Source organism: Mixophyes fleayi, chromosome 5 (assembly GCF_038048845.1).
Source record: "Mixophyes fleayi isolate aMixFle1 chromosome 5, aMixFle1.hap1, whole genome shotgun sequence".
Lineage (NCBI taxonomy): Eukaryota > Metazoa > Chordata > Amphibia > Anura > Limnodynastidae > Mixophyes > Mixophyes fleayi.
The window spans coordinates 277990383-278062471 of record NC_134406.1 but is presented as its reverse complement, the minus strand read 5'-3'; the positions used below and the strand labels follow the sequence as shown (position 1 = coordinate 278062471).

Genomic DNA, 72089 nt, shown 5'->3' with positions numbered 1-72089 from the left:
AGGCTCTTGCTTGGGTCTCTCAGGACGAGTGTGGGAGAAAAAGTATCCCCTTTTATTGGACTATGCTGAGTTTCTGAAGGCTTTCAAGAAAATTTTTGATGAGCCAAGATGGATTTCTAGTGCAGCCACGGAAATCCTTCGCTTATGGCAAGCATCCCAGTCTGTTGGACAGTACGCTGTTCAATTCAGAACAATGTCACCCGAGCTGCGTTGGTACAACGAGGCACTCATGGCTACCTTTTGGCAAACTTTATCGGAGAAGATAAAGAATGAAATGGCCTTCCGGAAGCTTTGCCTCACGATCTTATTTAAATGTGTGTGTAAAGGTGGATTTACGTTTCCAGGAGAGATCACAAGAGAAAGAACGGGTACATTGGCCTAACATTTGTTTTTCTCCACAGTTCCAGACTCCCCCTGCACCTACTGAGGAGCCCAAATAGGGCGGGCTCGGCTCACTCCCGAGGAAATGGAAAGAAGATTTAAAAACAAATTATGCCTCTATTGTGGAGGGAATGGCCATCTTATTGGTACATGTCCTATTCACTCGGGAAACGACAAAGCCTAGCGAGTCAGGGAGAGGTCTTGTTAGGTTCACGTGGTCTCTCCTAAACTCTTTGAAAAAGAGAATCTCCTTTTCCCGGTTCTTTTTTTTTCTGAGAAACACTCTATTTCTTTATCTGTCCTTTTAGACTCTGGAGCAGCAGGGAACTTCTGTCATTTCGGATAATGGCATTCCCACTATTCCCCCTGGCACGTTCGGTACATCTCACGGCCAGTTGTCAGCAAGATATCTGGGGGTTTGATTCAGTTCTAGACAGACCCTCTAACACTTCAGATTGGAGCCTTGCATAAGGAGATTTCCTTACTAGTGATTCCTAGGGCAATAAATTCTTTGGTCCTAGGCCTTCCATGGCTTTGCCTCCACTCTCCTGCCCTGGATTGGCAATACTCTCAAAGCTTATTCTGGGGACCACAGTGCCACTCCCATTCTTTAAACAAAGTAATACCTCTCCGTTTCTCATCTGCTTCGGCTCTACCTCCCCAGTACCAGGAGTTTTCAGACGTGTTTTGTGAACAGAAGGCTACCAAACTTCCACCTCATCGCGTCTGGGATTGTGGTATTGAACTATTCCCTGGGAAACCTATTCCTTGAGGTCGCATCCATTCCCTTTCTATTCCGGAGACACAGGCCATGTCGGAATATATTCCAGAACATCTAAATAAAGGCTTCATCAGGAAGTCCAACTCCCCTGCTGGCACCGGATTTCTTTTGTAACGAAAAAAAGATGGTGGTCTGCATCCGTGCATAGATTTCCATAAGTTCAATACAATAACTATCAAGAACAGTTAATTTCAGAACACTTCAATGGAATTAAAGGAGCTACCGTCTTTTCCAAAAAAGACTTAAGAGGGGTGTACAACCTGATCCGCATTAAAGAAGGGGACGAATGGAAGACGGCCTTTAATACTCATGATGGCCATTTTGAGTATTTGGTGGTGCCTTTTGGATTGTTAAATGCCTCAGCGGTGTTCCAGAATTTCATGAATTAAATATTCCAGGATCTTCTTTTTCAGTTTGTCGTCATATATCCTCATCTTCTCTAGGGATCTTCCTTCCCATAGGAGACATGTACATATTATCCTTACTTGCCTCAGGAAACATCATCTGTTTTGTAAATTAGAAAAATGCCAATTTTGTACAAGAACAATTACTCTCTTTGGGATATATTCTCTTGAGGAGTAGCCTGCAGAACCTGCTAAATTGAAAGCCATTTTGGAATAGCCGCTTCCCACAGTGTTAGAAGCCATTCAGCGGTATCTTGGCTTCTCTAACTATTAAAGGCAATTTATCAAGGGATGCTCCACTGTCATTGCTCCAATTACTGCCCTTACCAAGAAGTCTACGAACCCTAAACTCTGGTCTCCTGAGACTCTTAACGCCTTCAACCAACTAAAGATGGGATTTTCCTCTGCACCCATACTGCGACAGCCAGATGCCCAGCGCCCTTTTTTTCTGTAAGTAGATGCTTTCTCCTATGGTACAGGTGCGGTGTTATCTCAACTGGCCCCTACTGGGAAATTGCACCTTTGCGATTTTTTCTCTCGCAGATTTCTTCCAGCAGAGAAAAATTATGGAATCAAGGATCAAGAATTATTAGCCATCAAACTTGCCCTGTCTGAATGGCGACATCTTTTGGAAGGAGCTTTATTTCCCATGACCATTTATACAGACCAAAAGAACCTTCTTTATCTCTGCTCTGCTAATTGCCTAAATCCTTGTCAAGTAAGATGGGCATTATTCTTTTCGAGATTCAATGTTAAGCTGACCTTTCGGCCTGGATCAAAAATAAGAAGACTGACGCACTTTCCAGGTCATTTAATTCAGACGATCAGAAGCCTAAATCTATTTTGGACCCCAACTGCATCTTAGCTTCTACTCCTCTTGAAAGCCTCAGTTGTCCTCCTGGTAGAACATTAATTTTGCCTCTTCACCCTAAGTTATTACTCTGGGCTTATGTCTCCCATTTTGCAGGTCATGCTGCAGTCAAAAAGACTGAAGAACTTCTCACCCGTTATTATTGGTGGCCTTTGATGCTGAAGCAGGTGAAGAACTTTGTGGCAGCTTGTTCGGTATGTGCTCAACATAAGGTGCCTCGGGTCAGACCTTTCTGTCCGCTGGTTCCGTTACCCATTCCTGATGTTCCTTAGTCTCAGCTTTCCATGAATTTCATCACCGATTTGTCTTCCTCCAGTTCACATACAGTCATCTGGTGTTACGTCTCCTGGAGACAACTACCAACCGGTATTGGCACTGGCCTTCCTAGGGCTCGGAGTCTAACGGACCCACCGGTCTTCTCCAAGAACCGCCGCAAGGCGGGATGGTTTTAGCTGCCGGAGGCCCGCAGGTCGCGGCCCCTAGGTTAGCCCACCGGCGTGGTAGAGAGATAGTAGTAAGGTGAATGGTTCTGGGAACACAGTAAAAGGCCTAGTCTAGCTGGATATTAAACAGCTTAATTGTAAGAAGTAGGAAGCCAGACGTACCTTGCTGTCTAGTAGAGAGGCATGAGGAGACAAACACGAGAGGAGTCAGGAACTGTAGCCGGTTTGGTACACAGAAGGTCAGCCAGTGCGTGTTGCCAGTGTTTCAGCAGATGCAGGGTTAATTAGACAAGCCGGGTCGGTACACAGAAAGTCATTCAGTGCGTGTTGCCATGGATTCAGCAGATGCAGGGTTAATCAGACAAGCCGGGTTGGTACACAGAAGGTCAGCCAGTGCGTGTTGCCAGGGATTCAGCAGATGCAGGGTTAATCAGACAAGCCGGGTCGGTACACAGAAAGTCAGCCAGTGCGTGTTGCCAGGGATTCAGCAGATGCAGGGTTAATCAGACAAGCCGGGTTGGTACACAGAAAGTCAGCCAGTATTCACAGGGAGAAGTGCACAGGGAAAGCACAGGGATCAGGAGCAGCCAGATGCTAAGTACACTTGTTGCTCTGACACAGGAGAGTGTCAGAGTGAAGACTAAATAGTTGGGAAGTTTGAATTTCCCCGCCTCTCAGGTCACGTGATCAGACAGACTTAACAGTATCCCCTCCCTCAGGGGTGGCCTTTGGACGCCCTATAGGGTTTAGAAGGAAATTTAGCATGAAAATCCTTTAAAAGTCTAGGTGCATGAAGGACCCTAGCAGGAATCCAAGAACGCTCCTCAGGTCCGTAGCCTTTCCAGTCAACGAGGAATTGTAAAGAATCTCTAGAAATGCGGGAGTGAAGAATCTCTTTGATTCTGTGTGGAGAGGGCAGTGGGAGGTCTCCTAGTAGAAGAAAACTTGTTAATGACAAGGGGTTTCAGAAGGGAAACATTAAACACATCTGGAATCTTCAAGGTTGGAGGAAGACTCAATCTAAAAGCCACCGGGTTTATGACTTCTGAAATTTTAAAAGGTCCAATGAAGTGAGGAGCAAACTTCCTAGAAGGCACCAGTATTAAAAGGTCCAATGAAGTGAGGAGCAAACTTCCTAGAAGGCACCAGTAAACGGAGGTTCCGGATGGTCAACCAAACCTTGTTGCCGGGGGAGAGAATGTGTAGGTCTTCTCCTTTTGTCAAAAGATTTTTTACTAGTGGCGGAAGTTCGGGACAATCTACGTTTGACTGAGTCCCACCTAGTGGAATAATCTTGAAGAAGGGAGTCAACTGCAGCAACTCCGGAGGAAGATCATGAAAAGGGGGGATTTTGGGATGGAATCCTTGGAGGGCAAAGAAAGGGGACATACTCGTGGACTCATGAGCGTGATTATTATGCAGATGCAGGGGTTAAATAGACAAGCCGGGTCGGTACACAGAAAGTCAGCCAGTGCGTGTTGCCAGGGATTCAGCAGATGCAGGGTTAATCAGATAAGCCGGGTCAGTACACAGAAAGTTTGCCAGTATTCACAGGGAGAAGTGCACCAGGGATCAGGAGCAGCCAGATGCTAACGTACACTTGTTTGCTCTGACACGGGAGTGTTAGAGCGAAGGCTAAAATAGTAGGAAAGTTTGAATTCCCTGCCTCTCAGGTCACGTGATAAGGACAGATCTAACAAATAGTGGAGAAGTTTGAATTCCCCACCTCTCCTGTCACATGATCAGACAGAACTAACATCTGGGTTATCACAAACCCATTTTCCAGAGCAGCTCACTTTGTACCTCTCAAGGGACTTCCATCTTCCTCACTTCCAGCAGATCTTTCTATTAAAGAGGTGTTTCCGGTTACATGGGTGTCCACTACACAACGTGTCTGATTGCAGTTCACAATTTTATTTCTAAATTCTGGAGGACATTCTGCACCAAATGAAGCATTAAAATTGGACTTTTCTTCAGCTTATCACCCGCAGTCCAATAGACTCACCGAAAGGACCAATCAAGAACTCGAAAAGTTCCTTCGGATGTTTGTATCGGATCATCAGACAGATATGATCGAACTTCTTGCCTGGGCAGAATTTGCCCATAATAATTATTTGCATGAGGCAATTGCGAATTCTCGCGAAATGTACGGCTGTCACCCGAGACCTCCAACGTTCTCTCAAGCTCCCATTTCCTTGATTCCAATGGTTGACACCTTCACACGTAACGTCGCCATCATTAGGGCTCAGAGCAAAACCAGTTTGAAGAAATCCTCCATCCCGTTCCAAGGGGAGTCTACGATAAGAAGAGGCGTACAGTTCCTGTTTGGTTCCTGGGAAATGAGGTTTGGTTGTCAGCCCAGTATGAAGTTGGCACTTAGATATATTGAACCCTTCCCCCATTGCTGAATTTATCAATCCTGTAGCCTACAGGCTTAAACTTCCGTCCTCTCTTCGAAATCCCCCAATGTTTTTCATATTTCTCTTTTAAAGCTGATGGTTCAGAATCAGTTCTCTATTAACAAGAGGCCTCCAACTCCAGTTCTTTTGCAAAATCAAGCTGAATACGAGGTTACACAATTGGTGGATTCTCGTGGATCCAGAGGTTCGGTTCAGTTTCTAATTGATTCGAAGGGTTATGGTCCTGAGGATCGCTATTGGGTTAAAGCTTCTGACATTCATGCCCTTTGAATACTCAAACAGTTTCATAAGAAATTTCCCAACAAACCCTTTTTAGGTTGGTCGGAGTTCACCCTTATAGCCAGGGGTACTGTAACAAAATTAGTTCCCGGCTTGTCTGACTATTCTCTGCCTGATATCCGTGTACTAGTTCCTGGTTTGTCTGACTACTCCCTGCCTGATATCTGTGTACCAGTTCCTGGTTTGTCTGACTACTCTCTGCCTGATATCCGTGTAACAGTTCCTTGTTTGTCCGACTGCTCTCTGCCTGATATCCGTGTACCAGTTCCCGGCTTGTCTGACTACTCTCTGCCTGATATCCGTGTACCAGTTCTCGGGTTGTCTAATTATCCTCTAGTGTATCACATTGGTTTGCTGCTTCCTCTGCGGACAACTTGTTATACCCAGTCCAGCAGCAGGTTTTTCACTGCACTTGAGACCTCCTCCTGTGGTTCGGACTTTGTGTTACATCCTGAGGCAGTCCTGAGGGCCGCGACCTTTGGGTTCCCGGCAGTGAAGTCCATCCCGCCTTGTTGTGTGTCTTTGGTGAACACCTGGGAATTTGCGCCTCTAGTCTGCCAACGCTGATCGGGATTGATACAGGTACTCTGAGATTGTAACAGTGTGTAGCATCAGCAATAGTCATAGTCACTACCTGTAAATGGTTTCTCCCAGGAATGTAACATCAGCAATATTCTGTCACTACCTGTAAATGGTTTCTCCCAGGAGTGTAACATCACCATTAGTCACAGTCATTACCTATAAATGGTTTCTTCCAGGTGTGTAACATCAGCAATAGTCACAGTCCCTATCTGTAAATGGTTTCTCCCAGGTGTGTAACATCACCAATGGTCACAGTCACTACCTGTAAATGGTTTCTCCCAGGAATGTAACATCAGCAATAGTCACAGTCACTACCTGTAAATGGTTTCTCCCAGGAATGTAACATCAGCAATAGTCACAGTCACTACCTGTAAATGGTTTCTCCCAGGTATGTAACATCACCATTAGTCACAGTCACTACCTGTAAATGGTTTCTCCCAGGTGTGTAACATCACGGATAGTCACAGTCATTACCTATAAATGGTTTCTTCCAGGAATGTAACATCACCAATAGTCACAGTCACTACCTATAAATGGTTTCTTCCAGGTATGTAACATCAGCAATAGTCACAGTCCCTATCTGTAAATGGTTTCTCCCAGGTGTGTAACATCACCAATAGTCATAGTCACTACCTGTAAATGGTTTCTCCCAGGTACGTAACATCCCGGATAGTCACAGTCACTACCTGTAAATGGTTTCTCCCAGGTGTGTAACATCAGCAATAGTAACTGTCACTACCAGTAAATGGTTTCTCCCAGGTGTGTAACATCAGCAATAGTCACAGTCACTACATATAAATGGATTCTCCCAGGTGTGTAACATCACGGATAGTCAGTCACTACCTGTAAATGGTTTCTCCCAGGTATGTAACATCACCATTAGTCACAGTCACTACCTGTAAATGGTTTCTACCAGGTGTGCAACATCAGCAATAGTCACAGTCACTACCTGTAAATGGTTTCTCCCAGGTGTGTAACATCACAGAAAGTCACAATCACTACCTGTAAATGGTTTCTCCCAGGTGTGTAACATCACCAATACTCACAGTCACTACCTGTAAATGGTTTCTCCCAGGTGTGTAACATCACAGAAAGTCACAGTCACTACCTGTAAATGGTTTCTACCAGGTGTGCAACATCACCAATAGTCACAGTCACTACCTGTAAATGGTTTCTCCCAGGTGTGTAACATCAGCAATAGTCACAGTCACTACCTGTAAATGGTTTCTCCCAGGTGTGTAACATCACAGAGAGTCACAGTCACTACCTGTAAATGGTTTCTCCCAGGTGTGTAACATCACCAATACTCACAGTCACTACCTGTAAATGGTTTCTCCCAGGTGTGTAACATCACAGAAAGTCACAATCATTACCTGTAAATGGTTTCTCCCAGGTGTGTAACATCAGCAATAGTCACAGTCACTACCTGTAAATGGTTTCTCCCAGGAGTGTAACATCACCATTAGTCACAGTCACTACCTATAAATGGTTTCTCCTAGGAGTGTAACATCACCAATAGTCACAGTCACTACCTCTAATAGTTTCTCCCAGGTGTGTAACATCAGCAATAGTCACAGTCACAACCTATAAATGGTTTCTCCTAGGAGTGTAACATCACCAATAGTCACAGTCACTACCTGTAAATGGTTTCTCCCAGGTGTGTAACATCACCATTAGTCACAGTCACTACCTCTAATAGTTTCTCCCAGGTGTGTAACATCAGCAATAGTCACAGTCACTACCTGTAAATGGTTTCTCCTAGGAGTGTAACATCACCATTAGTCACAACCTATAAATGGTTTCTCCTAGGAGTGTAACATCACCATTAGTCACAGTCACTACCTGTAAATGGTTTCTCCCAGGTGTGTAACATCACCATTAGTCACAGTCACAACCTGTAAATGGTTTCTTCCAGGTGTGTAACATCAGCAATAGTCACAGCCACTACCTGTAAATGGTTTCTCCCAGGTGTGTAACATCAGCAATAGTCACAGTCACTACCTGTAAATGGTTTCTCCCAGGTGTGTAACATCAGCAATAGTCACAGTCACTACCTGTAAATGGTTTCTCCCAGGTGTGTAACATCACAGAGAGTCACAGTCACTACCTGTAAATGGTTTCTCCCAGGTGTGTAACATCACCAATAGTCATAGTCACTACCTGTAAATGGTTTCTCCCAGGTGTGTAACATCACCATTAGTCACAGTCACTACCTCTAATAGTTTCTCCCAGGTGTGTAACATCACCATTAGTCACAGTCACTACCTGTAAATGGTTTCTCCCAGGTGTGTAACATCACCAATAGTCATAGTCACAACCTGTAAATGGTTTCTTCCAGGTGTGTAACATCAGCAATAGTCACAGCCACTACCTGTAAATGGTTTCTCCCAGGTGTGTAACATCAGCAATAGTCACAGTCACTACCTGTAAATGGTTTCTCCCAGGTGTGTAACATCAGCAATAGTCACAGTCACTACCTGTAAATGGTTTCTCCCAGGTGTGTAACATCACAGAGAGTCACAGTCACTACCTGTAAATGGTTTCTCCCAGGAGTGTAACATCACCATTAGTCACAGTCACTACCTGTAAATGGTTTCTTCCAGGTGTGTAACATCACCAATAGTCATAGTCACTACCTGTAAATGGTTTCTCCCAGGTGTATAACATCAGCAATAGTCACAGTCACTACCTGTAAATGGTTTCTCCCAGGTGTGTAACATCACCAATAGTCATAGTCACTACCTGTAAATGGTTTCTCCCAGGTGTATAACATCACCATTAGTCACAGTCACTACCTGTAAATGGTTTCTCCCAGGTGTGTAACATCACCATTAGTCACAGTCACTACCTGTAAATGGTTTCTCCCAGGTGTGTAACATCAGCAATAGTCACAGCCACTACCTGTAAATGGTTTCTCCCAGGTGTGTAACATCAGCAATAGTCACAGTCACTACCTGTAAATGGTTTCTCCCAGGTGTGTAACATCAGCAATAGTCACAGTCACTACCTGTAAATGGTTTCTCCCAGGTGTGTAACATCACAGAGAGTCACAGTCACTACCTGTATATGGTTTCTCCCAGGTGTGTAACATCACCATTAGTCACAGTCACTACCTCTAATAGTTTCTCCCAGGTGTGTAACATCACCAATAGTCACAGTCACTACCTCTAATAGTTTCTCCCAGGTGTGTAACATCAGCAATAGTCACAGTCACTACCTGTAAATGGTTTCTCCCAGGAGTGTAACATCAGGAATAGTCACAGCCACTACCTGTAAATGGTTTCTCCCAGGTGTGTAACATCACCATTAGTCACAGTCACTACCTGTAAATGGTTTCTTCCAGGTGTGATATAATTTTAGGTCCCTTCATACCTCCCAGTGACTTGAGGGGATGGTCCTGACTGCTGGGACTGTTGGGATATATAGAATTAGGTTTGTGATGACTGTAATTATTTGATTCCATCCAGCTATGTGTGTCACAGGTATAGAAAATGTGATGGCAGATAACCACACAGCCCATCCATTCTGCCCACTTTTATCCCTACAAATCTCAGACAATATTTGATCCTTTGCTCTTTTTTGCAGATTTACGACTGCCTTACGTCTACCCCAAGTGTTACCTCTGTTATAGTATAGATGCAGCAGGTGTAGCGTACATGCAGCAGGTGTAGTGTAGATGCAGTAGGTGTAGTGTAGATGCAGCAGGTGTAGTGTAGTTGGAGCAGGTGTAGTGTAGATGCAGTAGGTGTAGTGTAGATGGAGCAGGTGTAGTGTACATGCAGCAGGTGTAGCGTACATGCAGCAGGTGTAGTGTAGATGCAGCAGGTGTAGTGTAGATGGAGCAGGTGTAGTGTAGATGCAGTAGGTGTAGTGTAGATGCAGCAGGTGTAGTGTAGATGGAGCAGGTGTAGTGTAGATGCAGTAGGTGTAGTGTAGATGGAGCAGGTGCAGTGTAGATGGAGCAGGTGTAGTGTAGATGCAGTAGGTGTAGTATAGATGCAGCAGGTGTAGCGTAGATGCAGCAGGTGTAGTGTAGATGGAGCAGGTGTAGTGTACATGCAGTAGGTGTAGTATAGATGGAGCAGGTGTAGCGTAGATGCAGCAGGTGTAGCGTAGATGCATCAGGTGTAGTGTAGATGGAGCAGGTGTAGTGTAGATGCATCAGGTGTAGTGTAGATGCAGCAGGTGTAGTGTAGAGAGAGCAGGTGTAGTGTAGATGGAGCAGGTGTAGTGTAGAGAGAGCAGGTGTAGTGTAGATGCAGCAGGTGTAGTGTAGAGAGAGCAGGTGTAGTGTAGATGCAGCAGGTGTAGTGTAGAGAGAGCAGGTGTAGCGTAGATGCATCAGGTGTAGCGTAGATGCAGCAGGTGTAGCGTAGAGAGAGTAGGTGTAGCGTAGATGGAGCAGGTGTAGTGTAGATGCAGCAGGTGTAGTGTAGAGAGAGCAGGTGTAGTGTAGATGGAGCAGGTGTAGTATAGATGCAGCAGGTGTAGCGTAGATGTAGCAGGTGTAGTGTAGATGCAGCAGCTGTAGTGTAGATGTAGCAGGTGTAGTGTAGATGGAGCAGGTGTAGTGTAGATGCATCAGGTGTAGTGTAGAGAGAGCAGGTGTAGCGTAGATGCAGCAGGTGTAGTGTAGATGCAGCAGGTGTAGTGTAGATGGAGCAGGTGTAGTGTAGATGCATCAGGTGTAGTGTAGAGAGAGCAGGTGTAGTGTAGATGCATCAGGTGTAGCATAGATGGAGCAGGTGTAGTGTAGATGCAGTAGGTGTAGTGTAGATGCAGCAGGTGTAGCGTAGATGCAGCAGGTGTAGTGTAGATGCAGCAAGTGTAGTGTAGAGAGAGCAGGTGTAGTGTAGATGGAGCAGGTGTAGTGTAGATGCATCAGGTGTAGTGTAGAGAGAGTAGGTGTAGCATAGATGGAGCAGGTGTAGCGTAGATGCAGAAGGTGTAGGGTAGATGGAGCAGGTGTACGCAGAGAGAGCAGGTGTAGCGTAGATGCAGTAGGTGTAGTGTAGATGGAGCAGGTGTAGCGTAGATGCATCAGGTGTAGCGTAGATGCAGCAGGTGTAGCGTAGATGGAGCAGGTGTAGCGTAGATGCATCAGGTGTAGCGTAGATGCAACAGGTGTAGCGTAGATGGAGCAGGTGTAGCGTAGATGGAGCAGGTGTAGCGTAGATGCAGTAGGTGTAGTGTAGAGAGAGCAGGTGTACTGTAGATGGAGCAGGTGTAGCGTAGATGCAGCAGGTGTAGCGTAGATGCAGCAGGTGTAGCGTAGATGGAGCAGGTGTACGCAGAGAGAGCAGGTGTAGCGTAGATGCAGTAGGTGTAGTGTAGATGGAGCAGGTGTAGCGTAGATGCATCAGGTGTAGCGTAGATGGAGCAGGTGTAGCGTAGATGGAGCAGGTGTAGCGTAGATGCAGTAGGTGTAGTGTAGAGAGAGCAGGTGTACTGTAGATGGAGCAGGTGTAGCGTAGATGCAGCAGGTGTAGCGTAGATGCAGCAGGTGTAGCGTAGATGGAGCAGGTGTAGCGTAGATGCAGTAGGTGTAGTGTAGAGAGAGCAGGTGTACTGTAGATGGAGCAGGTGTAGCGTAGATGCAGCAGGTGTAGCGTAGATGCAGCAGGTGTAGCGTAGATGGAGCAGGTGTACGCAGAGAGAGCAGGTGTAGCGTAGATGCAGTAGGTGTAGTGTAGATGCAGCAGGTGTAGTGTAGATGCAGTAGGTGTAGCATAGATGGAGCAGGTGTAGCGTAGATGCATCAGGTGTAGCGTAGATGGAGCAGGTGTACGCAGAGAGAGCAGGTGTAGCGTAGATGCAGTAGGTGTAGTGTAGATGCAGCAGGTGTAGTGTAGATGCAGCAGGTGTAGTGTAGATGGAGCAGGTGTAGCGTAGATGCAGTAGGTGTAGCGTAGATGCAGCAGGTGTAGCGTAGATGCATCAGGTGTAGCGTAGATGCAGCAGGTGTAGCGTAGAGAGAGTAGGTGTAGCGTAGATGGAGCAGGTGTAGCGTAGATGCATCAGGTGTACGCAGAGAGAGCAGGTGTAGCGTAGATGCAGCAGGTGTAGCGTAGATGCATCAGGTGTAGTGTAGAGAGAGCAGGTGTAGCGTAGATGCATCAGGTGTAGCGTAGATGCAGTAGGTGTAGTGTAGATGCAGCAGGTGTAGTGTAGATGCAGCAGGTGTAGTGTAGATGGAGCAGGTGTAGCGTAGATGCAGTAGGTGTAGCGTAGATGCAGCAGGTGTAGCGTAGATGCATCAGGTGTAGCGTAGATGCAGCAGGTGTAGCGTAGAGAGAGTAGGTGTAGCGTAGATGGAGCAGGTGTAGCGTAGATGCATCAGGTGTACGCAGAGAGAGCAGGTGTAGCGTAGATGCAGTAGGTGTAGCGTAGATGCAGCAGGTGTAGCGTAGATGCATCAGGTGTAGTGTAGAGAGAGCAGGTGTAGCGTAGATGCATCAGGTGTAGCGTAGATGCAGCAGGTGTAGCGTAGAGAGAGTAGGTGTAGCGTAGATGCAGTAGATGTAGTGTACATGCAGCAGGTGTAGCGTATATGCAGTAGGTGTAGTGTAGATGGAGCAGCTGTAGTGTAGTTGGAGCAGGTGCAGTGTAGATGCAGTAGGTGTAGCGTAGATGCAGCAGGTGTAGCATAGATGGAGCAGGTGTAGTGTAGATGCAGCAGGTGTAGTGTAGATGCAGTAGGTGTAGTGTAGATGGAGCAGGTGTAGTGTAGAGAGAGCAGGTGTAGCATAGATGGAGCAGCTGTAGTGTAGATGCAGCAGGTGTAGTGTAGATGCAGCAGGTGTAGTGTAGATGCAGTAGGTGTAGTGTAGATGGAGCAGGTGTAGCGTAGATGCAGCAGGTGTAGCATAGATGGAGCAGGTGTAGCGTAGATGCAGAAGGTGTAGGGTAGATGCAGCAGGTGTAGCATAGATGCAGCAGGTGTAGCGTAGATGCAGCAGGTGTAGTGTAGAGAGAGTAGGTGTAGCGTAGATGCAGAAGGTGTAGTGTAGATGGAGCAGGTGTAGTGTAGATGCAGCAGGTGTAGAGTAGAGAGTAGGTGTAGCGTAGATGCAGAAGGTGTAGCGTAGATGGAGCAGGTGTAGTGTAGATGCAGCAGGTGTAGAGTAGAGAGAGTAGGTGTAGCGTAGATGGAGCAGGTGTAGCGTAGATGCAGCAGGTGTAGAGAGAGTAGGTGTAGCGTAGATGCAGAAGGTGTAGCGTAGATGCAGCAGGTGTAGTGTAGAGAGAGTAGGTGTAGCGTAGATGCAGAAGGTGTAGGGTAGATGCAGCAGGTGTAGTGTAGATGCAGCAGGTGTAGTGTAGATGCAGTAGGTGTAGCGTAGATGCAGCAGGTGTAGCGTAGATGCATCAGGTGTAGCGTAGATGGAGCAGGTGTAGTGTAGATGCAGCAGGTGTAGTGTAGATGGAGCAGGTGTAGTGTAGATGCAGCAGGTGTAGTGTAGATGCAGTAGGTGTAGTGTAGATGGAGCAGGTGTAGTGTAGAGAGAGCAGGTGTAGTGTAGATGCAGCAGGTGTAGTGTAGTTGGAGCAGGTGCAGTGTAGATGCAGCAGGTGTAGCGTAGATGCAGCAGGTGTAGCATAGATGGAGCAGCTGTAGTGTAGATGCATCAGGTGTAGTGTAGAGAGAGCAGGTGTAGCGTAGATGCATCAGGTGTAGCGTAGATGCAGCAGGTGTAGCGTAGAGAGAGTAGGTGTAGCGTAGATGCAGTAGATGTAGTGTACATGCAGCAGGTGTAGCGTATATGCAGTAGGTGTAGTGTAGATGGAGCAGCTGTAGTGTAGTTGGAGCAGGTGCAGTGTAGATGCAGTAGGTGTAGCGTAGATGCAGCAGGTGTAGCATAGATGGAGCAGGTGTAGTGTAGATGCAGCAGGTGTAGTGTAGATGCAGTAGGTGTAGTGTAGATGGAGCAGGTGTAGTGTAGAGAGAGCAGGTGTAGCATAGATGGAGCAGCTGTAGTGTAGATGCAGCAGGTGTAGTGTAGATGCAGCAGGTGTAGTGTAGATGCAGTAGGTGTAGTGTAGATGGAGCAGGTGTAGCGTAGATGCAGCAGGTGTAGCATAGATGGAGCAGGTGTAGCGTAGATGCAGAAGGTGTAGGGTAGATGCAGCAGGTGTAGCATAGATGCAGCAGGTGTAGCGTAGATGCAGCAGGTGTAGTGTAGAGAGAGTAGGTGTAGCGTAGATGCAGAAGGTGTAGTGTAGATGGAGCAGGTGTAGTGTAGATGCAGCAGGTGTAGAGTAGAGAGTAGGTGTAGCGTAGATGCAGAAGGTGTAGCGTAGATGGAGCAGGTGTAGTGTAGATGCAGCAGGTGTAGAGTAGAGAGAGTAGGTGTAGCGTAGATGGAGCAGGTGTAGCGTAGATGCAGCAGGTGTAGAGAGAGTAGGTGTAGCGTAGATGCAGAAGGTGTAGCGTAGATGCAGCAGGTGTAGTGTAGAGAGAGTAGGTGTAGCGTAGATGCAGAAGGTGTAGGGTAGATGCAGCAGGTGTAGTGTAGATGCAGCAGGTGTAGTGTAGATGCAGTAGGTGTAGCGTAGATGCAGCAGGTGTAGCGTAGATGCATCAGGTGTAGCGTAGATGGAGCAGGTGTAGTGTAGATGCAGCAGGTGTAGTGTAGATGGAGCAGGTGTAGTGTAGATGCAGCAGGTGTAGTGTAGATGCAGTAGGTGTAGTGTAGATGGAGCAGGTGTAGTGTAGAGAGAGCAGGTGTAGTGTAGATGCAGCAGGTGTAGTGTAGTTGGAGCAGGTGCAGTGTAGATGCAGCAGGTGTAGCGTAGATGCAGCAGGTGTAGCATAGATGGAGCAGCTGTAGTGTAGATGCAGCAGGTGTAGTGTAGATGCAGTAGGTGTAGTGTAGATGCAGCAGGTGTAGTGTAGATGCAGCAGGTGTAGTGTAGATGGAGCAGGTGTAGTGTAGATGCAGTAGGTGTAGTGTAGATGGAGCAGGTGTAGCGTAGATGCAGCAGGTGTAGCATAGATGGAGCAGGTGTAGCGTAGATGCAGAAGGTGTAGGGTAGATGCAGCAGGTGTAGCATAGATGCAGCAGGTGTAGCGTAGATGCAGCAGGTGTAGCGTAGATGCAGCAGGTGTAGTGTAGAGAGAGTAGGTGTAGCGTAGATGCAGAAGGTGTAGCGTAGATGGAGCAGGTGTAGCGTAGATGCAGCAGGTGTAGAGTAGAGAGAGTAGGTGTAGCGTAGATGCAGCAGGTGTAGCGTAGATGCATCAGGTGTAGCGTAGATGCAGCAGGTGTAGCGTAGATGCATCAGGTGTAGTGTAGAGAGAGCAGGTGTAGCGTAGATGCATCAGGTGTAGCGTAGATGCAGCAGGTGTAGCGTAGAGAGAGTAGGTGTAGCGTAGATGGAGCAGGTGTAGTGTACATGCAGCAGGTGTGGCGTAGATGGAGCAGGTGTAGCGTTGATGCAGCAGGTGTACGCAGAGAGAGCAGGTGTAGCGTAGATGCAGCAGGTGTAGCGTAGATGCAGCAGGTGTAGCGTAGATGCAGAAGGTGTAGCGTAGATGTAGAAGGTGTACGTAGATGGAGCAGGTGTAGCGTAGATGCAGCAGGTGTAGCGTAGATGCAGAAGGTGTAGTGTAGAGAGAGCAGGTGTAGTGTAGATGCAGCAGGTGTAGAGTAGATGCAGTAGGTGTAGTGTATATGCAGCAGCTGTAGTGTAGATGCAGCAGGTGTAGTGTAGATGCAGTAGGTGTAGTGTAGATGCAGCAGGTGTAGCGTAGATGCAGAAGGTGTAGTGTAGAGAGAGCAGGTGTAGTGTAGATGCAGCAGGTGTAGAGTAGATGCAGTAGGTGTAGTGTATATGCAGCAGCTGTAGTGTAGATGCAGCAGGTGTAGTGTAGATGCAGTAGGTGTAGTGTAGATGCAGCAGGTGTAGTGTAGATGCAGCAGGTGTAGTGTAGATGCAGTAGGTGTAGTGTAGATGCAGCAGCTGTAGTGTAGACAGCAGGTGTAATGTAGATGTAGCAGGCGTAGTGTAGATGTAGCAGGGAACAGGAAATGGAGTTTGGAGGGTAACCTCCGGCTGAGCAAGCATTCACATTCACTGTACATGACTCACATCACCCAGCCTGCTGCCGCTCCCAGATGTGTGTATCTCTCCCAGCATCCTACCTGGCTCGGCCCTACTCTCAGGTGTGTATCCCAACAGCCCGATCCTGACCCCAGCTCTCAAGCTCCGCAGTTAATTGTCGCTTACTGATAAGTGTGTCTAGCTGTGTAGCAGTGTTGTAGTCACTACAAGGACATGTCTGATCACATGTAGAGATGGGAGAAAACCATGCTGTCCTGCACAGGGGACAAATTCACATTGCGCGGAGATGCGGTGTCCTCTGTGCCTGGATCACTTATAAATAACATGGTATAAATTTATTTAAAGGAAATAGCGCAGGGCACTTATTTATATAATCACACATGCACTTATTTTTGATATTGTGTATATTTTGGTAAGGGAAATCTTTAATTACTGAGACCAGGGGGAGAAAGTTATTTTTTTTTCTGTTTTAACCTTTCTAGAGGAAATGACTTATATCTGATGTATATATCTGATACAATAAGCCTTTATTTTGAAAGCTTTTTGTATGTCTTGGTGTAAGGAAATGTCTTGTGTGGGATTTACAACTTTTCCTGGGGACTTCTTTTCTTTGGAGGAAATGTGTATACTGCAACTGTTGGAAGAAAGGACTCATGCTAATCTAATGCTAATTAGACCTTTTGAAGTGTGAGGGTCATAGGAAGATGTAATTAGATTTGCTGTCCAACGTAAAATGCAGGATATCACAGCAAAGTTTTAAGATATCACAGATAAGCGTAAATATTGTTAGCTTTGCAATGAATGTAAATCCATGTTTGTGTAAACACATTGCATCCTGATTCTAAAAATAGCCTGTGTCCAAATCAGTATAAAAATCACTGACTTATACACTGAAATGTATCATTCTGATGTTCCATCTGACCTGACCACTGATACCTTTAATCAGTGGAACTGTCCTTGTCAGGGCACCTGAGCAAAATAAAACCTAACTCTTTGCTTCAAGACCCTGCTTGACAACTTCTTCAATATTGCTGTAATCCTGTGACCTGCAGATTAGACCCTAAATCTAATCCGTTCACCGGCTGATTCTGAGGTTGGACCCAGCTCTCCAGTTCCACCGCTCTGCCGCTACCCTGCAGCTGGCCAGTGTGATAGGCCAGGGGGGGATCCATCCAGAGCACCCTGATCCATAGTAAGCGGTCAGGGGTACCAGCCCAAGTGTACCAGCTCGGGAGTACACTAGCAGTGACAGTTACCCTGAAGGAATGTGGTTCTGGGCACCTTAAAGGAGTCCAGTGGTGCAGCAGGCTCCTCCTACTGCGGCAGGAGGGGCGTATTCGGAATAACGAAAGGGGACTGTGGCAAAATAAGCCCAGACGGTTCCCAGCAACAACAGACAGGGTGGCGTAGGCGGTCCATCCTGTTACATCCTCACAGTGTAAGAATATGCTGAATCTGCACAGTATCTGGGTGCTACAGGCATAAGCATCCAGGATATTCCCTGCATGCAAAATATTGCACTTGCTCCCCTTGTATCCCAACATGGTTCGTCCAGGGGCAAATTTGCACCCTAACCTTCAGCTGGCTCCTAACTCTGAATGTTTGCCTCAAAATGTACCTGAGTGTGTATAGTTGTGTAACACAAGTATGAATCTGTGTGCGTGTGTAACACCAGGCTTGCTCACTGTCACTGCAATGAAAGGGTTAATTCCAGCAGTTTGTGTTCAGTTGTGTAATACCAGCCGTGCTCACAATCTCTGCTATAAAGGTGCATTAGACCCTAATCGGTGTATTTATGGAAGTATCATTAATGTTGTCATGGTGTATTCTAAAATGGTTTCCAGCAAATCGCTGTGTTACCTATAAGCAAACAAGTGGTTATTGTATTTGATGAAGGACACAGACATAGTCAGAGGCTGATTGTTACCCTGATTACTCAGAGAAGCACATACTATAGAGGGGAAATTACCCACTTTTTATTACCCATTTAAAAGATTTTAATAAGTAAATGCACCACAGTAAGAGCTAAACTACAGAGCACAGGAGCCACAGACACTCTACATATCTGCATCATACACGACAGACACTACGGGGTCTATTTCACAAGACGCTACACTGGACTTCAGCTTCCCCGGCCACTGGCCGCAGAGGTGAGAGTATGAGCAGGGAGCTTGTGTGACTCACAGCTCCAGATTCCATAAAAAAAAAAGTTATTTTTAAAAAACAGTTAAAGAAATGTAAAAAAATCATTTTACTAATAAAGCATTTTTCTTGCCCGCCCCACGGCAGCGTCATCCTGAGATGGTGTTTGTAATGGGAGGACGCAGGAGATACTTGTTAAATAGCCTTTATCATACTGCATAGAGAAGTTTTGTCGGAGGCCCCCAGAGAAAGCTACCGCTGGCCAGGGGCTTTGCTGAATAGGCTAAAACCCTAGTGTTTGCTGAATTTTGGGCTTTTCAGCCTTAATAAATAGACCCCTTGTAGACTCACGGCAAAATAAGCTACTCATTAGAGCCATAGATTGAAGACCATCACAACAGAGCTATAAACTCACACTGAGATAAGATCTGAACATCACTTCTATACACAAGACTGCCCTTACTGTAAAGAACCCCTTCCTTTGCTGGTTGTGAAATTTTCTCTCCTCTAACCTTAGGGGATGACCACGTGTCCTGTGTATGGTCCTTGGTGTAAAAAGTTCCCATGAAAGTTCTCTGCATTGACCCCTAATGTATTTGTACATAATAATCATATCTCCCCTGAGACGCCTCTTTTCTAAAGTAAACATGCCTAAACTGGCTAACCTTTCCTCATAACTAATGACTCCATACCCTTTATCAATTTTGTGGCCCTTCTCTGAACCCTTTCTAGTTCCAAATTATCTTTTTTATAGAGTGGTGCCCAGAATTGTACTGCATATTCAAGATGAGGTCTTACCAACGATTTATACAGTGGCAAAATTACACTGTCTTCCCTTGCATCTATGCCATTAATCTATTATTATTATTATCATTTATTTGTTGGGCGCCACAGGGTTTTCGCAGCGCCTTACATAATACGAACAGTAGACCATACAGGGTAAACATCACAGAACAATAAACACTAAGTACCAATGCTTCGGAAACTCCGGGCAGACATATGGAGTGAGGGTGGAGCAGAAGAGTCGGTATGAAGACAGGAGGGGAGAGGGGCCCTGCTCATACGAGCTTACATCCTAAGGGAGGGTGGACAAAACAGGCACGAAGGGAGGCAGTGATGCAATGGAGAAAAAGGGACCAGGGGAGAGGAGGGAGAACAAGCAGAGTGGATGAGGGGTTAAGTGGATGGTTGGTAGGCTTTCAGGAACAGGTGAGTTTCGAGTGCCCGTTTGAAGGAGCAGATTGGGAGCGAGACGGATGGAGCGAGGGAGGTCATTCCAGTGCAGGGGGGCAGCTCGGGAAAAGTCTTGGACGCGGGAGTGGGAAGAGGTAATGAGAGTGGAGGAGAGGCGACGGTCGTTTGCCGAGCGCAGGGAGCGAGCGGGAGTATGAATGGTAAGGAGGTTAGAGATGTAGGGGGCAGTAGACTGGGAGAGACTATGTTAAACCTCATATTTTATTTGGCCGCCCAATCCTCCAGTTTATTTAAGTCCCTCTGTAGAGAAGCTACATCTTGCTCTGATTTTATTACCTTACAGAGTTTAGTGTCATTTGCAAAAATAGAAACTTTGCTCTCTAAACCATCACCAAGGTCATTAATGAATATATTAAAAAGGAGTGGCCCCAGCACGGAACCTTGAGGTACTCCACTTAAAACTTTTGACCAATTAGAAAATGTTCCATTTATCACAACTCTCTGTTCCCTATTCTCTAACCAGTTTTCGATCCAAGTACAAATGTTGATTCCTAGACCCAGTTCCCTTATTTTGTAACCCAACCTCTTGTGTGGCACTGTATCAAAGGCCTTTGCAAAATCAAAGTAGACCACATCTACTGTCCTGCCCTGGTCTAAGTTCCCACTAACTTCCTCATAGAAACTAATTAGATTAGTTTGACATGACCTATCCCTCACAAATCCATGCTGATTCCCACTAATAATCTTACTGCGTACCAAGTAATCCTGAATACTGTCCCTTAAAATACCTTCCAGTAGTTTCCCCACTATTGATGTCAGGCTTACGGGTCTATAATTCCCTGGGTGTAATCTCGTCCCCTTTTTAAATAACGGCACCACATCTGCTATTCGCCAATCCCTTGGCACTGAGCCTGATGAGATTGAATCTATGACAATTAAGAATAGCGGTCTAGCTACTTCTGAGTTCAGCTCTGTGAGGAAACGGGAGCTACTGGACTGAGAACTATGTAATCATCACCCGTTTCTCACGGTTTATTGTACTTTTTAATCCTTGGCCCAGTCTAAGTATATACACCAGAGCATTGGTGTATTATGTGTATTATTATTTCATGTTATTGGATACATTTTGCCCATACTATTACCTGTGATATTGTATGTAGTATAAATAGAAACAATATTGCCATACTGTGTGAAAATATCAGAACAACAGCAGTCATTTTGCTTGTGCTAGCTAATGTAATTACCATTTGTCTCAAATGTCTATTGTATGGGGTGCAGCTGAGATGAGGTTTGTTATCAGAACAATGTCTGAGTTAACTAGCTGGCAGCCCATGTTAATTAGCTAGGTCAACAGATAACCTGAGAGGTAATGAGGTTAGAACTTCTACTCATATGCAATGTGCCTCCACAGTAATATATTGGTTGAAATAGCATGGGGAAATGTATCAATATGTGTCAATATAAATGTAATTGTATCAAAAGGTATCACAGACTTATATTGTGTAACCCTGCTGATATAATGTGTCAAAAGTCTTATTGTTCCATGTAAGCGTGCAGTGTCATTCCTTGATGTACTATTGTAACCCCATGTGTAGTGTATCCAGCCAAAACAGCTAATTGAGTCAAGCCATTCTATTGTCTAATCAAGGTAACAGGGACAGTATGTCTAGCAGCTAAATTGTTGACTGGGAGGCCCCTTCTGTAAAGGGGAGGTTTGAGACATTTGACCCTACTTCCTGGGTACAGAGAAAATAATATAGGGCGAGGAGAATGCCAGGAGAGCGATGCTAGTTTGGAGGATCCTGGTGTAGAAGACATCAGTGAAAAGGACTCTGGGCCAGGCATTGTGGTGCCGCTGGAGGGAACCCTACCAGGACAGGGTTGGTGTGAGCTAGTAACCCAGGCTAGGAGACACCATAACTGTTTTGCTAAACGGTAGTGGTAATATTGCGGGAGGATAAGACCCTGAAAGGGACAGAGATTATGACTTTGGAGTGCTGTCTGCAGGAGGCTGCTGGAGGATACGTGCTACCATTTACCCTGTAACTTGTGAACGTCTTGTGGTGTTGTGCTGTCATAATAAAGTCTTATTTTGGATATATCCTGGTCTACCCGAGTGAGTTGAATCCCACAGAGGGTAACTTCCATCCCAGCTAAGGGTGGTATCCTCAAAAGCTCCATAAGAACCCTTGGGTGTATGCCATCTGGACCTGGAGATTTATTTATCTTAATATTCATCATTCGCCTTTGGACTTCTTCCTCTGTCAACCAAGTATTAATTAATGGCATGGTTTCATTTCCATTTTTATGTATTATTCATATCATTTCTTCCTCTCTAGTAAATACTGAAGAAAAGAAAGTGTTTAATACCGCTGAGAAGAAAGACCATGGGTGGTCCAGATCCCCACTGACATCACAAGACGGAGGACCTCCTGATCCAGTACAATTGTGGAGAATGGTTTCCACACTCATGGTTTGAATCCCAGCTTCAAAAACTGTCCGTAGCCTCAAAATCCATGAGCGGTAGGATGGAGTAAAGTACTGGCTTCAAAGATAGCAAGTCTGGTCAACACTGTGTATGCCATGAGATGTCACCTAGAAGGGTGATGAGGTCTGAGTACCAGGCTTGGCTGGGCTAGTACAAGGCTATCAGAATACTTTATAACACTAAGAAACAACCATGACATCCACCCCCCTCCCCACCTGGAAGCTGCAGTATTTGGCTGTATACCAGAGCTTTGTGGCTAAGTACTGCAAGGTTGTAACAAGATACCAAGAGATCCCATCTGAATGAGTCGATGAAATATGTCCATGTGAAATGCAATTTTCCCAGATCTACCTGTTTGTAACTTAAAAACTCAACAAGCCAGTTTTCCACCACTGGGACATGTACCACCATAATATTGGGGGCATAATGACTCTGCCTAAGTCAGAATCCTGATGACTTCTGCTACGAGTTTCCTGCTTTTCATGCTCCCTAGTGATTAATAACTCTGGTGGGCCTGCAGAGTACGAGTTGGACAGAGAATGATCACTGTTAGTTCTATGAAAAGTGGAATTGCTGGAGAATTTGTAAAGATTACAGACACAATATGAAGACTGGCCCCAAACCTGAGACATCTTCTGAGGACTTCTATGGAAAGAACCGGCAGATAATTACATCGTGTTCCTATGAAGCGGTAATTCTGTCTGGTCAGAACTATTGCAACTTTCAAACATATGATTCTTAGAGGACAACAATTATCAAACAGATAACAGAGAGCATTAAGCTGTATGAACCTAATAAATCAAATTATTTTCTGGCTATTTAGCACACTCTGATCCGGTGGTTTACGAAACTCAAAATCATTTACAAACCTAGTGAATCTAATGTGAGGATTTGTGGGTCTAATTCATTAAGGAAAGGAAAGTAAAATAAGGAATAACTTCGCACCTGGGCAAAACCATGTTGCATTGGAGGGGGAGGTAAATATAAAATGTGGGGACAGATTTAAAGTTGGGGTAGGGCAGTCCTAGATCAAATTTGTGTTTCAGTGTAAAAATAAAGCTATCAATTATGTGTGTGCTACATGAAAAAGCAGCCAATATTTTCCTTATGTGCAAAATAAAAATCTAATTACCTCCCCTTGTATTGTAACATGGTTTGTCCAAGAGAAAACGTACTGCTTTTTTTTTGCTTTCCTTTCCTTAATGAATCAGGCTGAGAGGATGGACCTCCTATACCACCTGTCCGTGCTTCCTGGGGACCAGTTGGGCTTGCCTTGCCACTGTCCCCTTTATCTCAAATTGTGCCCTTCTAGCCGCAGTAGGAGGAGCTTCACCAGCCCCTAGGGCCGCATCTTTCTGGGTAACTCTCGCTGCTAGTGTACCCCCTCACTGGGCACCTGGGCTGGTACCTCTGACCTCTACCTGTAGATCAGGGTTGCTGTGGATGGTTCCTACTGGCCTATCACACTGACCAGAGCTGCAGGTATCATCAGCATCATTTATTTATATAGCGCCACTGATTCCGCAGCGCTGTACAGAGAACTCACTCACATCAGTCCCTGCCCCATAGGAGCTTACAGTCTAAATTCCCTAACACACACAGACAGAAAGACACATACTAGGGTCAATTTGTTAGCAGCCAATTAACCTACCAGTATGTTTTTGGAGTGTGGGAGGAAACCAGAGCACCCAGAGGAAACCCACTCAAACACAGGGAGAACATACAAACTCCACACAGATAAGACCATGGACGGGAATTGAACTCATGACCCCAGTGCTGTAAGGCAGAAGTGCTAACCACTACACCACCGTGCTGCCCAGGTAGCGGGCAGAGTGTTGGTACTGGATGCAGGGTTCAAACCTCAGAACAGCCGGATAACGGATTCGATTGTTCTAATCTGTAGGTCACAGGAAATACAGCAGGTAAGTAGGTGTCAAAGCAGGTTCTTGAAGCAGTGATGTTTTATTAGCTCAAGTGTCCTAATAAGGACAGTTACACTAGTTTATGGTACTAGTGACCTCAGAAGTTACAGATGATACATTACATGGTCAAACAGTGCTCTTTTTATACACATCCTGACACACATTAGCAGTGGATAACACCACCCCCTGATCCTACATAGCTCCGAAACGTCTGAGATATTACAGATAATTTAACATCAGACTGTGATATTTCTCTACACTTGGAGTTAACGCCATTTTAAGCTTTAACAAAATTTACACCAATCTGGGATTTCCTAAAACTTGCTGGTTGCATTATTCCGACAGGTTCTAAGATACAGGATGAAAACTACACGTGAAAGGAAGGTAACCACCTCATGTGGTGCATTTAGACTAAAAAGACATGTTGGTCGCTCACATGAAAAGGTCTAATTAGCCTTAACGAGGATTTCCTCAAACAAATGCTTACTGCATCAATCAATACCTCAGAAACCAGTACATTTGCAATGATATAAATTGGCGCCTGCGCCACTAGTTAAAAAAGAACTTCTGCAATAAATTATTTCTACATCATCCAGCCACACAGGTCCTGTATGTTCTCCCTGTGTTCGTGTGGGTTTCCTCCGGGTGCTCCGGTTTCCTCCCACACTCCAAAAACAACATACAGGTAGGTTAATTGGCTGCTATTAAATTGACCTTAGTCTCATGCGATCTGTGTCTTAGGGAATTTAGACTGTAAGCTCCTATGGGGCAGGAACTGATGCGAGTTCTCTGTACAGCGCTGCAGAATTAGAGGCGCTATATAAATAGCTGCTGATGATGATTAATCTCATTCATTATTTATAACTCAGGCCGATTTACATCTTTATACAGTGGCCAACTGATCAGGACTCGATAGTGATTTAATGTTTGTTTTGTTCTGTGTGGATTCATTGATAAATTTGTGTGATAACTATTGTGCAATTTATTATAAACCTGTTTTAATAAATTTTAATATTGCAATTCATTTATGATATATACATTTTTTTCATTAACTTATTTTTGCATAGTTGTGTTAATTGATTCCTCTGCGCTGTTACAACTCCTGGATCACTCTCCAAGGAACACACATAATCCCTATTTCAGGATTCATAACGAAAAATCGTGTCAAATGTAGATCTTTCTCCCAACCCGAGAGGGCTTAATGCCAGATTCCTGGGTCCTAAAATTGCAGGAAACTTTAATCCCAAGAACACTGGGATTTTGCAAAAATTACGCTGAGGAGTCCTGCACTGGCCGCATCCTTATTTCTCACCATTACCCAACAGTTTAATAACCGTGAATAAAAACTGATCCTACTTTTGTCACTTTCCAGGTAATTTAAGAAAATTCTGTTGAAAACAAACCACAAAGTAAACTAAAATGTAGAAATATAAAGTAGCTTCTAAACAAGTTTCCCAACTCCGGTTCTCATGCAACCCTCATAGTCCAGGATCATCATCATCATCATCATCATTTATTTAAACAGCTCCAACATATTTCGTAGTTGTCACAAGGTAAGATTGCGGCACCTACGGGTATTGGCACTGCTACACGAGGAGGCGGAGTCTAACACGCCGACAGTCTTCACCAGGGACCCCCACAAGGAAGTTTGGATTTCGCGGCAAACGATGTGCAGGTCGCGGCCCTCCCAGGAATCTACCTGCGAGATGGCGGTGGTAATCGTGGTCGTACAAGCAGAGGTCTGGAACCGTGCGGGCAGATGAAGTACCAAATCGGGAAGCAGAGAGTAGTCAACAAGCCAAAGGTCAATCCGGAGAGTATAATGCAGAACCAAGGGAGTATCCAAATCAGTGTCAGGGAGAGCCAGGTCGATACACTGGTCAGCAATCAGGATATATATGGACATAAACGCTGGAGGCTAGAATGCAGGAAACTAGTTGCTCTGGCACCCTAGTGGTGTCAGAGCAGGATATATATATATGTGTGAGTCTGCTCTCATTGGTGGGCAGTGGGTCGGCGGTCAGAAGCGCTGACCACCGACAGGAAGCGGGGGAGCACGTCCCGTTGCTGGGGCAATGGGCACGCGTATGCGCCCTGGACTGCTGGAAGAAGCGTCCCCGTTGCTAGCGAGGAGGCGCGGGGACGGTGTCTGATAGTAGCACTTCACAATTGGGGGCAAACTGGGTAAAACAGACAAGGAGGTGAGACGGCACTGTTTGCAAGCTTACAATCTATGGGACAATAGGACTTGGATACATGAGGTTAAGTCTACATATTGCGATTTGGTACAGCCAGATTGCAAAGGTTAAAAAAAAAAAAATAAATAAAAAAAAAGTGACTAATACGCTCTATGATCCAGTTACACAACGTGTGTCAGAGGGTTGTTGTCTTAGGCGGATTGTGTAACGGGTGGTAATAGGGTAATCTAGTTTGAGTACAGATGACTCAATTAGCGCATTTTATTCCAACCACCTCTTCTCAAGTTGGACTATTAAGGGGGTTTGAGGATGGGAGCACTGTGGGTGAATCACTGTGACATAAAACACAGACACAAAAAAACATTTTAAAGCATATGTCTTAGGCTACTTTCAGTCCGAGCCCCTTAGGAGCCAGTATCTTTGCTCACCTCTAGTATATCTGATACCTTTAAATAGTGAGATAGTGAGAAAGGAGATAGTTCACCCTCATTGTATATTCACTGCTCAGGATAAATCAGGATAAAATGAAGATCCAGAGTCTCTGTAAATTAACAATCAATCTTGAGTGTTAATAGTTATGTTTCACACACCGCGGAGGCCCCCGAGACAGGACGAGCCGGAGATCAACCAGTCCAGTTGAAGCATATCTTAATCTATCATCTGAATATTTTCCATACTTAACAATTTCAATCCTAAATCAAATCTATCCTGTGTCCGCAATAAGAAATAGCGCTTTTTATATAGTTAGTTATATAAATAGGAAGCGTATACTCTTATGTTCCAAACTGAGAATCCCAGAATAACAATGTGACCGGATGGGTTTACTTTGCCACCCAGTCTGTTTGGGGTCGAGGATGAAGGGATGTTCTTCCTGCACAGTTTATCTAGTTACATTCATTGTTTAGCATCATGATGTGATATGTTCTCTAAACTTGGATTTAACGCAATTTAAACTAAACAAAATTTACAGCAGTCTGTGCTTTCCTAAATTACTGGCTGTAACATTATTCAGATATTTTCCTGAAAGTCTAACGCCCCCCTCCTGTGCATTAAAGCAAGTTAGACACTCATAGCTGAAAACATTAATTAGCATGAGACTTCCTTAAGGAAAGTTACAAAAACATATTTCCTTCCACATGAGGTACACTGTCTCAGAAAACAATAGGACAACCAGGACATTTGCAATAATATACAGCAACACACTGCCCCACTAATTTAAATAAATGTATACAATAAGTTATTTCTAAGTGATCCAGCCACATACAATATAGTTATTTCTGGTTCCATGAACAGCTGACGGGCTGCTCCGAATATTGGGGAGTCCATATGCAATGTTTGTGTTCCAAACAAAGTGTTCCAGTATTGCATTATGGGTAGCTCCCGGTCTTGTAAATGACCTCTAGATAGCAGCTGTGTTCCATAGAACAGATGTTAGTAACACTAAAAAAGAAGTTGATAAAAATTTAGATTTAAGGATATGTGGGCATATAAAATAGGATACATTTTTCTATTTGAATATTGATAGGAACATAGTCCTTATGGAAAATTGAATACAGTATGCCCAAAAATGCTTTATCTGTATGGATTTGCTGATTGTCCAGAATGATGAGGTAATCAGATGTGCAAGGTAGAAGCTGCACGTCCCCCTGATGAAGGCAGAAGATGAAAGGCGTTGGCCATTATGATGACCCTGGAATTCAGATAAGTCTAAGAGGATATTCTTTTGAAGTACATGGATTTTTAAATGTGATTATGACTACTGGTGATTTATCCTTTCATCCGGATATAGACAGAAAAATACAATACTGTGCAATAGTTTACATTTATCAATTAACAAAATGCAAGAAACAGAAATCTAAATCAAATCACTATTTGGTGTGACCCTTTGCCTTCAAAACAGCATCAATGAATCAATTCTTCTAGGTACACTTGCACACAGTCTCTGAAGGATCTCGGCAGGGAGGTTGTTCCAAACATCTTGGAGAACTAACCACAGATCTATGGATGAAGGCTTGCTCAAATCCCTCTGTCTCTTCAAGTAATCCCACACAGACTCCATGATGTTGAGATCAGGGCTCTGTGGGGGCCATATCATCACTTCCAGGACTCCTTGTTCTTCTTTACAATGAAGATAGTTCTTAATGACATTGGCTGTATGTTTGGGGTCCTTGTCCTGCTGCAGAATAAATTTGGAACCAATCAGATGCCTCCCTGATGGTATTACATGACGATAAGTACCTGCCTGTATTTCTCAGCATTGAGGACACCACTAATTGCGCCCAAATCCCCAACTCCATTTGCTAAAATGCAGCTCAAAACTTGCAAGAAACCTCCACCATGCATCACTGCTGCCTGTAGACAATCATTATTGTACCGCTCTCCAGCCCATCGGCAAACAAACTGCCTTGTGTTACAGCTAAATATTTCAAATTCTGACCCATCAGTTGAAAGCACCTGCTGACATTGTTCTGCAGCCCGGGTCCTATGTTTCATGCATAGTTGAGTCACTTGGTCTTGTTTCCATGTTGAAGGTTGGTTTTTTGGCCGTTATTCTACCATGAAGATCACTACTGGCCAGACTTCTCCAAACAGTAGATGGGTGTACCTGGGCCCCACTGTTTTTTTCCAGTTCTAAACTGATGACACTGCTGGACACTTTCCGATTTCGAAGGAAAGTAAGCACGTGTCTTTCATCTGATGCACCAAGTTTCCTTGGCCGACCACTGCGTCTACGGTCCTCAACGTTGCCTGTTTCTTTGTGCTTCTTCTAAAGAGCTTGAACAGCACATCTTGAAACCCCAGTGCCTGGGAGAGACCTCGCTGATGCAGTAGAACTATCTTGTTGCTGTGCTCAGCCTTGCCATGGAGTATGAAGATGAAAAAGTTTTCCAAAGTCAACCTCATCTTTGCAGCAGAGTTTGTCTGCTCCTCACCCAGTTTTAAGCTTCCTACATAACTGTTTCTGTTAGTCAGTGCTTCAACCTATATATGAAAATGATGATCATTATAACCTGCTTGGTATGATTGGTTAATCATACACCTGACTATAATCTTACAAAGTTCCTGACTTTGTGCAAGTAAAGGGAATAACATCGATTATCTTGTATTAGAAGCAGGAAAAATGGGCAAATGTAAGGATCTGAGCGACTTTGACAAAGGTCCAAATTGTAATGGCTAGATGAATGTCTAAGATCTCCAAAACTGCAGGTCTTGTGGGGTGTTCCCAATATGCAGCGGTTAGTACCCACCAAATGTGGCCCAAGGAAGGACAACTGGTGAACTGGCGATAGGGTCATGGGTACCTCAACCCGCATTGATGCACGTGGGAAGCAAAGACTAGCCCGGCTGGTTCAATCCACAGAAGAGCTACCGTAGCACAAATTGGTAAAAAATGTACTGCTGACTATGATGATGCGAGTTCTCTGTACAGCGCTGCGGAATTAGTGGCGCTATATAAATAAATGTGTTACGAGCCGCCGCGGCTCGCTACCTGGGTCCTCTAGCGTCCCGGCCGTCACCTTGACGATCGGGACGTCATTTCCAGTTCCTGGTCGGCCGTTGCCAAGGCAACGGTCCGACGCTTCTAATCTGGCGCTGCGTCCCGGCGGTACCAGTGGCTGGGCGCATGCGCGCAATTTAACACAGAATGTGGGCTGATTAATGTAATGAATATGGGAGCTGTGTGAGGCTCAGAGCTAGGCTCTGATTGGTGGCTTGTGGTATTTAGGGCAGTGAGGTCTGCTGCCTCATTGCCGGTTATAGCGTTCTGTCCTCAGTTCTGCTGCCTGCTTGTTCTATCTGTTTGGTTATTGCTACCTTGGATTGACTACCCGTGTTTTGACCCCTGCTTGTTCCTGGACCTGAGAACCTTCTCTTCTGACCTTGACCTTTTTGCCTGGATTCCGGATTTTGCTTCTTTGCCTGTGTGTCTGACCCTTCGCTTGTCCCTGGATTTTGCATCTGTGCTTGTGACCTTTGACCTTGGATACCTCTTCACTACAGCCCGCCAATCACTCTACTCCTGGGTACTCCTTTAAGTCAGTATACGTTACTCGACCCTCAGTCAGCCCGCAGCCAAGTCTGTCCCCACCACTAGGGGCTCCAGCGAACACCGGGCCTTCAGAGTAGTCCCCGAGTGTCACTGTACTGGCTTGGGATTTCCTAACAAAATGGTGATGATGATGATAGAAAGGTGTCAGAACACAGAGAGCATTGCAGCTTGCTGCGTATGGGTCTGCAGACCGGGCAGAGTGCCCATGCTGACCCGTCCACTTCCGAAAATGTCTACAATGGGCATGTACGTGCGAGAACTGGACCATGGAGCAATGGAAAAAGGTGTCCTGGTCTGATGAATGATGTTTTTTTTTTAACATCATGTGGACAGCTGGGTGCGACGTTTACCTGGCGAAGAGATGGCACCAGGATGCACTATGGGAAGATGGCAGCCGGCGGAGGCAGTGTGATGCTCTGGGCAATGTTCTGCTGGGAAACCTTGGGTCCTGGCATTCATGTGGATGTTACTATGACACGTACCATCTACCTGAACATTGCTGCAGACAAAGTACACCCCTCATGGCAGCGGTATTCCCTGATGGCAGTGGTCTTACTATACTTTTAGGTGCTCTGTGGTCTGATTCATGTTCGGATGTCCGGCCATTTGCACAGAGAATCTTGTGTGATTCCAGACTGTGCATGCCCAGAAACGGACATTATGTCAATGAACGCAATAGCAGGTAATTCATAACTGCATCGGACATGTACGACCCCCCTTAGGAGGTTGAATAACTTAAAAAACTTGTTAGGGTTTGTCTTTTGCAGCTTGTTTTTCATTTTCTAATTTAGCCAATCTAATTTCCTGTTTGCATGTTTTATTACATTCCTTGTACCTACGGAAGGACTCCTCTGACCTTTCAGACTTAAACTATTTAAATGCACGCTTCTTACTTTGCATTTCTTCCCTTTTTATTTAGCCACATTGGTTCAGACTTAATTCTTTTACATTTATTTCCCATAGTTCTAACTCCCCCTTCTTCCATTTGCCATCACACACTTAAGTCTATGGCTTCCCTTCAGAATTCCTTTTCGCTTTATATGACTGTTTTTCTTATTGGGCCTCTCCTTATGCTTCTCTGCAGGACTATCGGAGCGATGTGAGGCTCCGGAACAGGATTTCCGCAGAATAATAAAACTTGGAGTAATAGACATCATAGGCCTCAGTGAAGCACTGCCGTGTACCACATGCTTTAACACGCTGAGTGTGTAGGTCCTGCCAGGGACACAGTGATCTCTTTACAGTTATAATTTCATGGCTTTATAGAGAGACTGATCCGATTCCATTACTGGGAGCTGCGCTGGAAGCAATAAACAGGGTAATTACACCCAGATAACCCAGGTGCTCTGGTAACATCCTGAATGTTTAGAGCAGACCTGGCCCACCGACGGCTCTCCAGGTGTTGGGAGACTACAAGTCCCAGCATGTTCTGCCAGCAGATAGGTAAGGTATGCTGTTTAGAGTATTCACCTTGTAGCAGTAATAATGATATATACTTTACTTAATAACTATTCTACTCTATAGTAAGATTGTCTCTAACGGTAACTGTAGTGATTTATCAAACTAGGGGCAGGTGTTGGGGAAAGTCAGTGGATGATTATCATTTGCTGGTATTAAGCTTAAATCAGAGAAAACCCATCAGATTGAGCAAATTTCCTTTCTTATCTCTATCCCTAAAGTCTGTATTAAAAGTGTTCTGTCTTCTTTGCCCTCTGCGTCCAGTCTGACAACACTCTCAGACTCCAACCCAGGGAAGAAAAGCAATTTCCCCAAAACTAGAACAAGGGCTCTAATTATAAGGATACTAGAAGTCACCACATATGTAGCGATAAGTAAACTATCCAACGTACTCTGATAACAGCTGTGGAATTTTACCCACTTTCCTGGTAGGTGTTTGTCTTTAGATGCGGACGACTCCTGTGAGTTCTGCTCCATGTAGACTTCTCCCGTATTATACCCCAAGGAGAATGACACGACCATTGTTGGGCATCTTTACTGATAAGAGATGTGAGAATTTATAAAGACAACGTACTCTGCAATTGCATGAAGGCGGCGCTGGAAGATTGTATCACCGGAGCTGCTTATCGCTACAGAATATCTCTACTTGTATGAACAGTTACCCTGCAGCCTCACCCGTTATATAGTCATAGACTGAATATCCTGCAATCAGTTACATTAGTGGACACAGAGTGTTCTATAAATTAGAGACCAATCATGTTATGTCAGCAGGAGTTTGCATTAGTCTAATTACATCTGTGTAACATCAAAAAGAACTCAGTGATTGTAAAATAAACTGCATTATTGTGACGTACAATTACAGGGTAAAACAAAAAAAAAAAATACAAACCATCCAAAAAGTGTACATTAAAAAATACAATTGTATAAGAGAGAAATAAGGAGTTCAGAATACAGCAGGTTCCAAATAAATTACGGGAAGGGGATATGCGGTGGGTGGGGGGGGGGGGGAAGAGGCTCATTCTCTTGCAATAAGGCTAAATAACTGGAATTTTGTAGCAGTGGAATGGTTCGCGTTGTCTGCATCCCCGATAGGCTCCACCCACACAGAGGTCCTTAGTCAGCGGCAGGCTCCACCCACACAGAGGACACTGGTCCGCGGCAGGCTCCACCCACACAGAGGACACTGGTCCGCGGCAGGCTCCACCCACACAGAGGACACTGGTCCGCGGCAGGCTCCACCCACACAGAGGACACTGGTCCGCGGCAGGCTCCACCCACACAGAGGACACTGGTCCGCGGCAGGCTCCACCCACACAGACCATCAGCCAGGGGCCGGGTACCGCTCCCCTCTTACAGCCATAATAAAACGTAGAAGGGATAAGCCGGCTCCAGGCAGGTAAACGAAGCGCTGGGTCTAACACTGTGCGTTACGAGGGACATCGGGGAGCAGAGGTTGGTTATGTAACCATGCAGTACGGGCAGGATACAGACATGATGTATTACAGGGGATAGGGGGAAGGGGGTTCATGATGTTCATGTTTAGGGAGTTACGGGGGGCAGAAGTCCGCAAAGTAAGGGTGCTGAAGCGCCTCATCTGCCGAAATCCTTTGAACTGGGTTACACTTCAATAAGTTCTGAAAACAAAGAGAATGGGAGTGAGGAGAATACAGAGAGCGTCCTGGGACTAGTGATACCAAGTGGGGTGACCCCCACCAGCAGACACCAGGTCAGTCTACTGTCTGTAAGTGTGCGAAGGAGCCAGCAACAAGGAGGATGCATTGTGGGAGAGGCACGGGCTGGGTCAGGTATGATAATGAGGGGAGAACACAATCCATAATATATATATATAACAGTGTCAGCATTACAGTGTACAGTACATGTGTGTGTGTATATAAGCTCCATAGGTGTACGTGTATCCACCTCATTTCTCACAGTCTGTGGGGTTTACAGCACAGAAGTGTTTCAGTAATTCAGCAGAGTTACTGAATCATTATATATAGAAACTGTTTGGAAATTTGCATTTTACTTTCTCAATGTACTAATTGTTTGGGGATTAGGGATCATCAGGTGCTGTGTGTACAAAGCAGAGGCCCCGACTACCTGTAAAAGATCCCTCCCGGTGGCGTTCAGTTTGGGCACAACATTCACGAGGGAAGTGGTAGCCGGATACATGGGGTACGGCTGAAAACAAAGACAAGATCATGGAGATTAGCGGAAGGAACATGGAGGCGTCTTCTACCAGTTTACAGGTCACAGGCGGTTTAAAATAAAAAAAAAAGGACAATTCCTCTGTACAAAATGGGCTCATCCTTCCCCACAGATCTGCAGAGCTGACAGCAGCACGTTGGGTCCACCCCACCGCCGGTGTAATGACATCTGGTCCCAGTATCTATAGGAACCACACAATCGGCGTGCCAAATAACTCAACATGTGACTAGATGTAACGCAAGGCTGGCGCATGAGCCTGAGGAGAACATCTGCGACTAGATTTACAATATAAACATCAACTTCAGTTCCCGATTACTTGCTGGCAGAAAATCACCTGAAACCCAAACTAATCCATGTCACATAATGATGCTAGTTCACTTTATATTTAGTAAGGTGGTCTTACATCATTAATACACTTGTATGCTATTCACCCCAATTAATGACTGATGAATATAAAATTATCTCACGTTTTGCTATGTTGTTTTCCTAGTGCAATAGTGAAAGAAAACTATGTTCTTTCCTGTACTGTAAGTTTTTTATTAAATGCCTAAATAACAAAACTAAAGATTATTTCTACAGAACTACAATTATTAAGGTGGTGGTAAGATGTATCTTAAAACCCCAATTGATCATAGACACTCAGAACTAAGAAGAGCAGCGCCATTTGCACAAAATAAATGACAAATCACTAAAAACGAGAAGCCAGAAAGAGTAGGCATTGTATTCATGGCCCCCAGCTTTAGATAATCAAAACAGAGAGTGTTTAAGAATATAAACTTAAGCTTGTATCCCACTTCTAACACCATATCCCCGACTCACCTTATAGTCTGGCAGTTTCGTCATGGCTGGCCACTGCTCTTCAGTTGGAGTCCCAAGTAATGTGTGGTGGGTTAAGGAAAGAGACAGAACTGGTCTCCCTCAACATACAAATGCTCATCACATGCATCTATGCCAATAGGGTAACAGCCCCCTCTCACAGCCACAGCTAAATAAGGATATCGGAAGATCCTCTTTAGTTGGTCGTCTACATCGTTACCAGGGAACAGTGGCCTCCCGGCATTGGCCAGCTCTGACCGGTGAAGAAAAGAAATGTTGCGTTACGGAACGGAGAGAGGTCTGAGAAGAACTGGAGATCAATCCCTTAGATTTACTTTCATATTACATGGAAATGAGAGTGGGAACAGCTTAATAATAACCAGACTGAGAAATGATTATGGAATTGTGGTTAAGACACAGTCCAAGAATCCATCACCCTCTTTACCTGCAAAGATACAGCCAGCCGACCACATGTCTATGGAAGTGGAGTAAAGTTTGGCACCAAAAAGTACATCCGGAGGTCGATACCAAAGGGTCACCACCTGAAAACAAAGATGACCACAAAGCTGCAAATGACAGTGGAGATATCAGTATACCAACCACAGGGAAGATAAAAGCCTCACCTCCGCAGAGTAACAACGCACAGGAATACCGAATGCTCTAGCAAGGCCGAAGTCCGCAAGCTTCAACTCCCCATTCTATAAAGACAGCGCTCGGTCATACATGTATTCAACACACTATAGACTATTCGTTAAACACAGAGCAGAAAGTAATAGATTGTAGACTCTCTACTATTGGAAGAAATGCGATGTATCCTCGTAGCTGACCTATCCTACGTTAGAGGAGATCCCCACCTGCATAAACAGGACAAAAGTCTCCGAAAGTCTGGAGACCATTTAAGAGCTACAGACACGTCTTATGGAACATCTAATCTATCAGGACCAGATGCCCTATTATATATATTCCCCCTGATCTTCAGTCCATGAACCCCCACCCTGACCACTGACATTCATATGCTATATCCCTCTGCTCTTATGCCTGGGGGTATCATGTCCCAACCCTGAAGACTCTCACCCTGTTGATGAGCAGATTCTGGGGCTTGAGGTCTCGGTGCAGTACGTTACGGCTGTGGCAGAATGCCAGACCTTTGAGCAGCTGATACATGAAGGACTAAGGAAACACGAAAACAGAGTTGTCATAACCTTTCATATGTTATATAAGAGAGCACAACGTACAGTTCTACTGCACACTTCCATGGTCCAGAGAGAATGGACCAATATCAAATATTATAAAACTCAGGTAGCCTCGCTACTGACGGAACATCAATTAGGCTTTGTTCATGGCAGGCACTCGGTTAAGGGAATTCGCTCAGCTATTGCTGCCATAGCGGCTTCCAAAGGTATGAGTACTACCAATAATGTGCTGGTCAGCCTAGACGCCCATAAAGCCTTCGACACTGTATCTTGGCCCTTTATGTACACAATTTTGCAGAGGCGTTTGGAAGAGACTTTATTGATTTGATCAAATACTTCTATAATAAACCAATAACTTCCCTTATAATTAACACTTCAAGGGGCTCCCATAGAAATGCACAGAGGGACCAGACAGGGTTGCCCTTTATCCCCATTATTGTTTAATTTATCATTAGATCCAATGTTAAGGGTTCTTCAAAATTGGCCGGTCATGCAAGGGATCCAAATTGGCGATGAGAGTATCCGTATTACGGCATTTGCAGATGATCTTTTATTATACGTGTCCAACCCTGAGGCCGCTCTGATTCCCCTGATGTCGAAGATTGAGGAGTTTGGATCTGTCTCTGGATTCAGGGTCAATTTCAGTAAATGAACTGTTTTCTCTCTGGGCAAGGATAGACATAAACCCAATTGGGCATCTAACACTCCCTTGAAGTGGGAGATGAATTATATATCCTACTTGGGGGTCTTCCTTCCTCGTAATCTAGCCACTCTTTATACACTCAACATAAAACGTATAATCTAATCTATAAAGATAGAGATAAAAGGGTGGGAGAATCTCAATGTTTGATATCTGGGTAGAGCGAATCTCTTGAAGATGGTGTCCTTCCCCAAATTGCTATATCCTCTACAAACATTACCCTTACTTCTCACAAAATCAGATGAACATTTATTGAATTGCCTATTCCGCACGTTCATTTGGAGGAAAAAACGTCCCCGTATCCCGTTTATCAAACTACAACAGTCATCTTCCAATGGAGGCATCAACTTTCCCAATATAGTTCTGTATAGTTACGCTGCACATTTACGGTACTTGAGAGATTGGATATCACAGACTAGTATATATACCAATTTGGCATTGGACAAACAATTTATACCTTCTATGCATATAAAGTCCTTTCTTCACATTCATGACCAGGAAATATCGATAGAATTATTAGATAACCCACTGGTGATGTCTGTGAGAAAGATTTGGCACATTCTTCGACATAAATTTCATTTAAATCCTTACAAATCTGTACACCTTCCTTTTGTTGGTAATCCTGATTTTCAGGATGGCATGGCGGCTCGTCCCTTTAAGACATGGGAACAACAGGGTCTATACTCTGAGGTCAATTGATGGATAAATCAACCAAGAAACCATTGCGTTATGCCCAAGCTAGTGAAAAATTTCCATTTCTAGGCCCTTGCGGGATGACATTTCTCCAAGCCCAACATTATGTCAAGAGCCTAATTGTTTTTTTCTCAGACATAGATTGGGATAACCCATTAGACAATATACTACTCTCTAAATCCCCCAAACAAAAAGCTATTTCAATTCATTGTAGACTCCTGAGAAACAACAAAGACTATTCTACCATACGCTCGGGCCTTGCTCAATGGTTATTGACATTCCCGCACTTAACTAAAGAAATTTTGCTTAAAAACTTAAACATCTCGATCAGATTACTCCCAGCCTCTACATATGTAGAAATGTTCCTCAACATATTTCACAGGGGATATATATCTCCACATCGCAGATTGGCTATGGGTCTGTCATATAATGATAGGTGTCCTAAATGTGGGATGGGAGGGGCGGACTTGTTTCATTGTTTCTGGGGATGTCCGGTTATTAGAGGGTTCTGGATACGCGTGTGGAGGTTCGCTACTACTGATCTGGTAAATTATCTCCCTTTCACACCAGACTGGGCTATATTGGGCATTCTCCCACCAAATGCCGATAATGCCGCCAGCAAATTCCGGAGCACTTTACAATTTATTAAAACAATGCTGGGTAATACATACAGAGAGCTTACAATCTATGAGAGATAGGAAGCTCACCTTAACGATCTCTGGGTCCAAGTCCCCATTACAGCTGTCAAAGTACTTCTTCAGGTCCTGTAATACGATGACAGATACACAGCTACAGGAGTCACTGATCAGAGGGGACAGTTTTCAGTGTATACAATGTGTAATACATATTTGGTGCGTGGAAGTGGAGGATATTTGTGTCTAACCAGTATTTCCGGAGACGTTTGAGTGCTCCGATGGTAGCGGTTTCCTTTCCGGAGAGGGACTGACTACATGTTTGACGTGATTTACCTTATTACATCTGATACGATTTCTACTTTAGTTGTGTGAGGGTTTGTAATTGGAATTAATGTTCTATACCCGCGATGTGTGTACTAGTACAATAAACATTTGTTTTTATTGAAATGTTCGGGTACAAATATTTTTTTTTCTCTCTTCTTTTCCCACGTGTGGATGTGAGATTTATCATCTACGCAGCTGTAGCGGAGAACTACGTACTAAGCATTGGCTGAAGGACTTTCCGTAGTTGCTGCTGAGAAGAGAGAATAATTTCCTTTCAAACGTCTTTCATTTATTGAAGAGTTGGCACTTATGGGAACTTTGTCTATTGACTATAAGGTTATGTGCATTATATTGTGATCAATAGGTTGGATCACTGTACAATAATATTGTATAAGATTCTTATGTCGTTTTATTTACTAGAAGTATTAGCTGATGTTAGGATTAGCGCCTTGATTCTATTTCTTATTGTACATATATCTTATACTGCGCCCCTATAGTCCTAGTCTTCATGTTTTGTTACATAGTATCATCGTATTACACGCAGATAGTTTATCACGTATAGAAGGTCTGTAAATCCAACCAAATAAACAGCAGGACGGGTCCGGACACCAGACGGCAGCAGCAGGTTCTCCCCGCACCGCAAGAATAAACTGCAGTAAATCTGGATCAATGATTAATCCGCAGAACGTGGACATCTCGTGGAAGCACTTACCTGATCACAGTATTCAAACACCAGCGTCAGCTTCTTATCACTGTGAAGGACGTCATGTAACCTGCAAATAAGTGATTTAGCGTCAGTCTGGAGAAGCGCATACACCTATCCCCGGGCCATGTACACCCAATATTGGGAACCACAGAGGACACTGCAGCCGGGACCTGGCCAGTTGCCATATGGATCCACCTCATATGTATGTATGGGGGCACAGGCTGATCACATGACCACTCAGCGGTGAGGGTAACCAGGGTCACTGCTTCCACTAAGAGCCTCATTACCTAACAATGTTCTTGTGCTTCAGCTCTTTCAGTAGACAGATCTCTCGTAGAGCGGAGCTGGGAACCCCCTGCAGAGACAGACCCTCATATTACTCTAGGGATCACCTAGGCAGACAATATCTGGGCGTATTATACAGCCAGTCTCACCTCATCATCGTCATCAAGTCGCACACGTTTCAAGGCCACAATCTCATGAGTCTCACGATTTTTAGCTTTAAACACAGTGCCGTAGGTACCTGGGTGAGACAGTGACAGATGTGACAACACCGCAAGGACCTGGAACACAGGCGGAATATAACATATCTTCTGTAGTGTGGGAGGGGATCCGGGACCCCAACGCTAGGAGTAGGGATCAGGGACAGGACACCGACACTGGATGCGGAGATAACGGGAAAGGACACCGACATCCGATGGAGGGATCAGGGGCAGGACACCGACATCCGGTGGAGGGATCAGGGGCAGGACACCGACATCCGGTGGAGGGATCAGGGGCAGGACACCGACATCCGATGGAGGGATCAGGGGCAGGACACCGACATCCGGTGGAGGGATCAGGGGCAGGACACCGACATCCGGTGGAGGGATCAGGGGCAGGACACCGACATCCGATGGAGGGATCAGGGGCAGGACACAGACATCCGATGGAGGGATCAGGGGCAGGACACCGACATCCGATGGAGGGATCAGGGGCAGGACACCGACATCCGATGGAGGGATCAGGGGCAGGACACCGACATCCGATGGAGGGATCAGGGGCAGGACACCGACATCACATGGAGGGATCAGGGGCAGGACACCGACATCACATGGAGGGATCAGGGGCAGGACACCGACATCACATGGAGGGATCAGGGGCAGGACACCGACATCACATGGAGGGATCAGGGGCAGGACACCGACATCACATGGAGGGATCAGGGGCAGGACACCGACATCACATGGAGGGATCAGGGGCAGGACGCCGACATCACATGGAGGGATCAGGGGCAGGACGCCGACATCACATGGAGGGATCAGGGGCAGGACGCCGACATCACATGGAGGGATCAGGGGCAGGACGCCGACATCACATGGAGGGATCAGGGGCAGGACGCCGACATCACATGGAGGGATCAGGGGCAGGACGCCGACATCACATGGAGGGATCAGGGGCAGGACGCCGACATCACATGGAGGGATCAGGGACAGGACGCTGACATTACATGGAGGGATCAGGGGCAGGACGCTGACATTACATGGAGGGATCAGGGGCAGGACGCTGACATTACATGGAGGGATCAGGGGCAGGACGCTGACATTACATGGAGGGATCAGGGACAGGACACTGACATTACATGGAGGGATCAGGACACTGACATTACATGGAGGAATCAGGACACTGACATTACATGGAGGGATCAGGGACAGGACACTGACATTACATGGAGGGATCAGGGGCAGGACGCTGACATTACATGGAGGGATCAGGACACTGACATTACATGGAGGGATCAGGACACTGACATTACATGGAGGGATCAGGACACTGACATTACATGGAGGGATCAGGGGCAGGACACTGACATTACATGGAGGGATCAGGGGCAGGACCCTGACATTACATGGAGGGATCAGGACACTGACATTACATGGAGGGATCAGGGACAGGACACTGACATTACATGGAGGGATCAGGACACTGACATTACATGGAGGGATCAGGGGCAGGACCCTGACATTACATGGAGGGATCAGGACACTGACATTACATGGAGGGATCAGGGGCAGGACGCTGACATTACATGGAGGGATCAGGACACTGACATTACATGGAGGGATCAGGACACTGACATTACATGGAGGGATCAGGGACAGGACACTGACATTACATGGAGGGATCAGGACACTGACATTACATGGAGGGATCAGGGGCAGGACACTGACATTACATGGAGGGATCAGGGGCAGGACACTGACATTACATGGAGGGATCAGGACACTGACATTACATGGAGGGATCAGGACACTGACATTACATGGAGGGATCAGGACACTGACATTACATGGAGGGATCAGGGGCAGGACACTGACATTACATGGAGGGATCAGGACACTGACATTACATGGAGGGATCAGGACACTGACATTACATGGAGGGATCAGGACACTGACATTACATGGAGGGATCAGGGGCAGGACACTGACATTACATGGAGGGATCAGGGGCAGGACCCTGACATTACATGGAGGGATCAGGGGCAGGACCCTGACATTACATGGAGGGATCAGGGACAGGACACTGACATTACATGGAGGGATCAGGACACTGACATTACATGGAGGGATCAGGGGCAGGACCCTGACATTACATGGAGGGATCAGGACACTGACATTACATGGAGGGATCAGGGGCAGGACGCTGACATTACATGGAGGGATCAGGACACTGACATTACATGGAGGGATCAGGACACTGACATTACATGGAGGGATCAGGACACTGACATTACATGGAGGGATCAGGACACTGACATTACATGGGGGGATCAGGGACAGTTGGGATCGGGGAAAGGACTCATATTACGGGATATATACAGCGCAGGGAGCAGTATTATTCTCCTATACTCCGACTGTAATGATTCCGGGTAAGTATGAGACATTCCGGCTTAGAAGCCATACTAGGCCCCACATCCCCGGCCTCTCCTAGCTCCCTGCCCCGGGCTCCTCTCACCCTCTCCGATCTTCTCCAGCTTCTCGTACTTCTGCATGTCGCCGCTGTCAGGCCGCTCTCACACTGCGCATGCGCCGTCCGGTGGCCCGCCCATCTCATCACCTATTCATAGAGGCGGGGCTGTTGTAGTGGGTGTCTAACCAATGGCAACTCAGCTACTCTGACGTCACGAACTAAGAGCTAGAGCGAGCGGCAAGGATGTCCCACAGAGAACGCGGTTACTATGGAGCCGGGGGCGTGGCTCCAAACATGAAAACAGGAAGCCGGCAGCCATCTTGGTACACCCTGGTGGTTGATGGAAGTGTCCCCAGGGATATTATGGAGAGTCAGCTCTGTGGGCCAGCAGACACTCTTACAGTTATTATCATTTATACAGTGTCAGCCCTCTGGGTACACCTTTGTGATGGATGGTAAGTGAGTGTGGCTACTGTAAGGCAGCAGCATTATCAGCCTCCAATAACCAAGCTGCCATTGGTGACTGGTGTTTCTGTGCTGCTACCAATGTTGTGGTCAGGGCACTCAGGCACTCACCTAGGGCACCAGGAATCAGGGGACATGATGTCTCCTATTCTGCGGCACCCCCACACTGAGGCGGACACCGCTATGGGGCTGCAGACGCTGCTCCTCCATGTTGGTAATGGATCCCAATATTTATTATTTTCCTTCTGAGACTACAAACCCGAACATGCCCACATTGTCCGATGTGTATCCTCTGCCAGTGCATGCTGGGATTTGTAGTTCCATCTGAGCTGGAGCCTGGTGCACATCATTGTTGTGTAGACACAGTATTACATATGTAGTCTGCACTGGATGCAAATGTCTGAACCATACTTACCAATTATTTACTGTCCCCCCCCCCCCCAAGATCCCAGAGGGGAGGTGTGAGGACGTAGGGGGGCAGGGTGCGACTAATCGTATTATTTTGGCCAATACAATACATTTTACTAAGTGGAGCAGGGCCATAATTACACGATTCACTGATAATCGTGTCATGGCGGCTCCCACCCCGCCCTCTTCACTAGGAAGATGTAGTATGGAGAATGTAAATGAATGTATTAACTATATAATTAATTATAATTTAAATAATATTAAAATAATTATATAATTGATAAATAAGAAGGAAAATGTCTCCAATTATATTAATTTTAATAACGGGAATTCAACACTTTACACTATGACCTGTCCTAAAGAAAATTTATTTTAATAATGATTTAATAAAGATTTTTTATTTTAATAATTATTGCTATCAGTTATGGTTCAACCCTTTAGAAACTCTTTTTCTTGAGCATTCAATACAATAACATTTGTAAAGCGATAGCAGTACTATTATATTGTGTAAAATATATATGGGGCGCATGTTGTGATATATATATATGTAATGGGACCATAAGGAATCTCTGCTAGATTGTGATATTAAGATATGAGAATGCTGAACTAATGTTGCCAACATGGGAATTAAAATGGATTCCGGGATATACAGGCACATACACCAGCATTAACTTTTTCAGCAATTTGTGCTACAGTGTCTCTTCTGTGGGATTGGACCAGACGGGCTAGTCTTCACTCCCACGCACATCAATGAGCCTTGGGCACCCATGACTCTGTCGCCAGTTCATCGCTTGTCCTTCCTTGGACCACTTTTGGTAGGTACTAACCGCTAAATAATGGGTACACCCCACAAGAGCTGCTGTTTTGGAGATACTCTGACCCAGTCGTGTAGTAATCACAATTTGGCCTTTGTGAAAGCCGCCCAGATCCTTATACTTGTAGTTAGAGGGCGCATTTGGGATAACGAAAGTGAACAGTGGCAAAGTAAGCCCAGACGGTTCCCAGCAAGAACAGACAAGGTGGCATAGGCGGTCCATCCTGTCATAGTCTATATTAGCATTGCGATTATACCACCGTGGTACAGTAACTATTGTACAGAGAACTTTATGAGGATTGTAGGTTATGCAATTTAATTTAAAGGACTGGAGTATGAGGAACAGAGTGAAAAGCAGGCGAAAGATTACCAAGACTATCTAGGAACAGCATATGGCAATTGCTGGGAGTAGCGAGCATATTATATAACTATAATAACAGAGAGGAAGTATGACATGGAGGAGATTGTTGTTGACAATGAGATTTCAGGTCGTGTCTATAAGAGGGATGATGATGTCTAGCACATATTCAGCTTTAAGCATCATTGGGACATCCAGGTGGAGAGAGACCGTTGGTTACTGAAGTTTATATTAGTAATTGGAAAACCTGGCATTACCCCCAGCAGAGCATGTTTACTGGGTCTCTGCGGCATCACAGGTAGAATAAATAGTACCCCAAGTGAACCAATGTATCCACCTGAAAGCTACAAAACACAGCTGGTTCTCGCCGTGTAGACGACCTACGTTCTGCTGGGGGTCCAAGAACCAGAGGAAGCGTACATCATGCAAAGTAGTTTCGGGTAACGTCAAGGGCAGCCCGTACAGTGTCATCAGATTGAGCCAACATTACATTGTGGCTGAATAGGAAGTGCTTTCAATTTAAAAGGATAAAATATACCCGAAAAGAGCAAACTTCAGTATATCTTTTATTAATTGACTAAGATCATATAATGGTATTCTGCTCTCCAAAGTCCACGTTGGCCATTCTGGTAACACAGTCGCCACTGAAGACAACAGCCAGCTCCTGGGCAGAGCGGACTCGTGTACGAAGCTGCGCCATGATCCTCATACGTTCATCAGAAATCGGAGCCTCTTCGGATTCTACCGCACGTAATTGGTGTTAATTTCAGAGCTGCGTATAATATAGTTACTGCTTCCTGAAATCTACATGTCCCTGAGTGACAAAGTGGTAGAATACTCCTCTTAGTAACTATGTGTTGTGTGTATTATTTTTAGGGAGCAGCTAGATAACGACAGTCAGTCAGTCTGTTATAGGTACACGAATGTCCCATTTATTGTCTTCCTGTCTTATGGGAGTGAAAGCAGCAAATATCCACCTGTTGTGTGTTTTTGTCGGATTCAAGTATATAAGGTTTAGGGAAGTAAACGTTTTCTTTATATCAGTCAGAGCTCCATTCCTGCACCAAGGGAGGAGGATGTAGATTGGACCAGGAGCTCCGCTCCTGCACACGGTGAGGTAGATCTGACATCCTCTCTTTTATACAGAGATTATATGAAATTCTGGTCCTGTTGTGGATCTATGAGGCTTCCTTGGGCCAAACACTGAAGTGAGATCTTCCCAGCTTGTATCACTGGCCGGAATGAATTACATCGCGTCACTGAGGCTCTTGGCTTTGTCTGCGTATCAGCTCTGCATAAAGACCTCCCATCCGTAGCAGCTGGCGATGGGTCCCGCTCTAAGAGAGAAGACAGGAGAACTCAGGAAAGGGAAGTCATACACTTGTGGTTTGGGAACTGCTCTCCTTCACACAGCAAGGGATAGATATAGATATAGATATAAATATAAATATATAGATAGATATATGGGTGGGAGTGCTGGTGGCAGATTGGAAAACCGCAGCAGCCTCAGAAAAGATTGAAGTTTGTTATTTTAGGACGTTCACCTTATCCCATTGTGCTCCACAGAGCATTATCCCCCCCCCCCCACACACACACACACCTGCCAGCGTTCTATGCTCTCCCCCCCCCACACCTGTACGATTCCCCCCCTCCACGCACCTGCCAAAGCTGTATGTCCCTCCCTACAACTGCAAGCGCTCTACACTCTCCACCCCCACACACCTGCCAGCGCTCTACACTCTCCACCCCCACACACACCTGCCAGCGCTCTACACTCTCCACCCCCACACACCTGCCAGCGCTCTACACTCTCCACCCCCACACACACCTGCCAGCGCTCTACACTCTCCACCCCCACACACACCTGCCAGCGCTCTACACTCTCCACCCCCACACACACCTGCCAGCGCTCTACACTCTCCACCCCCACACACACCTGCCAGCGCTCTACACTCTCCACCCCCACCTGCCAGCGCTCTACACTCTCCACCCCCACACACACACACACACACCTGCCAGCGTTCTATGCTCTCCCCCCCCCACACCTGTACGATTCCCCCCCCTCCACGCACCTGCCAAAGCTGTATGTCCCTCCCTACAACTGCAAGCGCTCTACACTCTCCACCCCCACACACCTGCCAGCGCTCTACACTCTCCACCCCCACACACACCTGCCAGCGCTCTACACTCTCCACCCCCACACACCTGCCAGCGCTCTACACTCTCCACCCCCACACACACCTGCCAGCGCTCTACACTCTCCACCCCCACACACACCTGCCAGCGCTCTACACTCTCCACCCCCACACACACCTGCCAGCGCTCTACACTCTCCACCCCCACACACACCTGCCAGCGCTCTACACTCTCCACCCCCACCTGCCAGCGCTCTACACTCTCCACCCCCACACACACCTGCCAGCGCTCTACGCTATCTCCACCCCCACACACACCTGCCAGCGCTCTACACTCTCCACCCCCACACACACCTGCCAGCGCTATACGCTATCTCCACCCCCACACACCTGCCAGCGCTCTACGCTATCTCCACCCCCACACACACCTGCCAGCGCTCTACACTCTCCACCCCCACACACACCTGCCAGCACTCTACACTCTCCACCCCCACACACACCTGCCAGCGCTCTACACTCTCCACCCCCACACACACCTGCCAGCGCTCTACACTCTCCACCCCCACACACACCTGCCAGCGCTCTACACTCTCCACCCCCACACACACCTGCCAGCACTCTACACTCTCCACCCCCACACACACCTGCCAGCGCTCTACACTCTCCACCCCCACACACACCTGCCAGCGCTCTACGCTATCTCCACCCCCACACACACCTGCCAGCGCTCTACGCTATCTCCACCCCCACACACACCTGCCAGCGCTCTACGCTATCTCCACCCCCACACACACCTGCCAGCGCTCTACGCTATCTCCACCCCCACACACACCTGCCAGCGCTCTACACTCTCCACCCCCACACACACCTGCCAGCGCTCTACACTCTCCACCCCCACACACACCTGCCAGCGCTCTACGCTATCTCCACCCCCACACACCTGCCAGCGCTCTACACTCTCCAGCCCCACACACCTGCCAGCGCTCTACGCTATCTCCACCCCCACACACCTGCCAGCGCTCTACACTCTCCACCCCCACACACACCTGCCAGCGCTCTACACTCTCCACCCCCACACACACCTGCCAGCGCTCTACGCTATCTCCACCCCCACACACCTGCCAGCGCTCTACACTCTCCACCCCCACACACACCTGCCAGCGCTCTACGCTATCTCCACCCCCACACACCTGCCAGCGCTCTACACTCTCCACCCCCACACACACCTGCCAGCGCTCTACGCTATCTCCACCCCCACACACCTGCCAGCGCTCTACACTATCTCCACCCCCACACACACCTGCCAGCGCTCTACGCTATCTCCACCCCCACACACACCTGCCAGCGCTCTACGCTATCTCCACCCCCACACACACCTGCCAGCGCTCTACGCTATCTCCACCCCCACACACACCTGCCAGCGCTCTACACTATCTCCACCCCCACACACACCTGCCAGCGTTCTATGCTCTCCCCCCCCCCCCCACACCCGCCAGACCTGTACGATTCCCCCCCACACACCTGCATGTCCCCGTCCCCCCTACAACTGCCAGCGCTCTACGCTATCTCCACCCCCACACACACCTGCCAGCGCTCTACGCTATCTCCACCCCCACACACACCTGCCAGCGCTCTACACTATCTCCACCCCCACACACACCTGCCAGCGCTCTACGCTATCTCCACCCCCACACACACCTGCCAGCGCTCTACGCTATCTCCACCCCCACACACACCTGCCAGCGCTCTACGCTATCTCCACCCCCACACACACCTGCCAGCGCTCTACGCTATCTCCACCCCCACACACACCTGCCAGCGCTCTACGCTATCTCCACCCCCACACACACCTGCCAGCGCTCTACGCTATCTCCACCCCCACACACACCTGCCAGCGCTCTACGCTATCTCCACCCCCACACACACCTGCCAGCGCTCTACACTCTCCACCCCCACACACACCTGCCAGCGCTCTACGCTATCTCCACCCCCACACACACCTGCCAGCGCTCTACACTCTCCACCCCCACACACACCTGCCAGCGCTCTACGCTATCTCCACCCCCACACACACCTGCCAGCGCTCTACACTCTCCACCCCCACACACACCTGCCAGCGCTCTACGCTATCTCCACCCCCACACACACCTGCCAGCGCTCTACACTCTCCACCCCCACACACACCTGCCAGCGCTCTACGCTATCTCCACCCCCACACACACCTGCCAGCGCTCTACGCTATCTCCACCCCCACACACACCTGCCAGCGCTCTACACTCTCCACCCCCACACACACCTGCCAGCGCTCTACGCTATCTCCACCCCACACACACCTGCCAGCGCTCTACACTCTCCACCCCCACACACACCTGCCAGCGCTCTACACTCTCCACCCCCACACACACCTGCCAGCGCTCTACGCTATCTCCACCCCCACACACACCTGCCAGCGCTCTACACTCTCCACCCCCACACACACCTGCCAGCGCTCTACGCTATCTCCACCCCCACACACACCTGCCAGCGCTCTACGCTATCTCCACCCCCACACACACCTGCCAGCGCTCTACACTCTCCACCCCCACACACACCTGCCAGCGCTCTACGCTATCTCCACCCCCACACACACCTGCCAGCGCTCTACACTCTCCACCCCCACACACACCTGCCAGCGCTCTACGCTATCTCCACCCCCACACACACCTGCCAGCGCTCTACGCTATCTCCACCCCCACACACACCTGCCAGCGCTCTACGCTATCTCCACCCCCACACACACCTGCCAGCGCTCTACACTCTCCACCCCCACACACACCTGCCAGCGCTCTACGCTATCTCCACCCCACACACACCTGCCAGCGCTCTACGCTATCTCCACCCCACACACACCTGCCAGCGCTCTACACTCTCCACCCCCACACACACCTGCCAGCGCTCTACACTCTCCACCCCACACACACCTGCCAGCGCTCTACACTCTCCACCCCCACACACACCTGCCAGCGCTCTACACTCTCCACCCCCACACACACCTGCCAGCGCTCTACACTCTCCACCCCCACACACACCTGCCAGCGCTCTACGCTATCTCCACCCCCACACACACCTGCCAGCGCTCTACACTCTCCACCCCCACACACACCTGCCAGCGCTCTACGCTATCTCCACCCCCACACACACCTGCCAGCGCTCTACGCTATCTCCACCCCCACACACACCTGCCAGCGCTCTACGCTATCTCCACCCCCACACACACCTGCCAGCGCTCTACGCTATCTCCACCCCCACACACACCTGCCAGCGCTCTACACTCTCCACCCCCACACACACCTGCCAGCGCTCTACGCTATCTCCACCCCACACACACCTGCCAGCGCTCTACACTCTCCACCCCCACACACACCTGCCAGCGCTCTACACTCTCCACCCCCACACACACCTGCCAGCGCTCTACACTCTCCACCCCCACACACACCTGCCAGCGCTCTACGCTATCTCCACCCCCACACACACCTGCCAGCGCTCTACGCTATCTCCACCCCCACACACACCTGCCAGCGCTCTACGCTATCTCCACCCCCACACACACCTGCCAGCGCTCTACGCTATCTCCACCCCCACACACACCTGCCAGCGCTCTACACTCTCCACCCCCACACACACCTGCCAGCGCTCTACGCTATCTCCACCCCCACACACACCTGCCAGCGCTCTACACTCTCCACCCCCACACACACCTGCCAGCGCTCTACGCTATCTCCACCCCCACACACACCTGCCAGCGCTCTACACTCTCCACCCCCACACACACCTGCCAGCGCTCTACGCTATCTCCACCCCCACACACACCTGCCAGCGCTCTACACTCTCCACCCCCACACACACCTGCCAGCGCTCTACGCTATCTCCACCCCCACACACACCTGCCAGCGCTCTACGCTATCTCCACCCCCACACACACCTGCCAGCGCTCTACACTCTCCACCCCCACACACACCTGCCAGCGCTCTACGCTATCTCCACCCCACACACACCTGCCAGCGCTCTACACTCTCCACCCCCACACACACCTGCCAGCGCTCTACACTCTCCACCCCCACACACACCTGCCAGCGCTCTACACTCTCCACCCCCACACACACCTGCCAGCGCTCTACGCTATCTCCACCCCCACACACACCTGCCAGCGCTCTACGCTATCTCCACCCCCACACACACCTGCCAGCGCTCTACACTCTCCACCCCCACACACACCTGCCAGCGCTCTACGCTATCTCCACCCCCACACACACCTGCCAGCGCTCTACACTCTCCACCCCCACACACACCTGCCAGCGCTCTACGCTATCTCCACCCCCACACACACCTGCCAGCGCTCTACGCTATCTCCACCCCCACACACACCTGCCAGCGCTCTACGCTATCTCCACCCCCACACACACCTGCCAGCGCTCTACGCTATCTCCACCCCCACACACACCTGCCAGCGCTCTACACTCTCCACCCCCACACACACCTGCCAGCGCTCTACGCTATCTCCACCCCACACACACCTGCCAGCGCTCTACACTCTCCACCCCCACACACACCTGCCAGCGCTCTACACTCTCCACCCCCACACACACCTGCCAGCGCTCTACGCTATCTCCACCCCCACACACACCTGCCAGCGCTCTACACTCTCCACCCCCACACACACCTGCCAGCGCTCTACGCTATCTCCACCCCCACACACACCTGCCAGCGCTCTACGCTATCTCCACCCCCACACACACCTGCCAGCGCTCTACGCTATCTCCACCCCCACACACACCTGCCAGCGCTCTACGCTATCTCCACCCCCACACACACCTGCCAGCGCTCTACACTCTCCACCCCCACACACACCTGCCAGCGCTCTACGCTATCTCCACCCCACACACACCTGCCAGCGCTCTACACTCTCCACCCCCACACACACCTGCCAGCGCTCTACACTCTCCACCCCCACACACACCTGCCAGCGCTCTACACTCTCCACCCCCACACACACCTGCCAGCGCTCTACGCTATCTCCACCCCCACACACACCTGCCAGCGCTCTACACTCTCCACCCCCACACACACCTGCCAGCGCTCTACGCTATCTCCACCCCCACACACACCTGCCAGCGCTCTACGCTATCTCCACCCCCACACACACCTGCCAGCGCTCTACGCTATCTCCACCCCCACACACACCTGCCAGCGCTCTACGCTATCTCCACCCCCACACACACCTGCCAGCGCTCTACACTCTCCACCCCCACACACACCTGCCAGCGCTCTACGCTATCTCCACCCCCACACACACCTGCCAGCGCTCTACACTCTCCACCCCCACACACACCTGCCAGCGCTCTACACTATCTCCACCCCCACACACACCTGCCAGCGCTCTACACTCTCCACCCCCACACACACCTGCCAGCGCTCTACGCTATCTCCACCCCCACACACACCTGCCAGCGCTCTACACTCTCCACCCCCACACACACCTGCCAGCGCTCTACGCTATCTCCACCCCCACACACACCTGCCAGCGCTCTACACTCTCCACCCCCACACACACCTGCCAGCGCTCTACGCTATCTCCACCCCCACACACACCTGCCAGCGCTCTACACTCTCCACCCCCACACACACCTGCCAGCGCTCTACGCTATCTCCACCCCCACACACACCTGCCAGCGCTCTACACTCTCCACCCCCACACACACCTGCCAGCGCTCTACGCTATCTCCACCCCCACACACACCTGCCAGCGCTCTACGCTATCTCCACCCCCACACACACCTGCCAGCGCTCTACACTCTCCACCCCCACACACACCTGCCAGCGCTCTACGCTATCTCCACCCCACACACACCTGCCAGCGCTCTACACTCTCCACCCCCACACACACCTGCCAGCGCTCTACACTCTCCACCCCCACACACACCTGCCAGCGCTCTACGCTATCTCCACCCCCACACACACCTGCCAGCGCTCTACACTCTCCACCCCCACACACACCTGCCAGCGCTCTACGCTATCTCCACCCCCACACACACCTGCCAGCGCTCTACGCTATCTCCACCCCCACACACACCTGCCAGCGCTCTACACTCTCCACCCCCACACACACCTGCCAGCGCTCTACGCTATCTCCACCCCCACACACACCTGCCAGCGCTCTACACTCTCCACCCCCACACACACCTGCCAGCGCTCTACGCTATCTCCACCCCCACACACACCTGCCAGCGCTCTACGCTATCTCCACCCCCACACACACCTGCCAGCGCTCTACGCTATCTCCACCCCCACACACACCTGCCAGCGCTCTACACTCTCCACCCCCACACACACCTGCCAGCGCTCTACGCTATCTCCACCCCACACACACCTGCCAGCGCTCTACACTCTCCACCCCCACACACACCTGCCAGCGCTCTACACTCTCCACCCCCACACACACCTGCCAGCGCTCTACGCTATCTCCACCCCCACACACACCTGCCAGCGCTCTACACTCTCCACCCCCACACACACCTGCCAGCGCTCTACGCTATCTCCACCCCCACACACACCTGCCAGCGCTCTACGCTATCTCCACCCCCACACACACCTGCCAGCGCTCTACGCTATCTCCACCCCCACACACACCTGCCAGCGCTCTACGCTATCTCCACCCCCACACACACCTGCCAGCGCTCTACACTCTCCACCCCCACACACACCTGCCAGCGCTCTACGCTATCTCCACCCCACACACACCTGCCAGCGCTCTACACTCTCCACCCCCACACACACCTGCCAGCGCTCTACACTCTCCACCCCCACACACACCTGCCAGCGCTCTACACTCTCCACCCCCACACACACCTGCCAGCGCTCTACGCTATCTCCACCCCCACACACACCTGCCAGCGCTCTACACTATCTCCACCCCCACACACACCTGCCAGCGCTCTACGCTATCTCCACCCCCACACACACCTGCCAGCGCTCTACGCTATCTCCACCCCCACACACACCTGCCAGCGCTCTACACTCTCCACCCCCACACACACCTGCCAGCGCTCTACGCTATCTCCACCCCCACACACACCTGCCTGCGCTCTACGCTATCTCCACCCCCACACACACCTGCCAGCGCTCTACGCTATCTCCACCCCCACACACACCTGCCAGCGCTCTACGCTATCTCCACCCCCACACACACCTGCCAGCGCTCTACACTCTCCACCCCCACACACACCTGCCAGCGCTCTACGCTATCTGCACCCCCACACACACCTGCCAGCGCTCTACACTATCTCCACCCCCACACACACCTGCCAGCGCTCTACACTCTCCACCTCACTAAATCAGACTGATGAAAACACAGATATAGTCTACAACAATGCACTTAAGAGCTATATAGGGCAGAGAAATATATATACATAAATAAGGTAAGTGGTGATTGTATCAGAAAGAGAAAAGGATAATAAAAAATACACAATATGTAATAATGAATAAATATCGAAATACAAAGTATCAACATAAACACATATAGAGAACATACTGGTGGATGGGTAGCTGTAAAAGAGATGGCGTCACCATAGCAACCACTCACATTCCAACCATTGGTTGCTATGGGTTACCTGTGGTCACTCACCTCTGCCACACGACCCTTTGACATGACCACGATAATGTCCGCATCCGCGATGGTGCTGAGCCGATGAGCAATGACCAGCACGGTGCGGCCGGACGTAGCGCGATCCAGCGCTAACTGTACCGTTCTTTCAGACTCTGCATCCAGGGCGCTTGTAGCCTCGTCAAGAATCAGAATCCGAGGGTCTTTTAGAAGAGCGCGAGCAATGGCCACACGCTGCTTCTGACCGCCAGAGAGGGTAACGCCACGCTCACCTGTGAGGGGAGAAACTAGTTCATTCAAATAGAATTATACATCTGGAGGCAACACTGAATGCAGGCATCCGTATACAGCAATCAGACAATGTATGCGGCTCCACCCTCCTCCTCCATGATCAATGTATGCGGCTCCACCCTCCTCCTCCATGATCAATGTATACAGCTCCACCGCCAATGATCAATGTATACAGCTCCACCCTCCATGATCAATGTATACAGCTCCACCCTCCATGATCACTTATAGGGCTCCACCCTCCACGATCAATGTATGCGGCTCCACCGCCCATGATCAATGTATGCGGCTCCAACCTCCTCCTCCATGATCAATATATGCGGCTCCACCGCCTATGATCAATGTATACAGCTCCACCCTCCATGATCACTTATAGGGCTCCACCCTCCACGATCAATGTATACGGCTCCACCCTCCATGATCAATATATGGCTCCACCCTCCACGATCAATGTATGCGGCTCCACCCTCCACGATCAATGTATGCAGCTCCACCCTCCACGATCAATGTATGCACCTCCACCCTCTCTGGCCCCGACGGCTTTATTTATGTTGGTTATATTTTATGGAAACACAATCGGCAGCGTCTAGTGGTGTAAAATGAAAGATAGTTCCTATGTTGATAACCACTTATTTGTGTTTCACACATCCAGACACATTTCGATGGGATAATCTAGATGACACGGTTTTATGTAAATTAGAGAGAGGGTACACAATCAGGGTTAGTAACCAGCTGATCCTCATACCCCACACCTAACACACAAGTCACATGACACAAGTGGGTGGAGTCAGTCGAGTGAAGGACCAGGCTAAGAACGCAAGCAGCCAGGCACGGGGGAATCGCTTACCTAGCACCGTGTTATATCCATCTGGAAAATTCTGGATAAAGTCATCAGCATTCGCCAGTTTTGCGGCTTCATAGACCTCAGCGTCGCTGGCGCTCGGCCTCCCAAACCGAATATTTTCCATGATGCTTGTGCCAAAAAGTACAGGCTCCTGTGTGAGAACAAGAAGATGGTAATGACACAGAGATCCTATAACCCCCACTAAAGGGCTAAACCGTGTAACGGGAGCCGCTCCCTCCAGCTACATACGAACAGCGTGTACGGCCAGGTCACAGCACCAGGCGGGAGCACCCGACACTGGGACTTGGCCAGTGCTCACTGTCCTCACTTTGAGCCTGAATGGATGTATGGACGATACCTGTGCGGGATTATGTACACCCAGGTGGATTCCTATGTGTGGGCCCGGCCCTGAATAAAGATAATAAACCTGCGTCCTCTTAATACCGCTCTGTTAACCTTATTCCTGCGCAGCGAGCTCACGTGTAACCCTATCAATGTGCTTCTTTGTGCCCTTCATACTGTCCAATCTGCTCCTTGGTCTACAGCATATTACATTATAAGTACTGGGCACCGTGCCCCTCTATCACATGTCTAGTGTCCATGGCACCTGCGCAGCCACGGGTAGAATCTACTTAATTGACAATTGATTGACGTAATTGTGCCCTTCGATGATAATTCTGTAATTTACCTGGTTGATGAATCCGATGGCTTCACCTCTCAACCACGATGGGTCAAGTGAACGGATGTCCACTCCGTCCAGTTCCACCGCCCCCAGGACAGGGTCATAGAAACCGCTCCAACAGTGCAGCCACTGTCGACTTTCCTGAATAGTAACAAAAACCAGGATCACTCTCCAGATTCTACCGGGTCCATTGCAAAGACATCTTCTGCCCTATCTGAAGACCTCCCACCCCCCTACAAGCACATCCCCGTGTCTGAGGCCACTGGCCCCTCTGCCCTGGATGTCCCACAACATCTGCCCAACGTACCATCTCCACATATCTAATCATCATTACGGATCACTGGACAACTTTCATTAATTTGGGTCAAATTTATTTTCAGTACCCATAAATCCTTTGCTTAAATCTTACACTTTTCAGTGGGTTCATTCATTCATAACCCTGGAACACTCCCCAATCACTGCAAAAAAACACACTCACCTCCCCCGGATTGTCCCACGATGGCCACGGTCTTACCAGGAGAAATGTGAAGGTCAAAACCACTCAAGACTTCATGACCCGGCCGAGTGGGGTAACTGGGGAAGAAGCAGGATTTTATGTATTATTCTCCAGTACGGTCAGTGGCAGCGGATTATGCAAATCCTAATTACTGTGAGGCATCGTAATATTTCTCTTAAACGTAATTTTTCTAGCTCCAGGATATAATCTACTTCTACAACCTTCATCACAGTGTCACCTGCACCCATTGTGCGGCACAAAGTGACATTAGGTACTTTCACCACCACAGGACGGCACCTTAACTCTCTCTCCAAGACTGTGTCCTCCACTAATACCAGCACAGACCCTGGCTACCTCTGTTACTCAATCACTGATGATGTCAGAGAATGACCTGTACAGCTCTGAGAAGTCTGAGATGCTTTAGTCTCCTATCAGACCAGGGCTGACAGATCTATTTGCAGCCAGAGTGGAGTCGACCAGTTCAGGACGTGAGAATACGGATATATGTCCAATACGGAGCCGGTCTGAGTGCGGTTCGGTGATTGGAAAACGTATTCTCTATAAAGTAGCAAAAAAACAGCAAACCACGATCTGAAGCATGAAAGTCCACATCGATGACCTGGAGAACTGCCACCAACGTGAGGAGAAGGGAAGGAAGATCTGGTCTCTGCTCAGAGACCACAAACCTTGGCTATGTCTAGTAGTCGCACGTACCCCAATATGCGGCCCTCGTGTACTCTGACAAGGTCTGTGCTACAAATTTGGCATCTGTTTTATCGTGACGCTGGTTGCCAAGGTTGGAATTGTTGTTTCTCTGTTCCTCTTGGAGTAAAGCGGCTGTAGGGAAGATGGCGCTTCTGGGCTTTGCCGACAGATTAAACCTCAGTTTAAAATAGACATAACAGAAAGGCCAACGTGACACCCATTTAGAGGCTCGTATGGTCAGCATCTTTCAAATCCTAAAAAGGACATCTGGAGACTTGTTCACCTATGAAGGCAGCAGACACATTGTTGGGAGATAATGGACTTATAAAGAACCCATGAAACATAGACCAGGGCTTATGTTTTACTGCTGGTTATTATCTACTGTCTCTGGACCTGAAACGAACAATCAACTCAACCGACATAAGCACAAGATAGAGCCGCGGAGACTGGAACAAAGACAGGGATCGGAGAGGGTGACTTATATGTGAAACTTCTATGCTAGACCCGACAGATACAAAGTATAATCATCAGAGACCTACCTAGAGGACTATTCAGCTGTGTAATGCTCGACCATTGTGGGGTATCCGGAAAAGTTACAACATTTAACCACCCTCAAGTTGCTGTGAAACCCCAGGGCTGCCGATGTCCCCCAAATAAGCCCAGGCGTTCCGGTATGTGAGCATTCAAATAGAAAATGTTTTTCCCCATTTATAGTTATGATTTAAGGCCGAAATATAAGATACAAACAAGTGATTTCACAACTAATATTTCCAGGATAGTGCAGAGTCTGAGGCTGCGGGATAAGTACAAAGTCCACGACGTTATATGATGAGGCGACACACCTGATAAGTGTCCTCACATCTCACCTGAAGGAAACGTCCTTGAAGTGAATTTCTCCTTTCAGTAGAGAAATCTTTAACCCTCCTCGGAGTGGAATCTCTGGCTCCAAACACATGAACTCAAAGACACGTCCCCCCGCGCTGAGACCCCGGACCACCTGAGAGATATGGAGAGGAATAACCTCAGTACAGGAAAAAATGGATCATTCAACCCAATGTAAACTTAATGACCATGAATTTTATGTCTATTTTTCATTTGTTTTAGGAGACAGAAGAGACAGTAAGTATTGTTGGTCTTTATGTGATCTTAATTTCACCGGACCCCGGGTGGTGTCATAACACGGACTCACCTGGCCAAACAGCACCGACATATTCGCCATAGACCTGAGTAATAGAAAACACAGTGAGGGGATAAGTGACCCAACTACCCGACCAAAACCCTAATATGGACGAACCTCTGGACGGTCTGAGAAGCCACCAGGAAGGACATGAGGTCACCAGCCGACAGTTCATTCCCAGCCATCAATGATCCGCCGGCAAATATGGTCCCCAGGACAATACCTGCAGCAAAGATAATGTGATCAGTCCCCAGACCCAGTCTATACATCATCACAGTGCACCCTACAGGGAGATGCCAGGTACAGCGCAGGGCACCCTACAGGGAGATGCCAGGTACATCACAGTGCACCCTACAGGGAGATGCCAGGTACAGCGCAGGGCACCCTACAGGGAGATGCCAGGTACATCGCAGTGCACCCTACAGGGAGATGCCAGGTACAGCGCAGGGCACCCTATAGATGCCAGGTGCAGCGCAGGGCACCCTACAGGGAGATGCCAGGTACAGCGCAGGGCACCCTACAGGGAGATGCCAGGTACAGCGCAGGGCACCCTACAGGGAGATGCCAGGTACAGCGCAGGGCACCCTACAGGGAGATGCCAGGTACAGCGCAGGGCACCCTACAGGGAGATGCCAGGTACAGCGCAGGGCACCCTATAGATGCCAGGTGCAGCGCATAGAACCCTATCATCATCATTTATTTATATAGCACCAGAAAATTCTGTAGCGCTTTACAATTGGGACAAACATTAACAAAACAATACTGGGTAATACAGACAGAGAGGTAAGAGAACCCTGCTCGCAAGCTTACAATCTATGGGACAATGGGAGTTAGAAACACAAGGGCATGTGCTACATCATATTGCACAATGGACCAGCTAGAACGTAAAGGTAAAAGTACTGAGTGGGCTGTGTGTGTACCAATGTTGGTCAGAGGGTTGTTGTCTTGTGTTAGCTGTGTAGAGGGTGGTAATAGGGGAGATTAAGATGGTGGTTGAGGTATACTATAAGCTTGTCTGAAGAGGTGGGTTTTCAGAGAACACTTGAAGACTAGAGGAAAGTCTTATCACTCGCCAACTCCACTGCACCCTACATCTCCACCCTCCTCTCTATTCATGCTCCTTCCCGCCCTCTCCGATCAGCCAATGACCATCGCCTCTCTTCTCCCCTGATCACCTCCTCCCATGCGCGTATCCAAGACTTCGCCCGCGCTGCCCCCCTCCACTGGAACAAGCTCCCTCTCTCTATCAGAACCTGCCCTAATCTGTCCAGTTTCAAACGGGCTTTAAAAACCCACCTTTTTCTTAAAGCCTTCCAGTCTCCCACTTAACTCCCTACCAGATCTTCTGCCTCTTCCCCTTCACTCCCCTTCCCTTATCCTCCTTCTCTCCCTCCCTCGTGTCTCTCTACCCCACCCCTTAGATTGTACGCTCCTTTGAGCAGGGTCATCTCTCCTCCTGTCTTCACCACTTTTAACTCTGCTCTCCAGCTACCTTGCCCTCCTCCTCCCCGTTCCCTCTTGCTCCCTCCTCTCCACTCTGGGGGTTTCCCTGCCCTCCGTGCCCTCTTGGGCTCCGCTGTATGCGGGACCTTCCCCTCTCCCCTCCCCCGCCCCTCTAGCTGTGCTTTGAGATCTCGGAGTTACTGTGCATTTTGTTTACTGTATCGTGCTGTCTCACCTTTGTATTGTAACTTTGTTTGTCCCTGTAAGGCGCTACGGACACCTAGTGGCGCCCTATAAATAAAAATTAATAATAAAAAAATTAATAATTGTGCGTGGGAGGGAATTCCACAAATTCCAAAAAAAGTCCTGTAACCGAGAATGGAAGGATGTGATGAGAGTGGAGGAGAGACGTAGATCTTGTGCAGAATGGAGGTGTCGAGTTGGGAGATATTGTGAGACCAGTGAGGAGATGTATGTCGGTGCAATTTTGTTGATGGCCTTGTATGTTAGTAGAAGAATTTTATATTGGATTCGTTGAAATACAGGCAGCCAATGTAGAGACTGACAGAGTGGCTCAGCAGAGGAATAACGGTTAGTAAAGAAAATCAATCTAGCCGCTGCGTGCAAACCCTATAGAAGCGATTGTTACTTACAATTTAGAGCGATGTTGGACAGACCCTGGAACACGGCTATTCCGATACCTAGAACCTCGTTCATCCGGACAGACCGGTTCACCTCGGCAGTGTATAACCTGGAACAAGGAAACATACGCACACATTTATTATACCTAGTGGGGCAGTACTAAGTGATAAATACCCCAACTGCGTCCAAGGGTGTTGTAAGGGGTCGTGGGGAGACATGTTCCTCTCTGTAGCCTTTATTACATAGAAATACTCCGTATAACATGAACATATCAGTCACTCACTGCTCCTCGTGGTCTTCCATGGCGAAAGCCCTCACAGTGCGCACGTTTCCCAGCGCCTCATCCGCCAGACCTGTGGCTTTAGCGATCTGCACCAGGGAAGAAAACAGATATCAGAGTGCACCAGTGTAACATGTACCCCCAGACCCACACGTAGAGGGGGAGCAGTGTAACGTGTACCCCCAGACCTACACGTAGAGGGGAGCAGTGTAACGTGCACCCCCAGACCCACACGTAGAGGGGGAGCAGTGTAACGTGTACCCCCAGACCCACACGTAGAGGGGGAGCAGTGTAACGTGTACCCCCAGACCCACACGTAGAGGGGGAGCAGTGTAACGTGTACCCCCAGACCTACACGTAGAGGGGAGCAGTGTAACATGTACCCCCAGACCTACACGTAGAGGGGAGCAGTGTAACATGTACCCCCAGACCCACACGTAGAGGGGGAGCAGTGTAACGTGTACCCCCAGACCCACACGTAGAGGGGAGCAGTGTAACATGTACCCCCAGACCCACACGTAGAGGGGAGCAGTGTAACATGTACCCCCAGACCCACACGTAGAGGGGGAGCAGTGTAACGTGCACCCCCAGACCCACACGTAGAGGGGAGCAGTGTAACGTGTACCCCCAGACCCACACGTAGAGGGGAGCAATGTAACGTGTATCCCCAGACCAGCTGGCAGCGGGGAGCAGTGTAACCCCAGACCCGCTGGCAGAGGAGAGCAGTGTAACATGTACCCCCAGACCCACACGTAGAGCGGGAGCAGTGTAACGTGTACCCCCAGACCAGCTGGCAGCGGGGAGCAGTGTAACCCCAGACCCGCTGGCAGAGGAGAGCAGTGTAACATGTACCCCCAGACCCACACGTAGAGCGGGAGCAGTGTAACGTGTACCCCCAGACCAGCTGGCAGCGGGGAGCAGTGTAACCCCAGACCCGCTGGCAGAGGGGAGCAGTGTAACATGTACCCCCAGACCCACACGTAGAGGGGGAGCAGTGTAACGTGTACCCCCAGACCTACACGGGAAAATAGACATAGCATGGTTGGGGGGGTTCCCTTACCTGTTCCTGCGCCTGACGTGACAATGTGCGCAGAAAAGAGCCGATTATGGCTCCGGTCCCCACCAGTATCGGCATCACTACAACCAGAAGTCCGGTCAGCTCTGGGGAGATGTAATACAGTGATATGAAGCAGCCGACGGTCTGGGTAATATTCCTGAGTCCCTGGAACAAGTCACCAATGGTCACACAGCGTTAGTTATAGATAAAGAACAATACAATTATTCAAGCTACTTATCTAGAGGTTCTCCCCTGTCAGCCCGTACACAGGAACACCACCAAACCCTCATCTGTTACATCCATCCGTACCATTAACCCATGCCCGGTCTATGGGTGTCACACTGCCAGGCCAGGGTCTGAGGAGCAGTTGGTCGCTGTATATTTGTAAATCTCCTAATTATTACACGTACTCAAAGCTGCAGTGTAATGTCAGTGACTCCTTCAGCTTCGTGTGACATGTAACCAGGATATGAGGTAATTAAACGCCTGCAGTATCAGGCTGCTAACAACAGAGGAAAATGGCACAATTTCATATAAATATGACAGCGTCTACTGAGCAACTCTCAATATTTTTCCGTTCGAACAGTTGTTCTCACATAAATGGAGACAAGACAGTGTAGGTCACTGTCAGATTAAAATGTCTGATTGGGTTCACTTCTAATTTAACACGGTCTGCACCATAAACTATATATCTTATTTCCAGGCCTGGAGCAGTGTGAACACTGCAGGTTAATTCTTATTATTTACTTATCACCTGTATATTCCATAGTAGACAGGAACAGCACATCATTGATACCCTCTAAGGGCCGGACACATGGACATTCGTGTTAGTCCTGAACACCAGGAGACAAAGTTCAGACTCACCTGGGAAATCACCTGTTTGAAAGAGGATTTAAACTCCTGGACATCAGAGGTGAGACGGTTCACCAAGAGCCCTGTCTTCTGTGCGTCAAAGAAAGCCACGTCCTGGCTGCGAGAGGAAGAGGGTGAGTGACAGAACAAGAAGCGTTACAGAGAGAGCGAGGGGAAAGGAGTGGAGAAATGATTGGAGGGGAGGAGGTGTGACGGGGAGACACAGCGAAACGGGGCTCTGCACGTGCGCAGGACAGGGGAGCGGGCGTCGGGGGCTCTGCGCAGGACAGGGGAGCGGGCGTCGGGGGCTCTGCGCAGGACAGGGGAGCGGGCGTCGGGGGCTCTGCGCAGGACAGGGGAGCGGGCGTCGGGGGCTCTGCGCAGGACAGGGGAGCGGGCGTCGGGGGCTCTGCGTGTGCGCAGGACACTGATGATGATGACACTCACCGGAGAAGGGCAGTGAATAATGCCTTCCTCATACTGCCAGCAACTCGCTCCCCAACACGCGACAGCAGAACGATGTAACCACACGTCAGTAAGCCCTAAATGAGCCACAAAGGAACATGTCAGTAACGGACAGCAATATAACTTTCCTACATGAACTGTTATTTACAGCTGAATACTAGTTCTAAGTATTAAATCTTTACATAAGAACATTGTGACTTTGTGAGATAAACAATATATTGTTTTCTTGCTTTGCTTGGACAGAACATTTGGAAGAGGGGCGGTAATCTGCTCACCCCCCATTTCCACTCATACCATCAGTAACCACTAGAGGCCGCTCACCACCACAAACACAGTCTCCAAAAATAGATTGTGAGCTCTTTAACCAATCTTTCTGGCACATAATGTAGGGGACTTGCTTTATAGAAACAACTATTCCCTTATTTCCTCCTTTACCAGAGTAGAGAATCACTAACCGTTCTTGGAGGTTATAGAGAATAACGGCTACTGGCAAAGTAGAGACAGGCTTGATCCAATGGCAGAACAGGATTACTAGTCATTGATCTGTACAATGTAAGTAAGTGATCCATCGTCTGGACCTACCTGCGCTGCGTACAGAGACAGCAGTTTCATGGCTGGACCCTGCACCTCCCGCAGGTAGTTCCCAGCATGCTCCCTCGTGTAGCGGGACACCACATTCACCAGCTCCCCCAAAATCAGCGGGATCTGGATATTCAGCAAAGCCGCACCAAACGCCAGCTGAGAAATAAGGAAATGCAGCAACGGAGATTAGTGCGACTTGCAGTCTCCCGGGTAACGGTGGATTTTACACACAGGGAAGTTGCTGCAAGCTTTCAACGTAGGGGTCAGAACGTGGCTGAATTTCAATGGGGCAACACGAAGTGGGTTAAGGGCAGGGGAGGGCTGGCAAGTTTTAGCCCAGGGTGCCAGCAGCTTATTAGAAACATTTTAAAGGAAACAAAATGCAATTGGCCGAGTGACCCAGCCCAAGGTAGCCCACTATAGGATCAGCCCGGGGGGCAGATGCCCTCTCGCCCCCCAGCCCGAGGCCCATATAGTCTGGCGGCACACTATATAGGCCTCTGGCCTTTGATGTAGGTCATTATATAATATTACAGTGGTAATACACAGAACGCGCTCTTACAATCACTGCTGCGATCAGGGCATCCAGCTGCGGGCGCAGGAACTCCCAGAACTTTCCCCACAGGAACTGCGGCTCCGGGATCTTCCTCTCATGTATGAGAACCGGGGGTCTGGTCGGCTCCAGCTGGCACAGGGTGAACTTCCCCCCGGTGCACACAGCGGCCGGGCCCAGCAGCAGCGCCAGTGTTCTGCCCTTAATGGTTCTACCAGACCAGCGCGAGACACAGAGGGTGACATCTCGGACACGGGCATAGAGCTGTGAGGGCCCAGGAGGGCGAGTCAGCCCCGGGAGATGGATGTACCTGGAAGAGATAACATTATACTGATTCATTTCATATATCACATTATACAGAACTAGGCCCCCTCAGGGGTGGAACTACAAGTCCCAGCACTCCAGCAGGCTGGGAACCTCTCTGCTTCTACCCAATTGTACAGCACTACGGAATATGCTGGTGCTCTATACATAGATGGTGCTGGGACTTGTAGTCCCCCCCTGTAACACACACAGAGCATGCTGGGACTTGTAGTCCCACCCCAGACCCCCCCCCCCCGTAACACACACAGCATGCTGGGACTTGTAGTCCCACCCCAGCTCTACACCCCAGACCACCCCCCTGTAACACACACAGAGCATGCTGGGACTTGTAGTCCCCCCGTGTGATGAGCGGTTACCGGGCCGGGCGGCGGCGGAGCAGCAGTTGCAGCAGCATGACCGGCGGTGTCCAGGACCCGGGAGGCTCCGGCAGGTCAGTCAGACGCGCTGATTGGTCAGAGCATGTCATGTGACCAGTGAGGGCGGGGCGGGACTAACGTCCTGGGTGTCCTTCCTGAGGGCAGGTGCTGGGCCCCGGGAGTCAATGTGGGGGCCACAGGGGCCAACTCTGGTTACCACAGGCAGTTCCCGCCGCTAACCAAGTGCACCAATAAGAGCGCTCCGCTGCGTCATGTGACCTGTCCGCTGTGACGTCACCGGCTGACCGGCTCCATCTCTATTCTATATGTCCAGTCACTGAGGCGGGGGAACTACAAGTCCCAGCAGCATCTAGTGTCCTCTATTACACAACTATAACTTCTGTACTGTGCCTCCCACCTCCCTGATACCTCCCTGATACCTTCCTGATCCACATACCATCCTGATCTAAGGCTCTGCATTGTATACCGGTCACATGACAGCGCTCTGCATTGTATACCGGTCACATGACAGCGCCCTGCGTTGTATACCGGTCACATGACAGCGCTCTGCGTTGTATACCGGTCACATGACAGCGCTCTACATTGTATACCGGTCACATGACAGCGCTCTGTGTTGTATACCAGTCACATGACAGGGCTCTGCGTTGTATACCGGTCACATGACAGCGCTCTGCGTTGTATACCGGTCACATGACAGCGCTCTGCGTTGTATACCGGTCACATGACAGCGCTCTGCGTTGTATACCGGTCACATGACAGCGCTCTGCGTTGTATACCGGTCACATGACAGCGCTCTGCGTTGTATACCGGTCACATGACAGCGCCCTGCATTGTATACCGGTCACATGAGAGCGCCCTGCGTTGTATACCAGTCACGTGACAGCGCTCTGCGTTGTATACCGGTCACATGACCGCGCTCTGTATTGTATATGGGTCACATGAGAGCGCCCTGCGTTGTATACCGGTCACATGAGAGCGCCCTGCATTGTATACCGGTCACATGAGAGTGCCCTGCGTTGTATACCGGTCACATGACAGCGCTCTGCGTTGTATACCGGTCACATGACAGCGCTCTGCATTGTATACCGGTCACGTGACAGCGCTCTGCATTGTATACCGGTCACATGAGAGCGCCCTGCGTTGTATACCAGTCACGTGACAGCGCTCTGCGTTGTATACCGGTCACATGTCAGCGCTCTGCATTGTATACCGGTCACGTGACAGCGCTCTGCGTTGTATACCGGTCACATGAGAGCGCCCTGCATTGTATACCGGTCACATGAGAGCGCCCTGCATTGTATACCGGTCACATGAGAGTGCCCTGCGTTGTATACCGGTCACATGACAGCGCTCTGCGTTGTATACCGGTCACATGACAGCGCTCTGCATTGTATACCGGTCACGTGACAGCGCTCTGCATTGTATACCGGTCACATGAGAGCGCCCTGCGTTGTATACCAGTCACGTGACAGCGCTCTGCGTTGTATACCGGTCACATGACAGCGCTCTGCATTGTATACCGGTCACGTGACAGCGCTCTGCATTGTATATCGGTCACATGAGAGCGCCCTGCGTTGTATACCGGTCACATGACAGCGCTCTGCGTTGTATACCGGTCACATGTCAGCGCTCTGCATTGTATACCGGTCACGTGACAGCGCTCTGCGTTGTATACCGGTCACATGAGAGCGCCCTGCGTTGTATACCGGTCACATGACAGCGCTCTGCGTTGTATACCGGTCACATGACAGCGCTCTGCGTTGTATACCGGTCACATGATAGCGCTCTGCCTTGTATACCGGTCACATGAGAGCGCCCTGCGTTGTATACCGGTCACATGACAGCGCTCTGCGTTGTATACCGGTCACATGACAGCGCTCTGCGTTGTATACCGGTCACATGATAGCGCTCTGCCTTGTATACCGGTCACATGAGAGCGCCCTGCGTTGTATACCGGTCACATGACAGCGCTCTGCGTTGTATTCCGGTCACATGACAGTGCTCTGCGTTGTATTCTGGTCACATGAGAGCGCCCTGCGTTGTATACCGGTCACATGACAGCGCTCTGCGTTGTATACCGGTCACATGACAGCGCTCTGCGTTGTATACCGGTCACATGACAGCGCTCTGCATTGTATACCGGTCACGTGACAGCGCTCTGCATTGTATACCGGTCACATGAGAGCGCCCTGCGTTGTATACCAGTCACGTGACAGCGCTCTGCGTTGTATACCGGTCACATGACAGCGCTCTGCATTGTATACCGGTCACGTGACAGCGCTCTGCATTGTATATCGGTCACATGAGAGCGCCCTGCGTTGTATACCGGTCACATGACAGCGCTCTGCGTTGTATACCGGTCACATGTCAGCGCTCTGCATTGTATACCGGTCACGTGACAGCGCTCTGCGTTGTATACCGGTCACATGAGAGCGCCCTGCGTTGTATACCGGTCACATGACAGCGCTCTGCGTTGTATACCGGTCACATGACAGCGCTCTGCGTTGTATACCGGTCACATGATAGCGCTCTGCCTTGTATACCGGTCACATGAGAGCGCCCTGCGTTGTATACCGGTCACATGACAGCGCTCTGCGTTGTATACCGGTCACATGACAGCGCTCTGCGTTGTATACCGGTCACATGATAGCGCTCTGCCTTGTATACCGGTCACATGAGAGCGCCCTGCGTTGTATACCGGTCACATGACAGCGCTCTGCGTTGTATTCCGGTCACATGACAGTGCTCTGCGTTGTATTCTGGTCACATGAGAGCGCCCTGCGTTGTATACCGGTCACATGACAGCGCTCTGCGTTGTATACCGGTCACATGACAGCGCTCTGCGTTGTATACCGGTCACATGATAGCGCTCTGCCTTGTATACCGGTCACATGAGAGCGCCCTGCGTTGTATACCGGTCACATGACAGCGCTCTGCGTTGTATACCGGTCACATGACAGCGCTCTGCGTTGTATACCGGTCACATGACAGCGCTCTGCGTTGTATACCGGTCACATGACAGCGCTCTGCGTTGTATACCGGTCACATGACAGCGCCCTGCATTGTATACCGGTCACATGAGAGCGCCCTGCGTTGTATACCAGTCACGTGACAGCGCTCTGCGTTGTATACCGGTCACATGACCGCGCTCTGTATTGTATATGGGTCACATGAGAGCGCCCTGCGTTGTATACCGGTCACATGAGAGCGCCCTGCATTGTATACCGGTCACATGAGAGTGCCCTGCGTTGTATACCGGTCACATGACAGCGCTCTGCGTTGTATACCGGTCACATGACAGCGCTCTGCATTGTATACCGGTCACGTGACAGCGCTCTGCATTGTATACCGGTCACATGAGAGCGCCCTGCGTTGTATACCAGTCACGTGACAGCGCTCTGCGTTGTATACCGGTCACATGTCAGCGCTCTGCATTGTATACCGGTCACGTGACAGCGCTCTGCGTTGTATACCGGTCACATGAGAGCGCTCTGCATTGTATACCGGTCACATGAGAGCGCCCTGCATTGTATACCGGTCACATGAGAGTGCCCTGCGTTGTATACCGGTCACATGACAGCGCTCTGCGTTGTATACCGGTCACATGACAGCGCTCTGCATTGTATACCGGTCACGTGACAGCGCTCTGCATTGTATACCGGTCACATGAGAGCGCCCTGCGTTGTATACCAGTCACGTGACAGCGCTCTGCGTTGTATACCGGTCACATGACAGCGCTCTGCATTGTATACCGGTCACGTGACAGCGCTCTGCATTGTATATCGGTCACATGAGAGCGCCCTGCGTTGTATACCGGTCACATGACAGCGCTCTGCGTTGTATACCGGTCACATGTCAGCGCTCTGCATTGTATACCGGTCACATGAGAGCGCTCTGCGTTGTATACCGGTCACATGAGAGCGCCCTGCGTTGTATACCGGTCACATGACAGCGCTCTGCGTTGTATACCGGTCACATGACAGCGCTCTGCGTTGTATACCGGTCACATGATAGCGCTCTGCCTTGTATACCGGTCACATGAGAGCGCCCTGCGTTGTATACCGGTCACATGACAGCGCTCTGCGTTGTATACCGGTCACATGACAGCGCTCTGCGTTATATACCGGTCACATGATAGCGCTCTGCCTTGTATACCGGTCACATGAGAGCGCCCTGCGTTGTATACCGGTCACATGACAGCGCTCTGCGTTGTATTCCGGTCACATGACAGCGCTCTGCATTGTATACCGGTCACATGAGAGCGCCCTGCGTTGTATACCAGTCACGTGACAGCGCTCTGCGTTGTATACCGGTCACATGACAGCGCTCTGCATTGTATATCGGTCACATGAGAGCGCCCTGCGTTGTATACCGGTCACATGACAGCGCTCTGCGTTGTATACCGGTCACATGTCAGCGCTCTGCATTGTATACCGGTCACGTGACAGCGCTCTGCGTTGTATACCGGTCACATGAGAGCGCCCTGCGTTGTATACCGGTCACATGACAGCGCTCTGCGTTGTATACCGGTCACATGACAGCGCTCTGCGTTGTATACCGGTCACATGATAGCGCTCTGCCTTGTATACCGGTCACATGAGAGCGCCCTGCGTTGTATACCGGTCACATGACAGCGCTCTGCGTTGTATACCGGTCACATGACAGCGCTCTGCGTTGTATACCGGTCACATGATAGCGCTCTGCCTTGTATACCGGTCACATGAGAGCGCCCTGCGTTGTATACCGGTCACATGACAGCGCTCTGCGTTGTATTCCGGTCACATGACAGTGCTCTGCGTTGTATTCTGGTCACATGAGAGCGCCCTGCGTTGTATACCGGTCACATGACAGCGCTCTGCGTTGTATACCGGTCACATGACAGCGCTCTGCGTTGTATACCGGTCACATGATAGCGCTCTGCCTTGTATACCGGTCACATGAGAGCGCCCTGCGTTGTATACCGGTCACATGACAGCGCTCTGCGTTGTATACCGGTCACCAGATGTATGCACAGAACTCGTCTGATTACCCGCACATACTAAAACATACCCTGATCCCTGCTGACACTGGGTGTATCGTGTATATTTCCTGCTTGTCCCCATTTTTTAATCTCATCCCTGATTTTTGAAAAGTTACCCCTGAAAATGTTTCTGGTATATAAAGTAACATCTTGCAGATATCACCTGTGTCATGTGTGTTCTGGGATAACTCACTGACTGATATATACACTTATACATATAATCTGCTACTGGGGATATTGTCATATATCAAACAAAGAGAAATTGTTACAAAGTAAATTATAGAAGAACATAAATGTAACAGGTTTCAGTCACAGTGTTACATTGTGTCACATGTGCAGGAGACAACCCCCGCACCAGGTGCAGAGCCCCCTGCAGTGCAGGCTTCAGGCCTAGTGACACAGGCAGGGAAAGGGTTACAGCGGCTGCGTAACAGCAAGTCAGGAAACAAGAAGCCTCTGCCCTCCTCCTAATCCCTACACCAACCAGCTGGGACAATAGCTGAGCCAGGGCCTAGGAAGCAGGAGGACACTCTGCAATGTGACCAGAGGAGCCGGGGACTGAACAAGGTAAGAGACCGTCAGTGTCTGCTTCTATGTCTGTGTCTGGAGATATGGGGGGTGCTGAGCTCTGCAGCTGCTGTTATACATGTTTACTGCAAGTCCCCGTATAGCTCTGTGCTGTACTATAGGCATAACCCCCCAATACAGATATAGTATTACTCTATTGTTATATATCCTCTACTGAGATAACAGCTCACATTATAACCCTATCGTAATATACCAACATCCCGGAGATCTGTATATATTATATATACCCGGCACTGACCCTGTCCTGGTACTAATGTCCTCTTGTCACCTGTATATTATATATACCCGGCACCAACCCTGTCCTGGTACTAATGTCCTCTTGTCACCTGTATATATTATATATACCCGGCACCGACCCTGTCCTGGTACTAATGTCCTCTTGTCACCTGTATATATTATATATACCCGGCACTGACCCTGTCCTGGTACTAATGTCCTCTTGTCACCTGTATATATTATATATACCCGGCACTGACCCTGTCCTGGTACTAATGTCCTCTTGTCACCTGTATATATTATATATACCCGGCACTGACCCTGTCCTGGTACTAATGTCCTCTTGTCACCTGTATATATTATATATACCCGGCACCAACCCTGTCCTGGTACTAATGTCCTCTTGTCACCTGTATATATTATATATATCCGGCACCAACCCTGTCCTGGTACTAATGTCCTCTTGTCACCTGTATATATTATATATACCCGGCACTGACCCTGTCCTGGTACTAATGTCCTCTTGTCACCTGTATATATTATATATACCCGGCACCAACCCTGTCCTGGTACTAACGTCCTCTTGTCACCTGTATATATTATATATACCCGGCACCAACCCTGTCCTGGTACTAACGTCCTCTCCTCACCTGTATATATAATATATACCCGGCACTGACCCTGTCCTGGTACTAATGTCCTCTCCTCACCTGTATATATTATATATACCCGGCACCGACCCTGTCCTGGTACTAATGTCCTCTCCTCACCTGTATATATTATATATACCCGGCACCGACCCTGTCCTGGTACTAACGTCCTCTCCTCACCTGTATATATTATATATACCCGGCACCGACCCTGTCCTGGTACTAATGTCCTCTCCTCACCTGTATATATTATATATACCCGGCACTGACCCTGTCCTGGTACTAATGTCCTCTCCTCACCTGTATATATTATATATACCCGGCACTGACCCTGTCCTGGTACTAATGTCCTCTTGTCACCTGTATATATTATATATACCCGGCACCAACCCTGTCCTGGTACTAATGTCCTCTTGTCACCTGTATATATTATATATACCCGGCACCAACCCTGTCCTGGTACTAACGTCCTCTCCTCACCTGTATATATTATATATACCCGGCACTGACCCTGTCCTGGTACTAACGTCCTCTCGTCACCTGTATATATTATATATACCCGGCACCGACCCTGTCCTGGTACTAACGTCCTCTCCTCACCTGTATATATTATATATACCCGGCACTGACCCTGTCCTGGTACTAACGTCCTCTGTCATCTGTATGTATTATATATACCCGGCACCGACCCTGTCCTGATACTAACGTCCTCTCCTCACCTGTATATATTATATATACCCGGCACCCACCCTGTCCTGGTACTAATGTCCTCTCCTCACCTGTATATATTATATATACCCGGCACTGACCCTGTCCTGGTACTAATGTCCTCTCCTCACCTGTATATATTATATATACCCGGCACTGACCCTGTCCTGGTACTAATGTCCTCTCCTCACCTGTATATATTATATATACCCGGCACCGACCCTGTCCTGGTACTAATGTCCTCTTGTCACCTGTATATATTATATATACCCGGCACCAACCCTGTCCTGGTACTAATGTCCTCTTGTCACCTGTATATATTATATATACCCGGCACCGACCCTGTCCTGGTACTAATGTCCTCTTGTCACCTGTATATATTATATATACCCGGCACCGACCCTGTCCTGGTACT

The 72089-nt window shown here is 48.7% G+C and overlaps 3 protein-coding genes across 3 annotated transcripts in view; 1 reads left to right on the top strand and 2 right to left on the bottom strand.

Annotated features, from left to right (window-relative positions):
- Window positions 1–32502: 32502 nt before the first annotated feature.
- CDK5 (cyclin dependent kinase 5) lies at window positions 32503–42059 on the bottom strand. The gene is made up of 12 exons (XM_075214297.1): window positions 41952–42059; window positions 39389–39477; window positions 39242–39309; window positions 38961–39021; window positions 37997–38053; window positions 35778–35873; window positions 35327–35401; window positions 35149–35245; window positions 34882–34956; window positions 34707–34762; window positions 33780–33860; window positions 32503–33313 (listed from the first exon to the last, which is right to left on the bottom strand). Exons 1-12 carry the CDS (start codon window positions 41986–41988, stop codon window positions 33227–33229), a joined length of 879 nt encoding a protein of 292 aa, XP_075070398.1. The 5' UTR covers window positions 41989–42059; the 3' UTR covers window positions 32503–33226.
- A 1823-nt stretch (window positions 42060–43882) lies between these two features.
- Window positions 43883–64895, bottom strand: ABCB8 (ATP binding cassette subfamily B member 8). Its single transcript, XM_075214276.1, is given in 17 exon segments — window positions 43883–45288; window positions 53747–53997; window positions 54861–55008; window positions 55546–55647; window positions 55649–55680; window positions 56018–56112; window positions 57607–57737; window positions 57930–57963; window positions 58035–58140; window positions 60014–60111; window positions 60286–60371; window positions 61343–61504; window positions 62204–62309; window positions 62639–62733; window positions 63239–63394; window positions 63801–64101; window positions 64472–64895. Coding segments are annotated over 17 exon segments (2094 nt in total). The 5' UTR covers window positions 64582–64895; the 3' UTR covers window positions 43883–45207.
- Window positions 64896–69427: 4532 nt separating this feature from the next.
- Window positions 69428–72089, top strand: part of LOC142159395 (autophagy-related protein 9A-like) — a 38431-nt gene continuing 35769 nt past the window's right edge. Inside the window, exon 1 of the mRNA XM_075214255.1 lies at window positions 69428–70079. The gene's annotated coding sequence lies outside the window, so the exon portion shown is untranslated. The remainder of the gene's footprint in view (window positions 70080–72089) is intronic.

Bases quoted from the DNA above. Each gene is read 5' to 3' on its own strand.
- CDK5 (XM_075214297.1), bottom strand. From the start codon at position 41,988: ATGCAGAAGTACGAGAAGCTGGAGAAGATCGGAGAGG. The intron at 39,478-41,951 runs GTGAGAGGAGCC...TGTCTCACCCAG, and splicing joins GCTGGAGAAGATCGGAGAGG to GTACCTACGGCACTGTGTTT. The intron at 35,246-35,326 runs GTGAGGCTTTTA...CTTTGTTTTCAG, and splicing joins TGCGTTGTTACTCTGCGGAG to GTGGTGACCCTTTGGTATCG.